Consider the following 72,089-nt stretch of genomic DNA (forward strand, 5'->3'; position numbering starts at 1 on the left):
CAGGCTGACTTTCATGTCTCTTTATCACTGCAAATGACCCACATCAGCCTTTCCAGCTCTCAGCTGGGAAACAGAATCCTTCAGTGATTTTCCCAACAGAGGCTCTTAGCTGAGACTGTCGATCTACAGTTGGCCGGGTTAGGGGTGAGGCTGGTGGGCGCTGACAGATCCCGAGGAAGGGTCCAGAGGTTGAGGGAGGTGGGAAGGAGGAAATGTGTTCTACCACAGCTGTAAAAGGAAAGGAAGGATCTAGAAGATGGCTTTAAAAAGGATCCCGTCTAAGATAGCAAAGACGTCTGACCACGTGCTTCTGGTATTTCCCATCTTTTCTCAGCAAAGAACCAGGAGCCTCCGAGGTGGAGTTTGAGCACATTCGCGGATCTGCCATTTAGGGGCCTTGCGCAGCCAGGAGCCAACTGTGGAACCTTCCTGGCCTTTCCCCATGGAACGGTTGCTAGTGCCTGTCGTGCTGGGGTTGCGTGGGTGTTAAATGAACTAACTCTCAAAGTTGGATTCCTATGCCTTCCTTTCTCCATTTTCCAAAATTAAATTTCTTTTCTTTCACCAAATAAAAATGAAGTTAAGGCTGGATGCAGTGGCTCACTCCTGTAATCCCAGCACTTTGGGAGGCCGAGGCAGATGGATCACTTGACGTCAGTAGTTTGAGACCAGTCTGGCCAACATGGTGAAGCCCTGTCTCTACTAAAAATAAAAAAATTAGCTGGACGTGGCGGGGCGTGCCTCTAATTCCAGCTACTCGGGAGGCTGAGGCACGAGAATCGCTTGAACCCAGGAGGTGGATGTTGCAGTGAGCTGAGATCACACCACTGCACTCCAGCCTGGGCGGCAAAGCGAGACTCTGTCTCATAAAAGTAAAAATGAAGTTAAACAAAATAAAATGATTATGGCCTGGAGAGAATAAAGTGAGGAGGAAAAAAAGAAAATAATCATCCAAAAATATTGACCTTAAAGCAAATTACGCAACTTAATTTGAAAATATGCCAATCGGCCAGGGAATATGAGGAGATTCTGTTGATGGACAGTGGACTGAACACACACATCTACTGCTTCTCCTTCCAGAAACATGACTGAAATTATGGCAAAGGGACAAACAAAAGCTGTAAACACACAGAACAAAGAGTACAGGAGGGAAGACAATAGCAAAGGCCAAAAGCAGGAAGAGTGGTGAGCTGACTCTGCTCCCCATAAGGCAGCTCGGTTTCCCATGGGAAGCACGAGGCAGCCGGGGAAATGGCAAGGCAGTGCCGTTCTGGAAGAGAGATAAAGGAGGGAATGGAACAGGGCGGGTACATCCTTAGGACCCTCCCTTTAAACCTTCAGCTGAGTGAGTCCCACCTTGCTGGGGGGTAGGGGTATGTGCAAGTTGCTTCCTGAATGTTTGCTGTCAGGTGTAAACCCCACAGGCAAGAGATCGAATATTTTTTTTTCTTCTGGGGAAGACGATCAACATGAGAGAAAAATACCTAAAACTCCTGAAACTGAGGGTGTGGAAGGGTCCTCACTGAAGAAGCTCAGCCTCCAAGCAACCCCAAGCTCCCTTCCATATATGCAAAGTATTCAAACAGCTTTTTAGTAGTTACATTTTATGCACCGGCAGGAAGCCAGGGATGATCAGACATCTGAGGGGGAGTTTCGTATATGAAAGGTGTAGCTCTAAACATCAGTTGGGGGGGAATCAATTCAGAGGAAACCTGGGCTATACAGAGAAGTGAAAACTTTAAAAAATTCAGGAACATTCTCACAGAGATGAACAAATATTTTATCCATGCAACAAAAACAACATGTCACCAAAAAACTTTTCAGGAAAAAAACCAACTCTTTTTTGTTTTGTTTTGTTTTGTTTTAGACAGTTTTTGCTTTTGTTGCCCAGCCTACAGTGCAGTGGCACAATCTCAGCTCACTGCAACCTCCGCCTTCTGGTTTCAAGTGATTCTCCTGCCTCAGCCTCCCAAGTAGCTGGGATTACAGGCACCTACCACCATGCCCAGCTAATTTTTTTGTATTTTTAGTAGAGACGGGGTTTCACCATGTTGGTCAGGCTGGTCTCGAACTGCTGATCTTGTGATCCACACGCCTCGGCCTCCCAAAGTGCTGGGATTACAGGTGTGAGCCACCGCTCCTGGCAACCCAACTCTTAAAAAATTGAAGTACCCATATTTAAGATGCCTGTAACCATAAGACATCTCGGCCGGGCGCGGTGGCTCAAGCCTGTAATCCCAGCACTTAGGGAGGCCGAGACGGGCGGATCATGAGGTCAGGAGATCGAGACCATCCTGGCTAACACGGTGAAACCCCGTCTCTACTAAAAAAAAATACAAAAAATTAGCCGGGCGAGATGGCGGGCGCCTGTAGTCCCAGCTACTCGGGAGGCTGAGGCAGGAAAATGGCGTGAACCCGGGAGGCGGAGCTTGCAGTGAGCTGAGATCTGGCCACTGCACTCCAGCCTGGGCGACAGAGCGAGACTCCGTCTCAAAAAAAAAAAAAAAAAAAAAAGACATCTCATTATTTTCTGTACCATTAAAAAAAGAAAGCCATGCATGGTGGCTCACTCCTATAATCCCAGCATTTTAAGAGGCCAAGGCAGGAGGATTGCTTGAGCCTGGGAGTTCAAGACCAGCCTGGCTAATAGAGAAAGACTCCATCTCTACAAAATTAAAAGATAAAAATTAGCCTTGTGTGGTGGCAAACACCTGTAGTGAGCTGTGATCATGCCATTGCATTTCTGACCAGCAAAGCAAGATCTTGCCTCAAAGAAAAGAAAAGAAAAGAAAAGAAACAAAATGTTTCTTAAGCAATGTATGACACTGCTTAACATTTATAAGTTTTGCCTATTGAAAAAGTCTTTTAATGTTACTTAGAGATAAATGTATGAAATATCACCATTGCTTGTTTATATAAAAGAAAAAATAAGCAAAACACTTTACCTAAGGAATTCATAAACATCTTCACATTTAAAGTGTGAGTTCTCTGAAACCAGTTCCCAGCTCAGAATTATTGACATTGTTTTTTCCCCATTTCATATCTTTCTCCATGTCATTGTATACTGTATGGCTCAGCTACACAGCAGTGGCTAGCATTTAGAGTCATAGTAATCAGTGAATATTGATGTACTCAAAATTGGGATGTGTAATGGGAGTATGGGAGGTGGTCAAGTAATATTTGTAGGAGATGGGGACATGGAAGGAGGCAGCGAAGAAGTAAGTCCTTACCTTCTGATGTGGGAAGTCAGCAGATGGTACCTAAAAATGAAAAATCAAGAAATAGCAGTGTAAGTGTGCTATTAGCGATAGGAAGATGAAGACCAACAGTTGTTGCTGAAAGTTTGAGAGTAGTTTCCTTCTGCTATGATTTGAATGTTTTTCCCTCCAAAGCTCATGTTAAAATGTAATTGTGATTGTAACAGTATTAAAAGGTGGGATCGGCCGGGTGCGGTGGCTCAAGCCTGTAATCCCAGCGCTTTGGGAGGCCGAGATGGGCGGATCACGAGGTCAGGAGATCGAGACCATCCTGGCCAACACGGTGAAACCCCGTCTCTACTGAAAAAAATACAAAAAACTAGCCGGGCAAGGTGGTGGGCGCCTGTAGTCCCAGCTACTCGGGAGGCTGAGGCAGGAGAATGGCGTAAACCCAGGAGGCGGAGCTTGCAGTGAGCTGAGATCTGGCCACTGCGCTCCAGCCTGGGCGACAGAGCCAGACTCCGTCTCAAAAAAAAAAAAAAAAAAAAAGGTGGGATCTTTAAGAGGAGTTTGTGAGGTCACGAGGGCTCTAGCCTCCTGAATGGACTCACGCTGCATTATTGTGGGAATGGGTTCACTTCTTTTTGTGCTCTCTCTCACCGTCTTTTGGCCCTTCCAATATGTGGCACCTTCCACTGTGTTATGTGGCAACAAGAAGACCACCACCAGATGCTGACATCTGATATTGGACTTTCAGCCTCCAGAACTGTGTGCCAACAAATTTCTGTTCATTAAAAATTACGAAGTCGAGGCTGGCTGCGGTGGCTCACGCCCGTAATCCCAGCACTTTGGGAGGCTGAGATGGGTGGGTTACTTGAGGTTGGGAGGTTGAGACCAGCCTGGCTAACATGGAGAAACCCCATCACTACTAAAAATACAAAATTAACTGGGTGTGATGGTACATACCTGTAATCCCAGCTACTCAGGAGGCTGAAGCAGGAGAATCACCTGAACTCGGGAGGCCCAGGTTGCGGTGAACTGAGATCACATCATTGCACTCCAGCCTGGGCAACAAGAGCGAAACTCTGTCTCAAAAAAAAATTACGCAGTCTGTGGTATTCTATTATCGCAACACCAAATACACTAAGACATTTCTAGACATTTGATAGCCAGAACTAGAATGAAAAGGCAGTGCAAGGGACTGTTCTTTTTTACAGTAAACCTTATAGAATCATTTCATTCATTAAAGTGATACGCGTAATAAATAAATAATAACAAAATATTTGGAGAGTAGAAACAATAAAAGAGGCATCGTAATGAGGTAATTACCAGAATGGGAGGCTGGGGCCCAAGTCTTTCAACCTCTGTAAGACTCAGTTTCCTCACATATAAAATACAAATTATAGTATGGACCATAATTTTCTGGGCTGATTGCAAGGGATAAATAAACTAAGATATATATAAAGGTCTTGTAAATTTAAAACACCATAGAGATGTAGACAATTGTATTTATTAAGTGTGTAAGGCAAAAGGCAGGGTAAGAAAACTAGTGTCATGCAAAGAAACATCTGGCTCTTTGATACTTGCTTGCAGTCCTCAGAAACTTGAACTGAAAAATCTCTGCCATTCATAGTAGATGGCACGGCTAATGTTTATGGAAAAGAAGATGGTGCCACCCTCCACAGAGCACTGAGGCTGCTCTTATGAAACAAAGCACCAATGGAGTCTGCAGCCAAACTACCGTTTTATGTGTGTTGTGCACATATCCAGTGTGTATCGCATGATGCTTCCCAAGGCTGCTCCTAAGCCATCTTGCCTACATGCCACACAAACGTGGCTGCCTTAGTCTATTTTGGCTGCTATAACAAAATACCTTGTAAACAGCAGAAATCTGTTTTCTACAGTCCTAGAGGCCGAGGAGTCCAAGATCAACGTGCGAACAGATTCTGTGTTGGGTAAGGCCATTCTCAGGCCTTCTTGCTGTGTCCTCACATGATGAAAGAGGGGAACAAAGGACTGCTTCTGTAAGACACTAATCCCATTCACGAGGGCTCCACCTTCATGACCTAATCAGTTCATAAAGGTCTCACCTATTAATACTAATGCATTGGAGAAAGATTTCAACATACGAATTTTGGGGGTGACACAAACATTCAGACTATAACAGGGACCACATCTGTGGTGTAGGTAATAATACTGCACATATTTCAAATTCTTGGTTTTGAAAATATGCTGTGGCTATGTAAGATGTTATCACTGGGGGAAGCAGGGTGGCGGGAACACACTGTACTATTTTTACAACTGCTCGAAAGTCTAAAAGTAATTCAAAACAAAAAGTTAAAAAGTAAGTATTTACATCCAACCAATGCCCCAATTTAAAGAGAATCCAAACTACATCTGGACCCCAAAGGAGGTCTGAACCTTCCAAGAACACTGGACTGTGCGGTGCTACAGCAAGTGAAAGGCTGTATCAACACCTAACAGGCTGATCTCTTCTCACCAAGGAACGGGCTTTTCCCATTTCCGTTTTCCTGAACCATTGGCTCAATACTTCCCCTGAAGCCACAGTTTCATTCATGCCATTAAGAAAAATTATCAGGTATATTCACCAACCTTGGGAAAAGAATATAATCATTTTGTTTTCTTTCAGACACAAAGTAGCAAATCAGAAGCCCTGGGTAACTTGAAAATCCCAACTTTGTTTTATTTAAGGGATGCCAAGACTCTTTGTGCCCCTGGCACTGTGGGTGGGGAAATTTCCTGCATGCCAATTTGCTAATGCAAGATGCATTAGTCCATAGCTTTAGACGTTCCAGATTTCTTGGCACCAAAGGGTTATGAATAATCCTCTCCACTCCCCTTGACTGTTGGAGGACTTTCAAAATATTTTCTAGTCCTTACTTCTACTGCCCTTTGATCTTGTCAGGGAGAATGCAAGAGATCAACTTCTTTATTCCTGGACTAGCAGCAATGCTTCTCCAACTTTAACAAACATAGGAATTACCTGGTAAAAATACAGACTCACAGGCCACACTCCTTGAAATTCTGGGATGGGGCAAGTTGTACCCAATACTGACAATGATTCCGGGTGATCCGATGTGGGGTTGACTATATATCACACTGTGAAAATCACTGGCAGAGAGATATAAAAGATAAAGAACATCCTAAAAAAGTGCTTTGAAGGCTGGGCATGGTGGCTTATGCCTGTAATCCCAGCACTTTGGGAAGCTGAGGCTGGTGGATCATCTGAGGTCAGGAGTTCAAGACCAGCCTGGCCAACATGACGAAACCCCATCTCTACTAAAAATACAAAAATTAGCCAGGTGTGGTGGCCGGCACCTGTAATCCCAGCTACTTGGGAGGCTGAGGCAGGAGAATTGCTTGAACCCAGCAGGCTGCAGTGAACTGAGATCGCACCACTGCACTCCACACTCCAGCCTGGGTGACAGAGAGAGACTCTATCTCAAAAAAAAGAGCTTTGATGTGGTTTGGATGTCTGTCCCTTCCAAATCTCATGTTGAAAGTGGAATCTAGTGGGAGGTATCGGATGATGGAGATGGGTCCCTCATGAATGACTTAGCACCATCCCCTTAGTGATGAGCGAGTTCTTTCTTACTTAGTTTACACGAGATCTGGTTAAGAGTCTGGGACCTCCCCCTTCTCTCTCTTGCTTCCTCTCTCACCAGTTCACAGCCTGTAGGACTGTGAACCAAAATACACCTCTTTTCTTTATAAATTACTCAGTCTCATATATTCCTTTATAGCAACACAAACAGACTAATGCATCTTTAAAAGAAAAGAAAAAAGGCCAGGCGCGGTGGCTCAAGCCTGTAATCCCAGCACTTTGGGAGGCCGAGGCGGGTGGATCACGAGGTCAGGAGATCGAGACCCTCCTGGCTAACACGGTGAAACCCCGTCTCTACTAAAAATACAAAAAACTAGCCGGGCGAGGTGGCGGGCGCCTGTAGTCCCAGCTACTCGGAGGCTGAGGCGGGAGAATGGCGGGAACCCAGGAGGCGGAGCTTGCAGTGAGCCGAGATCGCGCCACTGCACTCCAGCCTGGGCGACACAGCGAAATTCCGTCTCAAAAAAAAAAAAAAGAAAGAAAAAGAAAGAAAGAAAATAAGAAAGAAAAGAAAGAGAAAGAATGAAAGAAAGAAAGAAGGAAAAAGAAGAAGGAAGGAAGGAAAAAGAAAGAAAGAAAATGGCTCACTATGCACAAGATTTAGTTAAAAGATTACATGAAAAGCAAAGGGTTTTGGTGAGGCATGGTGACTCGCACTTGTCCCAGCACTTTCAGAGACCAAGGTGGGAGGATTGTTTGAGCCCAGGAGTTTGGGTCCAGTCTGGGCAACACAATGAGACCCCGTCTCTCCAAAAAAATTAAAAATTAGCTGGGGATGGTGGCGTGCGCCTGTGGTCCCAGCTACTCAGAGTGGGGACTCTCTGCTCTCTGACTTAAGGTTTTCTGTTTTGTCCTACAACACTATGGGAGGCAAAGTGAGTCATAGGATCACACCTTAAGGTCAGTGGGAGTGGAGTAATGAACTGCAATCCTACCATGTGTCTGGAGGGTGGAGAGCAAGAAATATTTGATGAATATCACAAAGGAGTCCTGCAGAGGATATTTCAGGACAATCATTCAACTGGGAGGATTAACTGAACCCAGGGGGTTGAGGCTGGGGTGAGCAGCGATTGTGCCCCTGCACTCCAGCCTGGGTGACAGAACAAGACCCTATTTCAAAAAATAAAAAAAGAAAATCAAATCAAAGGGTTTGACATGAGCATTGAACCATTAGAAATGAAAATGTGATACTGGTTCATCAGCTCACATTTTGGATATAATTTTCCCTTTAGTAATTAATCACTGAAGAACAAGATACTAGAATTGTCCGGTTATTTTCACCTCTGAGATAATGGCATGGATGTTGTTATTTCAGTAAGCCTAACTGGGACAAAACAAAGCTGAATTCCTTAGTGTTTTCCCCACGTGGTCAACACTTGCATCTAGAGTGACTGAGTTCTTCTCAACGTAACAAGTAGAGAGTAGAAGTAGGTTAATGTATAGACTTGCTGAGATTACATGAATTGTGAGTATTTTCGGGAAAGTTCAAGGAGCAAATTGCATTTAAAGCTGGGGCGGTATGGTCTTCAAATAGTTTTTCTTTTTTAACTACTCCAAGCCAGGTCAGATTTCCCTTTCCTGAACAGCATTCCTATTAGCATCTCATTTACCTTCAAACTTGGCCATTTATCAGCTCTTCACCCATAAAACTTTTGTCCTCGGCAGGACTGAGTTCAGGGCAGAGCACAATCATATCACCTCCTGCAGAGCTTTGTATACAGTAACTGAGCAATAAATATGTGTTGTATGAATCCATGAATAAATACATTTAGATGAGCAGACAGTCAAACCACCGCCACCAGATAAATTCCCTTTGAGAGGGGAGGAATACATGCTCCAAAGAACCCTAAATTTAGATTCAGAGAGACCAGTCTTTGCTTCCTCACTCTATAACCAGTAAACCAGTGCTGTCCAAGATAAATATAGCACAGATTACAAATGCAAGTTACCTATGTACTTTTCCATTTTTAGTAGCTCTGTTCTAAAAATTAAACATAAACAAGCAAAATTAATTTTAAGATCATATTTTATTTCACTCACCCAATGTCTCTAACATATTATTTCATCATGTAATTAAGATAAACTATTTTTTTCAACAACCAAGAGCAGGTAAAATAGAAACTATTAATGAGATTTGTACATTCCTCTTTCATGCCAGTTTTGAATCTGGTTTGTGTTTTATTGGACCAGCCACATTTCAAATGCTTGATTGCCGCATGGGGTTGGTGGCCGTGGTATTGAAGGACACAGCTCCAGAGTTATGTTGGCTGTGAATAAACCCCGATTTCCTTTTTTTGGACCCTGGAATAATACCTACCTCATAGGACTTCTGTGAGGATTAAATGAAACCATAAAGTGTGAAGGTGTAGGGTGGCTTCTAATAAGAAGGTTTATTTCTTGCTTTCCGTTCATTGATGGTTTATTTCTTGCCACCCGTTCATTCACTGGGGACTCTGCCCTCTGACTTAAAGTTTCTATTCTGTCCTATTACATTTTAGGGGGCAAAGGAAGTCATAGGGCCACACCCAAAGGTCAATGGGAGTGGAGTAGAGAACTGCAACCCTGCTGTGTGTCTGGAGGGTGAGAACAAGAAATATTTGATGAATATCACAAAGGAGTCATGCAGAGGGTATTTCAGAACCATCATTCTAATAATCATTTTTGGCCAGGCACAGTGGCTCACGCCTGTAATCCCAGCACTTTGGGAGGCTGAGGCGGGCAGATCACGAGGTCAGGAGATTGAGACCATCCTGGCTAACACGGTGAAACCCCGTCTCTACTAAAAATACAAAAAAAAAAAAAAATTAGCCGAGTGTGGTGGCAGACGCCTGTAGTCCCAGCTACTTGGGAGGCCGAGGCAGGAAAATGGCGCGAACCTGGGAGGCAGAGCTTGCAGTGAGCCGAGATCGCACCACTGCACTCCAGCCTGGGCGACAGAGCAAGACTCCATCTCAGAAAAAAAAAAAAGTCATTTTTACTAACTTTCTGAAGGACTCATTTCTCTAGTCCATACTACCACTAGAGACAGCATTTCAAACACAGTTTCTCCCAGCACATGTTTGTGTAAAGGGGTAAAAAGGATGGGGGAACCACATGAAACATCCCAAAATGTTTTTTGGGAGGGGAATTAATTTTTTTTTTAGAAATGAGGGGGGTCTCACTAGGTTGCCCAGGCAGGTCTGTCTTGAATTCCTGGTCTCAAGCGATCATCCTGCCTCAGCTTCCCAAGTCACTGAGTTACAGGCATGAGCCACCACATTGGGCCCGAAGTGTTCGCATACAGTTCATACAAGGTCTTGATCCTTCTTTGTCTTTGCACATGCTGGCCCTGCCTGGAGCACTGCTTATCTGTTCAGAGTCAAGTCAAATGCCACTTGCTTCATCCACTTTTTAGATAGATCTTTCCCATGTGCTCTATGAAGCTGTTCCAGGAGCCGGGGATTCCACAATGAAGAAACAACTTTCTGCCCTCCTGGAGTTTGCTTGCCTCAGTTTCCTCTACAGAACTTCATCTTTCCCTTTTAAATGGCACTTCTATGACAGACTATTGGAGGACAGTCACTTATCTGGCTGTCTCTCTCTTTCACTTCTGTGGAGAAGGCTGAGGATCTTACTCATATTTAGAGCCAGCTTCTTCATATTCTCTAGGTTTGGAGACAAGGTTGTCTAAAAGATTACCCTCCGAAACAAAAATGCAGACGTCAACTAGTATGTCCGTCATAGAAGCAACTCACCCTGGGATAGGGCTGCTGATGGGTGAATCTAGGGATAGTGGCCAAGATAGATTATAAAATCAGCATAAGAGGTACTAGTGCATTTTATGCTTGATAAAAATGGGACTGGAGAGTAAGAACTGATTATCGAAGCACAAGCAAGAGAGCCATGGCATCTGACAGTTCCACCAGCGCTAGAGATACAGAACTTATGGTGGAACAGTTTTCTCATCTGTAAAATGGGGATAACAGCTACCTCATGGGTCGTAGAGACTAAACCAGAGAATCTTTGTAAAGTCAAGGAGATAAAACAATATGCTGAGAGATTTCCCCTTGTGACTGACACAACCCAAAAAATAGACCTCCATAGGGAAACACCTGCCGCTTACAACCATGCCTTTTCCACTGCATAACAATGCGAATGTACTTTTTTTTTTTTTTTTTTTGAGACGGAGTCTCGCTCTGTCTCCCGGGCTGGAGTGCAGTGGCCGGATCTCAGCTCACTGCAAGCTCCGCCTCCCAGGTTCACGCCATTCTCCTGCCTCAGCCTCCCGAGTAGCTGGGACTACAGGCGCCCGCCACTTCGCCCGGCTAGATTTTTGTATTTTTTAGTAGAGACGGGGTTTCATCGCGTTAGCCAGGATGGTCTCGATCTCCTAACCTTGTGATCCACCCGTCTCGGCCTCCCAAAGTGCTGGGATTACAGGCTTGAGCCACCGTGCCCGGCCGCGAATGTACTTATTGCAACTGAACGATCACACTTAAAAATAGCTAAAACGATATTCTACCGCACTGGAGCAATAACAGCAACAAAACAAAAACATATATTTTTCAAGTTTAAGTGAACCTTAAAAGAGCCGGACTCTAGATCTACAAACATCTCTAGCAGAGATAAATTATCTAAAGAACTTAAAATGTTTTTGTACTGAAAAGATGTCAATATTATATATATCCAGCAATTGTGTCCATTAATATTCTCTTGATAATACTTTATCTTTTCCTAATTTTTTCTTTTTTTTTTTTTTTTTTTTTTTTGAGACGGAGTCTCGCTCTGCCGCCCAGGCTCGAGTGCAGTGGCCGGATCTCAGCTCACTGCAAGCTCCGCCTCCCGGGTTCACGCCATTCTCCTGCCTCAGCCTCCCGAGTAGCTGGGACTACAGGCGCCCGCCACGTCGCCCGGCTAGTTTTTTGTATTTTTAGTAGAGACGGGGTTTCACCATGTTAGCCAGGATGGTCTCGATCTCCTGACCTCGTGATCCGCCCGTCTCGGCCTCCCAAAGTGCTGGGATTACAGGCTTGAGCCACCGCGCCCGGCCTTTTCCTAATTTTTTCTTGCATTAAGAAATCAATAACCCTCCCCCCACCCCACACACACACACAAAAGAAAAGTGGGTAAAGGGCAAATTTCTGAAATATTATTATTAAATGTTTAAATATTTATAAGTATTAAAATATGTGCAAGAGTTTGCACAACTCTTCTTGTGATTCAGCAAAGAAGAATTTCTCGGCCAGGCGTGGTGGCTCACGCCTGTAATCCCAGCACTTTGGGAGGCCGAGGTGGGCAGTTCACTTGAGGTCAGTAGTTCAAGACCAGCCTGGCCAAAATGGTGAAACTCCGTCTCCACAAAAATTAGCGGTGCATGGTTGCATGAGCCTGTAATCCCAGCTGCTCTGGAAGTTGAGGCAGGAGAATCTCTTGAATCTGGTAGACAGAGATTGCAATGAGCAGAGATGGCGCCACTACACTCCAGCCTGGGCAACAGAGAGAGAGTCCGTCTCAAAAAAAAAAAAAAAGAAGAAGGATTTCTTATGCATTGCCTATAGCTAAACATTAGACAGACAATACCATAGTGCGACAGAAATAATTGTCTCATATGTCATAGTGAGTGAATCATTCAATTAAATAAGCAATTACATGATCATTTCCAGTAGAGGCTGCTGCCATTCATTTCAAAATCATATCATATAGCTTTAGAAGAAAACTTTAAGATGATGTACTAAAATTATTCATTCAGAAACCAGAAATTGTTTTTTTTTTTTTTTTTTTTTTTGAGACGGAGTCTCGCTCTGTCGCCCAGGCTGGAGTGCAGTGGCCGGATCTCAGCTCACTACAAGCTCCGCCTCCCGGGTTCACGCCATTCTCCTGCCTCAGCCTCCGAGTAGCTGGGACTACAGGCGCCCGCCACCGCGCCCGGCTAGTTTTTTGTATTTTTAGTAGAGATGGGGTTTCACCGTGTTAGCCAGGAGGGTCTCGATCTCCTGACCTCGTGATCCGCCCACCTCGGCCTCCCAAAGTGCTGGGATTACAGGCTTGAGCCACCGCGCCCGGCCCAGAAATTGTTTTTTTTTTTTTTTTTTTTTTTTTTTTTTTTTTGAGGCGGAGTCTCGCTCTGTCGCCCAGGCTGGAGTGCAGTGGCTGGATCTCAGCTCACTGCAAGCTCCGCCTCCCGGGTTTACGCCATTCTCCTGCCTCAGCCTCCGAGTAGCTGGGACTACAGGCGCCCGCCACCTCGCCCGGCTAGTTTTTGTATTTTTAGTAGAGACGGGGTTTCACCGTGTTCGCCAGGATGGTCTCGATCTCCTGACCTCGTGATCCGCCCGTCTCGGCCTCCCAAAGTGCTGGGATTACAGGCTTGAGCCACCGCGCCCGGCCCAGAAATTGTTAAACACTTCCTCTCTGTCTCATCACTTTGTTGTTGTGTGGGTGTGTGTGGTTTTTTTGTTGTTGTTGTTTCTTTTTTTTTTTTGGAGAAAGTGTCTCGCTCTGTTGCTCGGGCTGGAATGCAGTGGCATCATCATGACTCACTGTAAACTCGAACTCCTGGGCTCAAGTGATCCTCCCACCTCAGCTTCCTGAGTAGCTGCCACTATGGGCATGCGCCACCACACCCGACTAATTTTTACATTTTTTTTGTAGAGACAAGGTCTCATATGTTGCACAGACTGGTCTTGTACTCCCAGCCTCAAGTGATCTCCTTCCTCAGCCCTGAAAAGTATTGGGATTATAAGCACGAGCCATCGCACCCCGCCTCATCACTTTGAATAATACATTTTAAATCTGTGAACCATTATTTTATAAAAGTTATACAGACTAATCTAGGGAAAACTAAATACTATTCCTACTTTAAGGAAAACCATTGTCTAATGATAAACTTTAAAAAAAAAATTATAATTAGCCAGGCATGATGACATAGCCCTGTAGTCCCAGCTACTCAGGAGGCTGAGGCACTAGAGTTGCTTGAACCCAGGAGGTGGAGGTTGCAGTGAGTCAGGATCATGCTACTGTACTCCAGCCTGGGTGATGAGTGAGACTGTCTAAAAAAAGAAAAAAAGAAAGAAAATTCTCAGAAATTATTTCCATAATTAGCAAGTACATAGAATTGATGTATGATGAAAGAGACAGAGTCTAAGATAAATTATCACAATTCTGCAAACTATCCAAAAGTAACATTTTACAACATAAAAACATTATATATTAAAGCACATTAAATAGCATACCACTAAAAGGAACCAGGGCTGTCTGGAAAAAAGGCTCATTTCAGTTTGGGGGTAGGGAAAGTACGACAAGGTAGGCCTGGATCATTTTTGTTTGAGAAGATAAGAAAGCGTTCAAAAACACACAAAGACAAGTAGAAAAGATACAGGAGCCGAGTGCAGTAGCTCACGCCTGTATTCCCAGCACTTCAGGTGGTCCCGGTGGGAGGATCCCTTGAGGCCAAAAGTTCAAAACAAGTCTGGGCAACATAGTGAGACCCTATCTGTATACAATTTTTTAAAAATTGGCTGGGCATGGTGGTCCACACCTGTTGTCCTAGCTACTTGGGAGCTTGGGGTGGGAGGACCCCTTGATCCCAGGAGTTGGAGGCTGCAGTGAGTGAGCCAGTGCACTCTAGCCTGGGTGACACAGCAAGACTTTGTCTCCATTTAATAACAATTAAAAAAAAGACACAGGAGTCTACTAGAAGAGGCTTCTGCTGGCCAAATTTGGAAAACTTTGAGCATCCAAAAAAAAACAAAAAAGACATCTGGCGCATAATACCTTAACCAAATGATCAAATATGACATCCCTGACGTTAGGGCAAACTGACATGACTCACCTGCTGGTATGAGAAGAACACACTATCACCTGGGCCGGTCAAAGTGAATAATCTGAATTTAATTCCGAGACAGTCTACAAAACAATTGGCCTGGACAGTCACAGGTTGTATCTCAAAAGAAAAAAAAAAAAGGCAGCAGAACCGCTTGAAATTGAAGGAGATGAAAGTTACATGACGTTAAATGCAACACTTCATCCTAGACTGAATCCCTGATTTTTTAAAAAAGAAGAATTTATGAACAGCATTATTGAGAAAACTGGTGAAACTTGATTATTGGTGGTTATTTTAAATATTTCAATAGTAAGTAAATTTTTGATAATAGTATATCAATGTCAAATTGCTTGAATATGATCAAGGTAAAGCGGTTATATAGGAAAAGATCCTTTTTTCTTAGGACTGAGGAATTAAATAGGAATATAGCTTAGTGATAGAAGTTCTTTGTGCTATTCTTTTTTTTTTTGAGACGGAGTCTCGTTCTGTAGCCCAGGCTGGAGTGCAGTGGCCGGATCTCAGCTCACGGCAAGCTCCGCCTCCCGGGTTTACGCCATTCTCCTGCCTCAGCCTCCCCAGTAGCTGGGACTACAGGCGCCCGCCACCTCGCCCGGCTAGTTTTTTGTATTTTTTAGTAGAGACGGGGTTTCACCGGGTTAGCCAGGATGGTCTCGATCTCCTGACCTCGTGATCCGCCCGTCTCGGCCTCCCAAAGTGCTGGGATTACAGGCTTGAGCCACCGCGCCCGGCCATAACCAAACATTTTTAAAAACTCAAAGATGGACTCAATAGCAGAATGGAAGTGACAAAGTGAAGATGTAGTGAGCTTGAAGATAGAACAAAAGATATGACTAACCTAAGGACAGAGAAAGAAAAAAAAACAGAGCTTCAGGTTTCAGGTATTATTGGGACTATAACAAAAGATCAATCATTAATATCATTTACCATGTTTTGGCACCTTTTGAAATGTTCTTATGGTATTTCTCCTTTTCGTTTTATCGTTGTTGCTAATATGGTGAATTGCATTGATTGATTTTTTTAAAAACAGTAGGCCAAGCTTGCATTATCTTAGTGAGGATATATTACCCTTTTTGTTTATTAGTTGGATTTTATTTGTTAATATTTTGCTAATATTTACAGCTATATTCATGGAGATATTGAAGGAAATGACATACAATAGAAAAATATGAAAATAACAATAATCTGGATTTACATGCATGTGTTACAATAACAAAGACCAAGGAACACTTGGCTGTGAAGAAATGCAGACATGCATTATGTTTCTTATCTTGAATGGGGGTAGAGAGTTGGGCATAGCATCATGTCACTTTTGGCTTTGTCATTTAGAGAAATGCTGATTTATGTGAAAAGCTTAAAGGTAGTCACCAGCAGAATTTAAAAATCAGTTATGAGACAAAATAACATAAGAAAGATCACCTATCAGTCATAACAATGAGTATAAATAAATTAAACTCCTTATGAAAAGACAAAGATTCTCAGACTGACTCGAAAAAAACAGCATCCAACTCCAAGTATATGGTATTTTACAGGGTTATCATTAAAAACAAGTATCAGAGGCCAGACGCAGTGGCCCAAGCCTATAATCTCAGCACTTTGGGAGGTCAAGGCAGACAAGGTAAAACTCCGTCTCTACAAAAAATACAAAAACTAGCCGGGTATAGTGGTGAATGCCTGTAATCCCAGCTACTCGGGAGACTGAGGCAGGAGGATCATTTGAGTCCAGGAGGTGGAGGTTGCAGTGAGCAGTGACTGCACCATTGCATTCCAGCCTGGGCAACAGAGCAAGACCCTGTCTCAAAAAAAAAAAAAAAATCAGAAAACATTAAAAGTGATTTCTTTCCTAGTTTTCTAACAACTTAAAAGTGCAGATGCTGAATTTTTTTATACTTTCTTAAATATGCTGCTTAAAAAAAAAACTGTATTGGACTATTAATATAACACATTATAGCAATTCATTTTCTTTCTTTCTTTTTTATTTTTGAGACAGAGTTCTGCTCTGTCACCCAGGCTGGAGTGCAGTGGCACAATCTCGGCTCACTGCAACCTCCCCCTCCCAGGTTCAAGCGATTCTTATGCCTCAGCCTCCCAAGTAGCTGGGATCACAGGCACCACAGCTGGCTAATTTTTGTATTTTTAGTAAAGACAGGGTTTTGTCATGTTGGCCAGGCTGGTCTCAAACTCCTGACCTCAAGCGATCCTCCCACCTCGGCCTCCCAACGTGCTAGGATTACAGGCATGAGTACCACACCCTGCCAGTAACACATTTTTTACTACTGAATTATCATGTAGTTTCTGATATAAATAAGAAAAGAAAAGATGGCCAAAGATTTATCAAACATGCCTAAACAAAAAGTAAATACATAAAGCAATGATAACAATACTAACATATGAGAAGAAATCAAGGCAAAAGCCTCAAATGAGATATAAGTGGCTATTTTATGTCACTGTATTTTTTGCTTATTTCTTTATCTTTTAGAGAGAGAAACTATGCTCTAGGAAGCAGAGATTATATAGAACCTTACAAAATTTAAAGTTTAATTTTACTTTTGCCATACCCATGAACCCAGCTGTTCCTGAAAGGAAACCACTGTCCTGTAAGTTGACAAAGGTTACACTTCATGTACTTGGAAAAAGAGAATACTATTGTGTCCAAATATAAATGTGGAAGAAGAAATGAATAGCATGCTACAGGATTTATTTATTTTTAGAGAGGGGGGTCTTACTATGTTGCCCAGAGTGAAGTCTGGTGACTATTCACAGGCCTGATCTCCTGGGTTCAAGCAATCCTCCCACCTCAGCCTCCCAAGTAGCTGGAACTATAGTACAGGATATTTTAATATATCATTCTCAGTCTCTGACAAATTTCGCAAGCAACAAATAAACTAGACTATGGATGTTATAGTAATATCAACAAACTTACTTTAATAGCTGCATGTTATGTTATACAATGGAGAATATACTTTTTTCCTGATATAAATGAAATGTATTAGTCAACGAAGAAAATAGTGATAACATTTAACAGCGGAAAACATATAGCACACATTCTCAGACTACAATGTGCTGAAACAAAAAACTAGTAATGAAATTTTAAATTCTAAATAATCACAATACTTGGAATTTTAACTATAAATGTGTTTAAACATTAATATGCATTACATAAAGGAAGAATTTCTAGATTCCAGAATCAATTTCCTTCAACTTTTTTCTCGTAGACTTATGTACACAAAAAATTATGAATTGTGAGCTTCAGTTTTACCATGACACAAGAAAAACATTGATTTTTATCCCATGAAAAAAGGCATATAGATTTTGTTTGTTAACCATATGGAAGTTACAGACCACATGAAGTTATATATAAAAGTACAGTGGACATGCTACTCATGGAAGAAAGTGGCATTTTCCTTGAATGGATTTGTTTTTTGCTAATATTTGTCATCAAAGCCACTGAAATGAGTAAGAGAAAAAAGAAAAAAAATGAAATAGCAAACACTTCAACAATTATCTGGCATGTATACCAGGTAATTTATTAGTGATGAAGAAAGAGAAATAAGGCCAGGCATGGTGGCTTATACTTATAATCTCAGCACTTTGGGAGGCCAAGGCAAGAGGATCACTTGAGACCAGGAGTTTGAAGCCAGCCTGGGCCAACATAGCAAGATCCCATCTTCAAAAACAAACAAACAAACAAATTAACCTTTAAAACAGAAAAATTAAAAGGAGAAATAGAAGGGATGAGAGACTCAATAAACAGAAAAACTTGTCAAGATGTGGCTAAATTAAATCATATTTTCCCAACATGATAATATTATTTTGACATCATATTCTACAGTAAGAAGTGGCAGGGTTTTTGTTGTTGAGTCAACATCTCTTGCTACCATGAGATCACATCAATTGTGGCTTCCACATCCATTTTCAATGGTGCCAGCAAGGGTGTTTGATCAGCGGTGAATCAAATGAGGATTTGCTCTTTCCCCATGACAAAGCCTGTTGCTCTACGTGAACTTTCATTAGTTTACAGCTGTGTGACTTTCAATCTTTTTCTTTTCTTTTAATTAAATTATTTTTTATTTTTGTAAGGATGGGGTCTTGCTATGTTACCCAGGCTGATCTGGAACTTGTGGACTCAAGCAATGCTCCCACCTTGACCTCCCAAAGTGCTGAGATTACAGAAGTGAGCCACCGTGCCCGGCTGTGTCTCTCAATCTTAAACTGCACCAGAGAAACACTGCCCTGAGGACTTCACATTAATATGATTGTTGTTTTAGTGGTTGACTCACTTCTCAGAATTTACCTCTATCTGAGTTGATGCCAGAGTCTCCTGGGTTGTGACTTCACAAATGAGACACCTGAAAAAATGGTGCTCTCTCCAGGAGTCACAGACTAACGAAGTGGAATGGAGGGGTCCATTTGGGTTTTCTCCTTTGTGGTTCTTTATATATTTAGGCTTTCTACAATGTTTCCCATGAGTAGTCTACATTTATTCTGTTTTATAGGACAGATTTTGTTTTTGTTGTGTTTCAAGAACTTATTTAATAAGTCTTCTAATTCATTATTTTGTTTTGTTGCTAATCATTCTTAAAAAAAAAAAAAAAGAACATTGCTGTCATCCTTTAAGCATTTTTTATTTGCTTATTGGATTTTTTAAAAACCCTAGACCCCACTTTTAGTGTAATAACCATATATACAACACTTTCTGCAGAATCAGAGGAGATCTGTAAGGAGGAAACTGTCATTCTATGACACTAAAGCCCTCCCTACCACTCAAAGGAAACTGTCTCCAGCACCACAGTTCTATAGATTCTACTGTGTCTGCTTTTTTCCTGAACCTCCTTAAATCTGTCACTGCATTAAAAGATTTCATATTGTTCTCATCTGAATTTTTTTTTTCCGTTTCCTTTTACAGGAGTAAAGTTCTTATTAGGAGTTGCATAGTTTTTAAATTCCTACATGTCAGGAGAAACCTTTTTGCCTTTTCCCACTTTGATGCTAATAAGACTAAAAATAGAAATCTATCTTCAAAAGCTCCATGGAAGGGAAGAGAGAAAGAAAGGGGAAGGAGAAAGAAGGGGGAAAAAAGGGGATAGAGTTAAACTGGCCCAAAAATTCCATGACATTCTTGAATAACTTATGATTGCCCCAGGGCCTTTGTTTTGGTTGTGTATGCTATGTAATAATCGTAAAACTTAGTGGCATAAAGCAATGCCCATTTATTTTACTATCTCCAATGATTCTGTGCGTTCACTGGGCTCAGTTGGGCCAGTTTTCTGTCCCCAGTGATGTGGGATGCTTCTGAACTCATCAGGGTTTTCCACTGGGTGGCGCTATTCTGATGGCTCCCTCCAGTGCTGGCAGAGATGCTGGCTGTTGGCTGGAGGACCCTCACTGGGCCCTTCTATGTGGCTTCTGCTTTCCACAGCATGACAACTGGGACTGAGAGTTTCCAGAGGAAGGAAGTGGAAGCTGTCCGTCCTCTTCAAGGCCAGGGCTAGAACTGGGGTGCTGCCCCTCCCTCTCCAGTACTTTGAATTTGTTGGGTGTTGAGCTTCTCCAGAGGCTTCTTCAGGAAAATTCTCTCTTCCATCTGATATTTTGGGCTATGGTATTTTCCCTCTTTTTGGTCCTGAAAATGTGTCTACATCTTGCATATTTACTTGTAGCTTTGTAGTCTGCTCTCTTTCTTTGCTTTCCAGCACTCTGCCATTTTATTGTCTTTGGCATCTTTTTTATTTTTATTTTTATTTTTATTTTTTTTTTTTTTTTTTTTTTGAGACGAGTCTCGCTCTGTCGCCCAGGCTGAGTGCAGTGGCCGGATCTCAGCTCACTGCAAGCTCCGCCTCCCGGTTTACGCCATTCTCTCGCCTCAGCCTCCCGAGTAGGTGGGACTACAGGCGCCCGCCATCTCGCCCGGCTAATTTTTGTATTTTTTTAGTAGAGACGGGGTTTCACCGTGTTAGCCAGGATGGTCTCGATCTCCTGACCTCGTGATCCGCCCGTCTCGGCCTCCCAAAGTGCTGGGATTACAGGCTTGAGCCACCGCGCCCGGCCTGGCATCTTTTTTAAAATTTATCTTTCTTTGAGACAGGGTCTCACTCTGTTGTCCAGGCTTGAGTGCAGTGGCCCAATTACGGCTCACGGCAGCCTCAACCTCCCAGGCCCAAGTGAAGTGATCCTCCCACCTCAGCCTCCTGAATAGCTGGGATCATAGGCATGTACTGCCACACTTGGCTAATGTTTTGATTTTTCATAAAAACGGGATCTCCCTATGTTGCCCAAGCTGGTTTTGAACTCCTGGTTCTAGTAATCTTCCTGTCTTAACCTCCCAAGGTGCTGGGATTACAGGTATGAGCCACCTTGCCTAGCCTCCGTTTGTAAATTCTTTTTTTTTTTTTTTTTTTTTTTTTTGAGGCGGAGTCTCGCTCTGTCTCCCGGACTGGAGTGCAGTGGCCGGATCTCAGCTCACTGCAAGCTCCGCCTCCCGGGTTTACGCCATTCTCCTGCCTCAGCCTCCCGAGTAGCTGGGACTACAGGCGCCCGCCACCTCGCCCAGCTAGTTTTTTTTTTTATTTTTAGTAGAGTCGGGGTTTCACCGTGTTAGCCAGGATGGTCTCGATCTCCTGACCTCGTGATCCACCCGTCTCGGCCTCCCAAAGTGCTGGGATTACAGGCTTGAGCCACCGCGCCCGGCCCGTTTGTAAATTCTTAATTTGGTTCTTCTTTGACAGCAGTTGTTGTTTCACGTACATTCTTTCAGGAAGATTTTATTAATGCTAAAATTATAAAGTTCTTGCGCATATATATATACACACATCGATTTTTTTTTTTTTTTTTTTTTTGAAACGCAGAGTCTCGCTCTGTCACCCAGGCTGGAGTGCAGTGGCATAGTCTCAGTTCACTGCAGCCTCTGCCTCCTGGGTTCAAGTGATTCTTCTGCCTCAGCCTCCCAAGTGGCTGGGACTACAAGCGCTTGCCCATGCCCAGCTAATTTTTGTATTTTTAGTAGAGATGGGGTTTCACCATATTGGCCAGGCTGGTCTTGAACTCCTGACCTCGTGATCTGCCTGCCGCAGCCTCCCAAGGTGCTGGGATTACAGGCATGAGCCACCGCGCCTGGCCAGTTCTTGCATATTTAAGAATGTATTTCCCATGCCTTTACAATTGAAAGATATCCTGGTAAGTAAGAATTCTTGTGTTCTATTTTTTCTTCTCAAAATTTCCCATTATCTTGTTCTTCTAGTGTTGTTGTGGATGGAAGTCTAAAGCCTGCCTGATATATATTCTTTCCCTTTAAAGGTGACAAGTTTCTTCTGCCTGGATGCTTGCAAGACTTTTTCTTATCCTTGAAATTACTTCATCAGGATATGTCTTAACCTTGTTAGAACTCATCAGTTTTTTCTCCATACATTGTTTCAACCTGAAGATTTAGATCTTTTCTTTCAGGAGAATCACCTATGAAATCTTTGAATAATTTTCTGTTCCATTTTTGTTGGTTTTTCCCTGGGAATACGTATTATGTGTGTGCTGAATTTTCCTTGTTTCTTTCCACATCTGTGACTCACATGTTAGCTGAAGTCACTTGGCCCTTTGAGATCTAGATAACTGGTTAAGTCCCAGCCAGCTCCAAGACCTATAAAAACCATAGACCTCACAATTTCCACTAAATCCTGTCCCTGTTTCTCTTCATATTCCCACAGCTATAAAACTCACACCTGTTTTTTAAAACTGGTTTTCACAAGAAATCAACTAACACCAGCTTCCTTCAGCTTTGAGGGTTTGTGACCTTCTGTTGCTTGTTTCCTCTCTCATAGATGGTGGCCCCAGTCCCAAATTCTGCCCCCATGTGTAACTTCTCTCTTTCCTTAAAACCTTCTTACCAACTTATCAAGCCTGGAGTTGGGAGTAGGGTGGGGTTGGGAAACTTAGAACTCATTTCTACCCTTGCAATCTGCTCAACCGAAGGCTTTAGTTACAGGTGCATTCAAGTGTTCAAGTGATGTCATCAAGTTTCTATTTCCCACTCTTCCTCTCAGGTTATGTTTGTCTCTGCTTCTTTTTGCATTTGGCCTCACTCTCTCCTGACACAAATATGTTCATTACATGTGGCAGGAGAGATGGCTGCTGGTAGTCCCAATCCTGGGTAGAAACTTACAATTCGTGGTATAAAAGTGAGACTCTCCCTCCCTTTCCCAGTATTTCCTATATTAAATTTCTTGAAAGAAATATGACTGGACTTGATTGGGTCAATGCCCAATTGCACTGTGTAAACACGGCTGGGGTGGTGTGGTTGGACGGGGGTGGATTGTATACCCACCCCATAGCCAGGCCCATGGGAATCATATGGGATCTGTGAAGACAATTCTCCAGTGTAAAGAGGAGGGTTTTGTTGAGAAGACAAAAGCAACAGATGTCTACCACACCTCACACTCTTTGGTATGGAAATGTGCCCTAGCTGTATTCCCTTTCCTTTCCCTGGATCATCCTGCCTCCAGTTAAGAGTATTTTCAGGTCCTTTCAGAATCTTTTCACTTAAATATACATAGATATGTCTATCCTGTTAAAGATTTGGGGAACTTGCATGGGCTTGCATTTTCGTCTCTCTTGTGATTCTTCTTTTTCTTTTTCTGTCTTCCCCATAGATTTCAGGGAGAGGAGTTAACAGTGGGAAGTTACTTTTATGAAAGGTCTTTTGTTTGTTTTTGTTTTGCTTGCCTGTGAAATATGGTGGAATAAATAAGAATAGGGGAAAAGACTGAAGGGAAAATGACCTCATAAATGCCAATCTTTCAGAGAGAAATTAGAGTTGCTGCAGTGGTTTCACATACAGGGGGCTCAGTGAGTAACAACAGGGCAATTCCATGGGTAAAAATGCCCAATCAGCTACATATCTGAGTCAAAGAAAAATCTTGCTTTGAAGCTATTCATTGAAAGCAATACACACGTATTGAGCACTTAAAGATTTGCTAGGCGCTGAGCTAAGTACTGAGTATAAACACGGGTGATTAAAACAGACTACGTCTTAAGAGCTCAAAACCTTGCTTTTGTGTTGTATAAATTTTTTACTTCCTCTATGCACGCCATTCTTTATTATAAGTGATGATTTCAGAAGATTTTTTAGTATTTTTCTTTTTTAAAAAAATACTTTCGGCCGGGCGCGGTGGCTCAAGCCTGTAATCCCAGCACTTTGGGAGGCCGAGACGGGCGGATCACGAGGTCAGGAGATCGAGACCATCCTGGCTAACCCGGTGAAACCCCGTCTCTACTAAAAAATACAAAAAAAAAAAAATTAGCCGGGCGAGGTGGCGGGCGCCTGTAGTCCCAGCTACTCAGGAGGCTGAGGCAGGAGAATGGCGTGAACCCGGGAGGCGGAGCTTGCAGTGAGCGGAGATCCGGCCACTGCACTCCAGCCTGAGCGACAGAGCAGACTCCGTCTCAAAAAATAATAATAATAATAATACTTTCATGTATAATATAGCCACCATTTAGTGAGGTCCTGTTGTGTTATATATACTTTATGTACACTATCTCTAATCTTCTGCAGATGAGAACAGAGGTTTTGTTTTTTGTTTTTTGTCTGTTTGGGTTTTTTTGACGGAGTTTCGCTCTTGTTGCCCAGGCTGGAGTGCAATGCCTCACTCTCGGCTCACCGCAACCTCCACCTCCGGTTCAAGCGATTCTCCTGCCTCAGTCTCCTGAGTAGCTGGGATTACAGGCATGCACCACCACGTCCAGCTAATTTTGTATTTTTAGTAAAGATGGGGTTTCTTCATGTTGGTCAGGCTGGCCTCTAACTCCAGACCTCAGGTGATCCACCTGCCTCAGCCTCCCAAAATGCTGGGATTACAGGTGTGAGCGACTGCACCCAGCTGAGAACAGAGGTTTAAGGAGTTAGTCAACTCCTCAAGATCAAGCGGCAGAATTTAAAGGAAATGAAAGCAGTTTCGCAGAGAGATATCTGCACTCCCATGTTTATTGCAGCATATGTTTCAATAGCCAAGGTACAGAAACGACCTGTACAAATGTGGATGAATAAATGGATGAAGACAATGTGGTATATATGTGCAATGGAGTGTTACTGGAATTTAAGAAGGAAAGAAATCCCGTCATTTGTGACAACCTGGAGGATATTATGCTAAGTAGAGTAGGCCAGACACAGAAATGTCCCATGATCTCCCTTATATGAGGAATCTAACAGAGTCAAACTCATAGGAGCCCGGGAGTAGAAGAGTGGTTGCCAGGGGCTGGGGGGTGGGAAAAATGGGAGATATTGGTCAAGAGGTATGAAGTTTCGTTAGAAAATGGGTAAGTTCTGGAGATCTAATGTACAGCCTGCTGACTATGGTTGACAATACCATATTATGCACTTGAAATTTGCAAAGAGAGTGGATCTTAAATGTTCTCATCACACCACACAAATGGTAGCTATGTGAGGTAAGATCGTATTGTTAATCAGCTTGATACGGCAATCATTTCATGATGTATTTCATGATGTATATCAAAACATCGCATTATACTTTAAACACATAAAACTTTTCTTTGTCAATTACAGCTCAACAAAGCTGAGGGACAAAACCAGCTGGCAGAGCCAGGTTGGGAGTTGTAATCTCCAGTCTTTCTCCAACTGTGGTTTCTCCTCAAAGCTTTTCTTTGCATGTTTTCATCTCTGGCTCCCTAGGGTAGCTGCCTCTTACTCTAATGGTTCCTCTTTGTGACCCAGTTTACCTTTTCCCACTGGCCCACACCACAGTATCTGGCCTGTCTTGGGTCAGGTGTCCATCCTTGGTCCAATCAGTTGTGAGTGGTATGAGAGGGCTTATTAGAGGCAGAAGTCTCCTTAGAAGAGGATGTGAATGCTCATTCTCTCTCCTGCTGCCAGGTGAAGAAGGACATGTTTGTTTCCCCTTCCACCATGATTGTTTCTGCTCCAGCCCAGCTCCTGGACTGGCCCCAGGTTCTGGCCCTAAGGGTTTCAATCCAAGCATCATTCACTGTTGCACATGTTTGGCAGCAGGACCCAGCTCACTGTCTTAGGCAAGCCCAAGGCTCCCCGTTTTGTACTCTGTTCCCACCCTCCTCTGAGGAGCTCCAAGCTAACAAGGCCACCCTAGTGTGTCTCATGAGTGACTTCTACCTGGGCACCATGACAGTGGCCTGGAAGGCAGACAGCATCATCATCACCCAGGACATGGAGACCACTAAGCCTTCCAAACAGAGCAACAAGTATGCGGCCAGCAGCTACCTGAGCCTGATGCCTGAACAGTGGAGATCCCGCAGCTACAGCTGCTGGGCCATGCATAAGGGGAGCACCATGGAGAAGACAATGGCCCACACAGAATGTTCCTAGGTCCCCGGCCCTCACCCCACCCATGGGGGCCTGGAGCTGCAGGATCCCAGAGGAGGGGTCTCTACTCCCATCCCAAGTCATCCAGCCCTTCTCCCTGCACCCAATAAACCCTCAATAAGTATCCTCACGGTCAAACAGAAAAACAAAAAATAAAAAAAAAAGGAAGATGTGAATATTAGTGAAAACCACTGGCCTTCAACACAGACATGCCTGAATGCACGATTTCATTAATCTGTTAATATGACTTTATTGGATTTTGCGTGATAGCCGGCAGAGGACTTGCCAAGAGTCATCTCATGCAGATGACAAAGCCAGCCAACATCTGAATGAGATCAGTATCGAAAAGTGACAGGCCAGGCTTGGCAGCACGCACCTGTAGTCCCAGCTACTCAGGAAGCTAGATGGGTGGATTGCTTGAGCCCAGGAGTTGGATTCCAGCTTGGGCAACATAGTGAAACCTGACTCTATTTTTTTTTATTTTTAATTTTAAATTTTTGGGGTATATGTAGGTATATATATTTAATGGGGTACATGAAATGTTTTGATACAGGCAGGCAAAGACTTCAACTCTTAAAAAAAATGACAATCTAAATGTCAAAAAAAGAGTGGTTAAGCAATTATACTACATGTTGTGATATTAAATAATAGTCAAGAGTTATATTTTCTTTTCTTTTTTTCTTCTTTTTTTTCTTTTGAGACAGAATTTTGCTCTGGTTGCCCAGGCTGGAGTGCAATGTCACCATCTCGGTTCACTACAACCTCCGCCTCCCGGTTTCAAGCAATTCTTTTGCCTCAGCCTCCCGAGTAGCTGGGATTACAGGCATGCGCTACCACACCCAGCTAATTTTGTATTTTTAGTAGAGATGGAGTTTCTCCACGTTAGTCAGGCTGGTCTCGAACTCCCGACCTCAGGTGATCTGCCCACCTAGGCCTCCCAAAGTGCTGGGATTATAGGCATGAGCCACCACGCCCAGCCAAGAGTTAAATTTTCAAAAGATTTTGATTACATGGAGAAATTCCCAAAATACACTAAGTGAAAAAAAAAAAGCGCAATAAAACTCTAAATGCATCTTATGTTAAATGAATATAATGTGCATTTTTAATGATTAGAAGGTAATATGAAGTTTAAAAGCGGATAAAGGGCAGGGCACAGTAGCTCAAACGTGTAATCCCAGCACTGTGGGAAGCCAAGGCAGGAGAACAGCTTCAGCCCAGAAGTTCGAGACCAGCATGGGCAACATGGCGAAACCTCGCATCTAACAAATAATACAAAATTAGCTGGGTGTGTGGCATGTGTCTATAGTCCCAGCTACTCAGGAGGCTGAGGTAGGAGGATGGCTAGAGCCTGGGAGATTGAGGCTGCAGTAAGCCAAGACTGTGCCACTGCACTCCAGCTTGGGTAACAGGGCGAGACCTTATCTAAAAAGAAAAACAAAAAGGAAAAAGAAAAAAAGGGAAATTGAGATAATCAAAAGAATTCTAGAAACAGGAAAGAAAGGCAAGAAAACATAGACTTCTCAGCATCGGTGTCAAGAACCAGAGGTAGAGAGATCTCAGAGCAGACAGACACATGATAGACTCTTATATTTTGGTAAAAATATTTGGTAGCAGAGTTAGCTGCCTTTTTTGGATTCCACAGAGCTGGTTTATGATTCTTAAGCTTACTAAGTACGTTGGCCTAGGGAAGGTGATGCTTTCCCAAGTATCTCTGACTTTTGGAGAACTTTCCTCTCTTGGCTAGAATACTAGGCTGATCGTCTGGCTTACAAAGTAGCCCCCTGCTTAGATAGAGCGAAATGTTGATCTCAGTTACCTCGTTCACCTCCAAGTTCACCATGGAAGCTCTGAAACTTCAGAGCAGAGAAAGCAAACCCTAAACGGTGCTCACCTTGCTCCAGCAAAAAGAAACCAAACAGGTTCAACCTGTAACTGCCTATCGATCTTTCCCATTTGCTCACCCCAGAGAGTTCTGAGATCATTCCACAAAGATACTAGCTTTTCATATTTGGAACTAAACGAAATGCTCAGGTCCCAGGACCTCCTATGCTTATAAGTTGGCTCCAAGACACAACGCCTCTACTGTTTGCTACTGACAGTCACACCCACATGCATTCTGAGGTTGTGGAGGTAGATGTTTGTGGATAAGGAAGGAATACATTCCATAAACACAAACTGGAAAACCATTGATTAGATGGAACAGGGAAGAAAGTCTACGAAAGAAGGCAAGCCACAAGGTGGATATGAGTCAACAAAGCAACAGAAACAGGCACACACACAGTGTTTGAGGATGTTCAATAAGAGCATTGTCTGGAAGACAATTCTCTCTCTTTCTCTGGCCCTCTCTAGTGAAGACACAAGTCGAGTATTGTTGCAGATGGAACCACAATGACAGCAGAGAGTCGGGAAAACAAACTGTGAGGAGAGAGTGAATAAAAACTAAGGTATTTATACAAGTGCAATAGTAATCTATAAATATAGGAGTGCTTGCATTTAAAGAAATAACAAGGTAGTGAGAAGAGAATAATTGTGGGGATTAGTTCCCACCATTTGCTGGCAGAAGCATAAGGTCCAATGATCAAATTCAAAGGTTTAAGTTAAGCATTCTGAGCTTAAGGGGAAGGGAAAAGTCTCCCCCAGACTGGGATGAGCTCTATCTTCAGGCTGTTTGGATAAAATAGTGGTTAACATTTGTTGCATTATGCCATTGTCATGCACCCTCCCAACGCCTTAGATGTATTAGCTTATTGACTCCTCACAGAAGCACTATGAAACAGGTGTGATTGGGTGCACATGTGACAAATTATAAGCCTGAGATAGATGAAGTTTAAGTAGCTTGGCCAAGGTCTTGCTGCTAGTGTCAGGACAAGATTTTGAATCGAGGAACCCAGCTGTTACCCAGGAGACCAGAGCTCCAGTTTTCTTTCTTTCTTTTATTTTTATTTTTTTTTCTATTTTATTGATTTTTTTTTTTTTTTTAGACAGGGTCTTGCTCTGTCACCCAGGCTGGACTGCACTGGTGAGATCTTAGCACGCTGCAGCCTCTAGCTCCTGGGTTCAAGCGATTCTCATGCCTCAGCCTCCTGAGTAGCTGGGATTATGTGCGTGCGCCACCATGCCCAGCTAGTTTTTTCTATTTTTAGTAGAGACGGATTTCCCTGTGTTACCCAGGATGATCCTGAACTCCCGGCCTCAAGTGATCTACCCACCTTGGCCTCCCAAAGTGCCGGGATCACAGGCGTGAGCCACCGTGCACAGCTGGAGCTCCGGTTTTCATACAAGGCACACACTTGAAAGTTTGCTCTTTGGCCTCCCCTTTTAGTTTATTATTGTGATAGTTAATTTCACATGTCTTAAAATTACTTAATTGCACCAGGAGTGCTCAGATTAAGTATTGTTCTGGGGGGCTAGGCATGGTGCCTCACGCCTGTAATCCCAGCACTTTAGGAGGCCCTGGTGGGCAGATCACGTGAGGTCAGGAGTTCGAGACCAGCCTGGCCAACATGGTGAAACTCTGTCTCTACAAAATACAACAATTAGCCGGGCATGGTTATGGGTGCCTGTAATCCCAGCTACTTGGGAGGCTGAGGCAGGAGAATCGCTTGAACTCAGGAGGCAGAGGTTACAGCGAGCTGAGATCACGCCATTGCACTCCAGCCTGGGTGACACGAGTGAAACTCCATCTCAAAAAAAAAAAACATAAATAAATAAATATTGCCGGGCGCGGTGGCTCAAGCCTGTAATCCCAGCACTTTGGGAGGCCGAGACGGGCGGATCACGAGGTCAGGAGATCGAGACCATCCTGGCTAAAACGGTGAAACCCCGTCTCTACTAAAAATACAAAAAAAAAAACTAGCCGGGCGAGGTGGCGGGCGCCTGTAGTCCCAGCTACTCCGGAGGCTGAGGCAGGAGAATGGCGTAAACCCAGGAGGCGGAGCTTGCAGTGAGCTGAGATCCAGCCACTGCACTCCAGCCCGGGCGAAAGAGCAAGACTCCGTCTCAAAAAAAAAATAAATAAATAAATAAATAAATATTGTTCTGGGTGTGCCTACGAGGGTGTCTCCGTCGGAGATCAACATTGGGATCTGTGGACTTGGTCAAGTAGACTGCTTTCTCTAATGTGGGTGGGCACCATCCAATTCATTTCCAGCCTGAAAAGAACAAAAGGTGGAGGAAGGAAGAATTTGCCCCATTTTGCTTCCAGCCTGGCTACTTGAGTTGGGGGAGGTCTTCTCCTGCCCTTGGACTGGGATTTACAACGTGGGATTCCCTGGATCTCAGGCCTTCTGAGTAAGACTGGAATTGCACCACCCACTTTCCTGGGTCTCTAGCTTACAGATGGCAAGATCATGGGACTTCTCAGCCTCCTAATCATGTGAGCCCATTTCTTATAATAAATCTCTGTATCCCATCTATATCTACAGCTGCATCTTTATCTATATCTACCTCCTATTGGTTCTGTTTCTCTGCAGAATCCTGACTGACTAATACAATTATAATACCCCAATCTGCCCAGAAGTCTGGCATAGCGTTGGGAACTGGGCAGAGATGTTATGAGTGGCTCTACCTTCAAAAACTCCCCCTTTCTTCTTTCCAGTTTCTAACCGGCTTCGAGAAACATCCTGGAATCCATAAAAAATACTTATCGCGATATGTCTGCCCATCAGAAGAACTTCTTAGAGTAAACCAAGATTTAGTACTGACCACAGCGTATATTTGCACACAGTTGTATAAGTCCTTACTTTTTTTTTAACAGATGTTCTCACTTATTTCTTACAAAACCCCAAAGCACTTTGAGGCTAGTATTATTCTCCTCATTCTATAGGTGAGATAACTAAAGTTCTGAGAGCGCAGGTGACTTGTCCAAGGTCACTTAGCCACCACATAACACAGCCAGCACTAGAATCCAAATTCAGTGAGTGGTCTTATGTGATGGATCCTCTGGAGGCCAGAAAAAGTCCCTGTTCTTTGGGATCTCTCATGTCACTGATATGGTAATACATAACCCATAAGAGATCTTTAATAGATATTGTTGAAAGATTTCAGTAACAGAGACTGGGCACTGTGGCTCACGCCTGTAATCCCAGCACTTTGGGAGGCTGAGGCCGGTGTATCAACTGATGTCAGAAGTTTGAGATCAGCCTGGCCAACATGGTGAAACCCTGTATCTACTAAAAATAGAAAATTAGCCAGGCAGGATGGTGGGCACCTGTGATCCCAGCTACTCGGGAGGCTGAGGCAGGAGAATCACTTGAACCTGGGAGGCAGAGGTTGCAGTGAGTTAAGACCACACCATTGCACTGCAGCCTGGGTGACAAGAGTGAAAATCTAAAAAAAAAGAAAAAAAATTTCAATAGCAGAAATAATTTTAAAGTGCTAGTTTAAAACTGGAGTGGTGCCTGCATTCTGAAGTAGAAGTTTGGAAGATATTTTTATTTTGTTCTAGAAGGGACCTTTTCTGAGCCCTTTCAGTTCATTTTTCTTAAGGACGGCTAGCAGTTGAATAATCTGAATGCACATATTTCAGACTGAGATGGCAGGTGTTGTTTAATAATATAATGCTGTCATTAATATAACTTTCAATAATGTAAAGGTACAGAATGTTGTGGTTTGAATGTGCCCTTCAAACTTCATGTGTTGGAAATTTAATCCCCCAATTCAAATGCTGATTGGACGGGAGGCCTTTCAGAGGCAATTAGGATTAAAGAAGGTCATCAGGGTGGGGGCCCCACAATAGGACTGGTGGCTACCCAAGAAGAAGAAGAGAAGCCTCAGATGACACTCACCCTCGTGCCTTCTCACCATGTGATGCTCTCTTTCATGTTATCATGTAGCAAGAAGGCCCTCACCAGAGGCTGGTGCAATGCTCTTGGACTTTCCAGCCTCTAGAACTATAAGAAATAAGTTTATTTTCTTTATAAATTACCAGTCTTAGGTATTCATTTAAAGCAACAAAAAATGGACTAAGGCAGGGAGTGTCTTTGTCTTGAGCAGAGATTTTCTTTATAATTTCTACAAGATTTTTGCTTCTTGTACCTGAAAGTGGTAGAAGTGAGGGAGATGAAAAGGAGGAACTGAGCCTGAATAACAAAAGTGGTAGGCTGGGGATAGAAAACAGATGGCCCAAGGGGATTTCAACTGAAGGAGTGTGGCCAATGGGTGGCACTAGCAGTGATAATAGATATCCAGACTTAAGGTTCCCTTTTCTGAAGAACAGTTCCCTTGTGCTCATCTCTACCCATGTAAAGTCTTAAACATGGCAGCCTTGCCTTCCATCCTTTGAGAAATAAGGCACAGGACTCTGCACCTCGTGTAGTAGGCAAAGGGTTAGGGAGAAGGGTAGCAGGCTGAGAAATGGTTATGAAACAGCCAGAAGTGAATAGCAGAGAAGCCTTGAGGTGTGGGAATATAAGATCTGAGACAAGATAACCAGAATGAAAGTGTGAAAAGGATGGCCAGGCGTGGTGGCTCACGCCTGTAATCCCAGCATCTTGGGAGGCCAAGGTGGGTGGATCACCTGAGATCAGGAGTTCAAGACCAGCCTGGCCAACATGGCAAAATCCCATCTCGACTAAAAAGACAAAAATTAGCCAGGTGTGGTGGTGGGCGCCTGTAATCCCAGCTACTCTGCAGGCTGAGGCAGGAGAATCACTTGAACCTGGAAGGTGGAGGTTGCACTGCGCTGAGATCATGCCACTGCACTCCCGCCTGGGCAACAGAGTGAGACTCTGTCTCAAAAAAAAAAAAACAGCAAGTGTGAAAAAGAGAAGCAACCTTCACCCACCCTGAAGGAGACTCAGAAACGGCTGTGGAGGAAATTGGACTTGCTGCAGACAAGTAGGGTGGGAGTTTCAGCTGCTTTGTATAGGCTTTAAATAGAAGTGTTCCCTTGGCCACATACACATACCCAAGTGCATACATACGCCCACAAGCACGTTGAAAGCTGGAGAACCCGGGGAACATTCAGGTTACTTTTATTAAATACATGAACTACCATATATCCTGAATTTTAGAAGAGAAATGTGTATAACCAGAAAATGATATTACCTTATACTCAGGCTATCTTTGTGGATGATGGGGGACGGTGATCGATAGTAAGTGAAGGGAAATGAAACCACAGAAGTAACAGAACTGCAACTAGAGGGAAAATTATGTATTCAAGTCATATGTAAATATGTACCTTTTTGAAAGTACGACTTTGTCACTCTTAATGGTTTTAGACATCTGAGAGGGGCCCTGTGCTATAGCCCAGAGAGATCACTGTTTCGACCAGGGGAATTCAGATTTTGCTGACATTCATTTTTATAAGGAATACAGTAGATATCTGAATAACAAATAGCCTGTAAATATTTACATATATGAAATAATCCTGTTTGTATATTTGAAATAATCTGTTATCTATTAACAGAAAGAAAATATTAGTATACAGTAGGTACATCCAGTCATAATGGGCAGCTCGACATTTCTGGAAGAGCCATCTGCAATAAAACAATAGTATTGTAAATACTTAAAAGACAGTAATTAAACTCAGCATTGAGGTGAACTCCACACTGATTTTAGTTACTGTTTTTCTTCAGATTCTACAAAGAGGGAAGTACTCCAAAGAAATCTTTACACTCTAAAAAGATCTAGTTTTTATCATGATGCATTGTTTAATACTCTTAAACTACTTGTCTGTGAGACTATGCTTTTTAGGAATGAATGTGATTCTGTTACTTCTAATGTGATAACAGTAACTCCTGGGTACATTTCAATCTTTGCAAAATTTTAACTCAAAATAAAAATCATCCACTAGTGTGAAATATTTCAATGACATGATTCCAATACAGATTCAAGATGAAAACATCAGGTTTCCTTCAAAAGGAATTTTACTCTTCTTTTAGGAAATTGTGTAGGTATTTATATAAGTTAATTTTGAGAATTTTTAGCTGATCATATATTTATTCATCAGTAAGTGATTGAAATTGAGTCCTTTTAGAGAAGGAAACCCAATTAAGATGGTGTTGTGGTTGAATTCTGCCCCCCCAAAAAATATATGTTGAAATCCTAATCCCCAGAACCTCAGAATGTGACCTTATTTGGAAACAGGGTCACTGAAGATCGAATTGGTTAACATGAGATCATACTGGAACGGGAAAGCTTCCTAACCCACTATGACTGGTACAGGACGATAACCATGTAAAGACAGACACACACAGGAAGAATGTCATGTGACCACAGAGGCAGTGATTAGAGTTATGCAGCTACAAGACAAGCACTGCTTGTGACACCAGAAGCTAAGAGAAACACACCGGAACAGATTCTCCCTAGAGCCGGTGAAACGCCTTAATTTCAGACTTCCAGCCTCCAGAACCATGAGATGATAAATTTCTGTGTTCTGAAGCCACCCAGCTGTGATATTTTGCTATCACAATCCTGAGGAATAAAAACAGATGGGAACAGATGTACCCACCTGTCTTTGGGTCTATGACGTAGTACAAAGGGCATAGGCTTTGAGGTCCAGCAGAAGTGGAAATTAACCCCAACCCAGTCAATTCCTTCCTATGTGACTTTACACAGGGTAATTAGGGTAGCCTGCTTCCTCAGCAACATGATAGAAGTAAAATCTTCATAAGATAGTTAGCAGGGCATGGTGGTGCATGCCTGTAATCCCAGCTACTCGGGAGGCTGAAGCAGGAGGATAATTTGAGCCCAGGAGTTAGAGACCAGCCTGAGCAACACAGCAAGACTCCATCTCAAAAAAAAAAAGATTATTGAGGGCATCAATCGGTGATTGGTGAATATACAAAAGTTATGGGGCACATAGGTTCTCAAAAAATACTAATTTACAACCTGTATATATGAGCTCATTTAAGTGGTCCGTTAATATTATTTTATGTGGTCATGGAAATTAAGAGCTTTTTTTTATTTTCAATAATTTAAAAAAATAGTATCTATAAATCCAAACTTCTAGTGACCTGGATGTTCAGTAACATTTTTGGCAGTAATGATAAAAAAAATGAGTTATTCACAGTTAATGGGAAATAGACAACCATTTTATTTATGTGCTGTACAGTTTTGTTCAGCCAAAGAAACTCTAGTCCCCTAATTTAAAGAACACTCTGGAAAGGAAGTATCCCACACAAGAAATGTGGTGGATGAAAACTCCCTATAAAAAGTTTATTCTTTTAATTATATGCTAAAAAAATATATTTTTAGAAGTAGTAAAATTATAGTCTTTCCAAGAGTACTGTAATGTGAATTATCCAACCTAATGACTCAGGTTCAAAGTATGAATTATGTATTAGTCTCATTAGAAAGGGATAAAACTTGTCATTCAATATGGGGGAATGACATATTATTTATGTGATCATCCTTCTGAGATCCCATTAAAATGATAGTAAAGAAATTAAAAGGGCAGAATCTAAGGGCAAAGGGCAATTAAGAGAAAAGGAAGCCCTAATGATGATCACCGATCTAAATCTTTCAATAAACTTCTAGAAGACAGAGAAGGAAGTGATAACTAGAGAAACACAGTGGAGGTGAAGGAACTCAAAATATGCCACTCAGGCTGGGCACAGTGGCTCACACCTGTAATCCCAGCACTTTGGGAGGCCGAGGCAGGTGGATCACCTGAGGTCGGGAGTTCAAGACCAGCCTGACCAACATGGACAAATCCTGTCTCCACTAAAAATACAAAATTACCAGGCGTGGTGGCACATGCCTGTAATCCCAGCTACTTGGGAGGCTGAGGCAGGAGAATCGCTGGAATCCAGGAGGCAGAGGTTGCAGTGAGCCAAGATCGTGCCACTGTACTCCAGCCTGGGTGACACAGCGAGACTCCGTCTCAAAGAAAAAGAAATAAATATGCCACTCTGGCAAACAGACTTTTTTGAGTTAAGGGTCTTGAAAAAAACAGCAAGAACAAGATCATTCTGACCTTCCTACTGTTTATTAAAAGCAGATGATTAAATTCCTGTGTGACAAATATCCTCCCTGTACTGGAAGGAAAATACCACTCTTATCATCATCAAGGATAAGAAGTTGAGGCCAAGGAAAATCTGTACCGACAAACCGTGCTAGACTAATCCTTATCCTCCTAGCCACTTCTCTACTCAACGAACCACCCTAGCTCAAGCTCCTTTGACGTGTCACATTTTCACAATTTACTTTGTGTTGTCTAATTCAGTATCTCTGTGTTTATCTCTAACTGCCTCCTTGAGTCTCCATTTCCTTTTGAAGGCTCCCATGCCGTGTAAAACTTGCAGTAAATAAATGTGCATGCTTTTCTTCCATTGCTACAGCTTATGTCAATTTAATTCCCAGGCTCAGCCACAAAACCCTAAAAGGGTAGAGATAAAATTTTGTTTCCTCTATAAAGGGAATTCCAGCCAGAAGGATGCATGGAGAGACCATATCTGAGAAGGAAGCCAATCCGCCTGCAGGACCCAGTGTGCAAGGGCTCAGAAAATTCACTTCCCACGTTTTCTTTTCTTTGCAAATTACTTGGCAATATGCCTCAAGAATACAAAAGAGTAAACCAAGGAAAATACACCAGGATCCAGGAAACAGTGGTTTCAAATGAGGTAAGTAATTAAGGGAAGTCCCTGGGTGACAGCTGTGCAGCAGATCAAGGCAGCAAGTAACAAAGGCGGTAGGAGGAAGTTATCTTGAGGAAAAAAGAGAGTTGAGTATTTTTCAAAATCTTACACTAAGTTTGAGATTTTGTAATAATAGAAAGATACCAACAATGCAAAAATAAAAAAGAAAGAAAGAAAGACAGGAAGACAAGTAGAAAGCCACCTTATTAGGATAATCTGACTGCAAGCAGCAGGAAAACCAAACCAAGAAGGCTTAAAAATAAGACATTTACTATCTGACATAACAAGAGCTTTATAGGCAGGAAAGCTTCAGTTGACTGGTTCATTCAGTATCTGATTCTTCAAGTGCGTGGGTTCTTTACATCTTTCTTTTGTTTTTTCTTTTTCTTTTTTACAGTCCAGAGGTTTTTTTTTTTTTTTTTAACACCTATGAAGTCATAAATTCATAGGGAATAGGTTCCAGCAGCTCAGGCTGCTTCCCATTGGTTCTCACGCAGTGTGCGTTCCCGAGTGGAGCAGCCCCGCGCTTCCGCCGAACCTGCGTACCTTTCTCTTTGGCTTCTTTCTTTTTCTGACCATTTTCCTTCATGCGTTTCAGGAAGCTATCTCGGCTCTTAGAGTACTTGATGTACTCAATACGCACATTAATTATCTGGCAAGAATCTTGCCCTTAACTTGTTTGTTAACACAATGCCAACAGCATGCTGGGGAACATTGTAGACTCTTCCCGTTTTGCCAAGGTAACACCTGCGGGATATTCCTTTTTGGACAGTACCCATTCCCTTGATGTCTACACTATCACCTTTCTTACAGATTCGTATCTACGTGGCCAAAGGAACGACGCCATGTTTTCTAAAAGGCCTAGAGAACACATATCAGGTGCCTGTCCTCTTTCCTTTTGTGTTTGTCATTTTGACAAGTTACTGGAAGATGGCGGTTCCGGCCAAAAGGCTACATCTTTCTTTCTGCCATCTTCACTCATCCAAAGGCAGGCTCCCCTCATGGTAACAAGATGCACACGCTCTTTCAGGATTCATATCCAACATGGCAGAATCCCAAAGAAAATACTCTATCTCCCTTAGAGAAAGGAAAACTTGCCGGAAGCCCCTAGTAGGCATTTTCTCCTGTCTCATTGGCTAAAACTGTATCCTGTGCACATCTGAACAACTACTGGAAAGGAGAATGGAACCACTGCAGCAGGGATTGTTAATTGCCCCTCAATATCCATCTCCCCCTCCCTCCTTTCTGTGATAGAACTTCTCTAAATCGTATCTTGACACGTAATCACCAAGCTAGAAGCAACTTTTCCCATCCTCTCTTGCACCTAGGTGTGGCCATGTTACTACGTTCTGGCCAATAGGATATGAGTGGGAATGATGTGGGCGATTTGTAAATTTTTCTTTAAAAGAAGTTGTGTGCTCTCCACTGGCTCAATTCCTCCGTTCTGGCTAGCATGAAGATTCGGTGGTAGTGGGTCCGCTTTAAACTTGAGAATGAGGGCAATTCCCAAGGGGATGACAGAGCCATGGATAGAAGGAGCCTGGGGACCCAGGACATTCTCTTGATGCTCAGCCTCTCTATCCTCTTACACTGTCAGCTAGCTAGGAATTCTACCTGACAGACAGGTCCATTCTATTTATTTTGGTGACTATTAAAGTAGTGGCAGGGGCTGGGCATGGTCTCATACCTGTAATCCCAGCAGTTTGGGAGGCTGAAGCAGGCAGATCACTTGAGGTCGGGAGTTCGAGACCAGCCTGGTCAACATGGCGAAACCCCATCTCTACTAAAAATACAAAAATTAGCCAGGTGTGGTGACATGCGCCCGTAATCCCATCTCTCAAGAGGCTAAGGCATGAGAATCGCTTGAACCCGAGAGATGAAGGTTGCAGTGAGCCAAGATTGTGCCACTGCACTCTATCTTGAGTGACACAGTAAGACTCTGTCTCATAAATAAATAAAGTAGTGGCGGGTGCTCTGGCTCATGTCTGTAATCCCATCACTTTGGGAGGCCAAGGCGGGTGGATCACCTGAGATCAGGAGTTTGAGACCAGCCTGGCCAACATGGTGAAATCCTATCTCTACTAAAAATAAAAAAATTAGCCAGGTGTGGTGGCGGGCAGCTGTAATCCCAGCTACTTCGGAGGCTGAGGCATAATTGCTTGAATCCAGGAGGCAGAAGTTGCAGTGAGCCAAGATCATGCCACTGCACTCTGGGCAACTGAGTAAAACTTTGTCTCAAAAAGCAAAACAAAACAATCCAGAAACTTCCTAAAGTAGCCAAAGCAATATCCCAACTACTGCAGTGGCCATGCTTCCCTTAGGCCAGTGGTTCTCAAAGTATGATTCCCATACTGAGAGCACCAGCATCACGGAAGAACTTGTTGGAAATGTATATTCTTGGGCCTTACCCCAGACCTACTGAATTGGAATGTCTGTGAATGTATCCCAGCAAACTGTTTTTTGTTTTGTTTTTTTGAGACAAAGCGAGACCCTGTCTCAAAATAAATAAATAAAAGAAAAGAAAAAAGAAACTTAAAAAGAGAAGAGATGAAAGAAAATGGGAAGAGATAATGTCAATAGGCGACATCATGAGAAATGAAGGTGCTAATTTAAAATCATACATGCAAGGAAAGAGGAATTCAAAATAAGAATATAATTCTATTGTTAGAAGGGGCTGGGTAAAGGTGTCCTAAATCTTCATTTTGCATAAAAAGAAACTCAATAGGTAGTTCCCAAAAATACTATATTAAGGCCAAACAAGGTGCTGCATGCCTCTAATCCCAAGGCTGTGGGAGGCTTGAGGCAAAAAGGACTGTTTGAGGCTTGGAGGCAACATAATGAGACCCCCATTTCTACAAAAAAAAATTAATGAATTAATTACTTTGAGATGGAATCTTACTCCGTCACCCAGGCTGGAGTGTAGTGGCACAGTATCGGCTCACGGCAACCTCCGCCTCCCAGGTTCAAGCAATTCTCCTGCCTCAGCCTCCCAAGTAGCTGGGACTATAGGCATGCGTCACCACGCCTGGCAAATTTTTTTGTATTTTTTTTAGTAGAGATGGGGTTTCACCGTGTTGGCCAGGTTGGTCTCGAACTCCTGACCTCAGGTGATCTGCCCACTTCAGCCTTCCAAAGTGCTAGGATTACAGGCGTGAGCCACTACGCCCAGTCAAAAAAAAAAAATTACTATTTTTTAAATTAACCAGGCGTGATGATGGCACTTGTAACCTCCCATCAGGCTGAGGTAGGAAGATGGATTGAGCTCAAGAATCTCAAAGTCACAGTGAGCTCTGATTGTGCCACTGCACTCTAGCCTGCATGACAGAATAAGATCCTGTCTCTAAAAACAAAACAAAACTGTAAAATACTGTATCAAGAAACAACTGCCAGGCACGGTGACTCATGCCTGTAATCCCAGCATTCTGGGAGGCCAAGGCAGGTGGATCACTTGAGCTCAGGAGTTTGAGACCAGCCTGGGCAACATGATGAAACTTGATCTCTACTCATGGTGACACGCAGCTATAGTCCCAGCGACTCAGGAGGCTGAGGTGGGAAGATTGTTTTAGCCAGAGAGGCCGAGACTGCAGTGAGCCAAGATGGTGCCACTTCACTCCAGCCTGGGTGATAGAGCAAGACCCTGTCTCACAAAAACATAAATCAAAGCAAAACAATGCCTGCGTTAGCATATTATTTAAGGATATGAGGCAATCACCATAAGAATAAAAACAGACGATTCAACTAGTTAAAAAGAAGTTTCCCTTTTGGGATGGGGACTGTGAGGAGAGCTGTTGATTTTCATTATAAATCCTTCCGTACCGTTTAATTTTTTTTTTAACCTAGGGCATGTATGCTTCTAATGAACCATTGGAAAATTATACTTTCAGAGAGGCTCTACACAAGGTGGGACAGAGTCCTCCCACTCTGAGAGTCTCTTTGTGAAGTTCTGCTTTGTCCAGGAGGGGGTCACCAGAACGTCTGCAGAGCCTCCGCCAGCCCTGCCTCATGAGGCAGCTTTACAAATGGTCGGATGGGACAGGGTTTGTGACAAAAGGCCCTCTCCTCATTGGCATAATCCTCTAGACAGCTGTACCGGGTGAATGGGAACAGCTCAGAGCAGTCTGTTGGCAGGCTTGCTGCTGTCACCTCTTGCAGAATTTCCTCTCGACCACCCTGCTCTCTCATTCAGATGTCGAACACACAGCCTTAATGGGTAATGGATGTTTTCACCCAGAGAATCCTCCTCATTAGCCTCCCAGATCTGACCAGGAGGCTGAATGTTCACATCATGGAAAGTCATAATATTTCAACAATCATTGGCCCCAAAGCACTTGTTCAAATAGTAATGGTAGTTAGGATGTTGTAAGAAGATCAATTAAACCATGTCTATGTCTTTACATTTAGCTGGTATGTTTCCTCCTACCATACTGTCCTGTTTGTGATTTACTCTGTACCCAAAAGCTGATGTCAGACTTTCTGCTTTCAACACCAAGTAATTATGGGTGGAAATGGGGGAGGTTGAAGTGGTTTGGGAGTGGAGTGACATGTAAGGCAGTAGTTTTCAGATCATTTCCGGTGGCGCCTTGGTGTGCTGCAAAGATACTTTCATGGAAATGTCCCAGGGATTGGTCAGGACCCTGGATCCTACCTCACTCGAATCAGAGTAGCTCATTTTTGGGTTTTTTTTTTTGAGACAGAGTCTCACTCTGTTGCCCAGGCTGGAGTGCAGTGGCACGATCTCGGCTCCCTGCAACCTCTGCCTCCCAGGTTCAAGCAACTCTCATGTGTCAGCCTCCTGAGTAGCTGGGATTACAGGCACCCACCACCATGCCCAGCTAATTTTTTTTTTTTTTTTTTTAGTAGAGATAGGGTTTCGCCATGTTGGCCAGGCTGGTCTGGAACTCCTGACCTCAAGTGATCCGCCCACCTCGGCCTCCCAAAGTGCTGGGATTACAGATGTGAGCCTCCAGGCTCCGCCAGCCCACTTAATCTTAAATGCAGTCTTCCACTTCATACAACACACAGGACATAGGATGCAGCAAGTTGGAAAAATTACTCATACCACCACCCAGATGTGCAAAGAATTTAGAGTGCATTTTCCCTTTGCTTGCTCATTTAGAAGCACACCTGCTCCTCTTCACCTCCCAGGTAGCAGGGGAAAGGCTAGATTTAATCTCATTACAATATTTCCATTTCTTTCCATTTATACAGGCTTGTTTCAGCATAAACAGTTGGTCCATTCGAGGTTCAACTTCCCACTAGGGCTAATGAAAATCTTTACCTGGTTGAGTAAATGTTTTCAGGTAAAATACACTATCTCTCAAATTTTGTCTCCTCCTCCTTGACCTGGTAGAAAGGGCAGGACTTACTATATCCTTGTGATGCCTATAGGATAAAAGCGTTCCTGAGTGGTATGTATCTCAGGCCTCCTCAGGTCTCAGAGGCAATGCCCTAAGCCTGCCTGAGTACTGTTTGCCCTGCTGCTGTTGGGGGTGAAATTTGCTGCTGGGATCATTCGTGGCTTGGGCAGTGCCCAGCGGGCGGTCTCCAACAAAGTCACTCCCTCTGAGCCTATACTACACCCTCCACCAAGACTCTCCCCTGTTGGGGCCACACAAGCCTCTGCTATCAAGCCCTCTCGCTCTTGCCCCCTGCGGACCCACAAGGCCCCTGGTCCTCAAGTCAGCCACCTCTGTGTCTTCCTCCATCCAAAAGACCTGCAGGAGCTTCCGAGCCTGGTGACACTTGTTGGGGACCAAGAGCAGCCTGCACAATGATGCTCCATCCTACTCGGCCCCAGCCATCAGCCCAAACACAGACATTAGGAACATCTGACCATCCATCCCTTTCCCTCGCTCTTTCAGGCTACCTGCAGTGACCGCAGCAGCAGGGGGCGGGAGTTGCCTCTCCTCTTCCAGCCTGGAAGAGCATCTATACTACGCCCCTCCTTCCAGGGGGTGGGAAGGGTTCAGGAAACACACGCCAGCTTATCTTAAAGAAGCATGGTCAGGAATCTTTCAAAAACATACCTGTTGCAAGGGGGAAAGAAACCTCCAGGACAACAGTGATTTGCCTCAGCGGGGCAAAGGCCAGGCCTGATGGAAGAGCCCAGCCTTCGCCGAGCGCCGCAGGGAGCCAGCGACTCGCGCCTGCGGTTCCAGTCCCGCCGGGGTCCTGAGGCCTGCGCATGCTCGCTGCTGCGCGGGGCTCCCTCATCGAGAAACCCAGGAAGGCCGCATCCTTCTCGTCGCTGAATTCCCCAGGACCTGTGGTTCCTTATATTGAGTGGCATGACTGCATTCCTGCCCTTGCCGTTGACTCATTCTTTGCCCTTGTCAAGTTTCTTTTTTTAATTTTTTTCTTTTTTTTGAGACTGAGTCTCGCTCTGTCGCCCAGGCTAGAGTGCAGTGGCCGGATCTCGGCTCACTGCAAGCTCCGCCTCCCGGGTTTACGCCATTCTCCTGCCTCAGCCTCCCGAGTAGCTGGGACTACAGGCGCCCGCCACCTCGCCCGGCTAGTTTTTTGTATTTTTTAGTAGAGACGGGGTTTCACCGTGTTAGCCAGGATGGTCTCGATCTCCTGACCTCGTGATCCCCCCATCTCGGCCTCCCAAAGTGCTGGGATTACAGGCTTGAGCCACCGCGCCCGGCCCCCTTGTTAGGTTTCTTTGCATGAGTCGGTTTTTCCCCCTCTCGTTAGAACTGATAATAAAACAGACTTACCTACCCAGGGCAACATAGGGAGACCCTGTCTCTACAAAAAATAAGAAAATAAAATATTAGCTGAGTGTGGCGTCACACGCCTGTAGTCCTATCTACTTGGGAGGCAGGAGGATCGCTTGAGCCCAGGAGTTCAAGGCTGCAGTGAGCTGTGATGGTGTCACTGCACTCCAGCCTGGACAACAAAACGAGACCCTGTCCCCCAAAACCAAAAACCTCACAAGGCTCTTCCAGGTATGAGCTAAGATAATGTATTCAATGTCCCTTAGTGAATTCAGAAATGCTGGGGATAAAATATACGTAACTCTCAAATACATCCAGATTATTAACAGTGTAATGTCTACAAAGAAATGCTCGTTGTCTCATTAGCGTTCCTTTATTTAATAGAGTAAAAAAGAATGAAGATTTTAAAAAATTAAATTCATGGAACTGTTTTTATGTTAAAGGAGGGAAACATGGCTTATGAACATTTTTTTTTTTTTTTTTTTTTTTTTTTTTGAGACGGAGTCTCGCTCTGCCGCCCACGCTGGAGTGCAGTGGCCGGGTCTCAGCTCACTGCAAGCTCCGCCTCCTGGGTTTACGCCATTCTCCTGCCTCAGCCTCCCAAGCAGCTGGGACTACAGGCGCCCGCCATGTCGCCCGGCTAGTTTTTTGTATTTTTTAGTAGAGACGGGGTTTCACCATGTTAGCCAGGATGGTCTCGATCTCCTGACCTCGTGATCCGCCCGTCTCGGCCTCCCAAAGTGCTGGGATTACAGGCTTGAGCCACCGCGCCCGGCCAGAACATTTTTATTCTTCTTGGCCCAGCCCTTGTACAATAAAGTTTGCTAACTACCATTATCTCATTTGCCAGTCATTAATCCAGAGAGATTTATTTAGAATCATTAAAGTTTCTCCCCCCAAAATTAGGTTGAGATTTGATTTGAATTTTGTTAACCCTGACATCTTTATAATATTGAAACTTTTCAGGAAAATGATAGTTTCCTTTGCTTATTCGAGTTGTTATTTTTCTCTGAGTAGATTTTGGAGTTCTCTTCATACAGTCTAGTATTCTTTTTTTTTTAAGACGGAGTCTCGCTCTGTCGCCCAGGCTGGAGTGCAGTGGCCGGATCTCAGCTCACTACAAGCTCCGCCTCCCGGGTTTACGCCATTCTCCTGCCTCAGCCTCCTGAGTAGCTGGGACTACAGGCGCCCGCCACCTCGCCCGGCTAGTTTTTTTTTTTTTTTTTTTTTTTTTTTTTTTTTTTTTTTTGAGACTGAGTCTCGCTCTGTCGCCCAGGCTAGAGTGCAGTGGCCGGATCTCAGCTCACTGCAAGCTCCACCTCCGGGTTCACGCCATTCTCCTGCCTCAGCCTCCCTAGTAGCTGGGACTACAGGCGCCCACCACTTCGCCCGGCTAGTTTTTTGTATTTTTTAGTAGAGACGGGGTTTCACCGTGTTAGCCAGGATGGTCTCGATCTCCTGACCTTGTGATCCGCCCGTCTCGGCCTCCCAAAGTGCTGGGATTACAGGCTTGAGCCACCGCGCCCGGCCGTTTTTTGTATTTTTTAGTAGAGACGAGGTTTCACCGGGTTAGCCAGGATGGTCTCGATCTCCTGACCTTGTGATCCGCCCATCTCAGCCTCCCAAAGTGCTGGGATTACAGGCTTGAGCCACCGCGCCCGGCCTAGTATTCTTTATAAAGATTATTCTTGATAATTTTGTAAGTTTCTTTTTAGCCTGGATGGTGCTCACACCTGTAATCCCAGCACTTTGGGAGGCCAAGGCGGGAGGATCACTTGAACTCAGGAGTTCAAGACCAGCGTGGGCAACACAGGGAGACCTCGTTTCTATAATTTTTTCAATTAAAAAAATGTTTTTTTTCTGATTACAAATGAGACTTTTCTCTCCTTCATGGTTTAACTGTTTATAGAAGATACACAGTTAAGGGAATTATTTTTGCAAATTCATCCTATAGCTGCCATAATAAAAATAATAAGAGTGATTTTTAAAAGTACACCTGTATCGTATAGTATTTAGCAGTTGCCAAATGGCAGGTACTATGTCGTAGGTTTTAAACGTATTTTCTCAGCAAATTTTCACAATAATCCTATAAATTAATAATAGTTATTATCCTAATGTGTACATCAAAACGCAAGCCCAGTGAGATGTCATAATTTGCCTAAGGTCACACAGTTCATTACTAAACATGAATTAATTCTCTTAGGTTTTCTGGATACACAATCATATCATTTATACAAAATGACAATTTTGTCTCCTCTTCCCAAGGGCTATGTGTTCAATTTTTGTTCTACACTTTACTGAACTGGTCATAATTATATTAAAATGTTAAGTAATTATTCTCACTTAAATACTTCTAAACCCTTTTCCATTCAGTGGATATGCGTATATGATGCTGTAGTCAATAGAAATAATGATCACAGTAATCCCTAACATTTACTGTGAACCCAGGCAGTCTAAGTCTGGAATTGATGTTCTCAATTACACAAATAATTCAAGAGCTACTGCACCTTATTATACCATGTTTTAGGCCACTCTAGCATGATCCACATGTTTCAAACCTTCTCTACCACCTCCCTTCAGTTTTCTGACTTTGTAGCCAAAGTTCATTTCTAAGTCTAGCCCCAGTTGGGTTGGTGATCCTGTCAACCATGAATCTAATCTGGTACTTTCTTATGACCTGTTTCCAGTAATGGTCCGTTGGCTCTACTCTGTGAACTTAAATAAACCCATCTATGTCCTCTCTAGACCTCAGAACCCCATCCTTTTTAAGTCCAGTTTCCTTTTACCAACAGATCCTGATGAAGTCTGTCTCAACATTCCTTTCAAATATCTTTGAAAACAGAAAATAAGGAATTTCGAGAATTTTTATTCATCAAAACCCCATAATAGCTATGCCAGCATGGTGGTGCACAGCTGTAGTTCAAGCTACTCTGAGGCTGAGATCAGAGGATCACTTGAACCCGGGAGTTCAAGGCCAGCCTGGGCAAAGTAAAGAGACCTCTTCTCCCCATGTTTCTAAAAAATAAAAATATTGAAAGCCCCAATGTCCAATGTCAGAAAGATCAAGGAGAAAGTGATACTCTTCTACACTACACTTTTAAATTCTTTTTAAAGGGCAATTTGACAACGCATGTAAAAAATTTTGCATATTCCTTGACTCAGAAATCTCACTTATTGGCCTCCTTCTCCTCCACCCCTGTCACCACCTCTGTCCTGGAGAAGAAGCCATATTTGGTTTCCCTCAATGGGCAAGACAGAGGCAACGCGGGCACCATGATCCCGGCTCTGCCTTCCAGCAACCCGCAGCTCATTGCTGTCATCCTGGAGCAGCTAAGAGCCAGGCCCGTGTGGCAACTTCTATCGATGCTGCCTGGCCACTGTGGACACCAATCCAGCTTACCAAAACCCGAGGCGAAAAGCCGAGCATTCGATGTCCACACACCTGGATGAGCAGGACTGGAATCTTATCATGCACAAAAGCCTATTGCGAAATGATCAGGGACAGAGTGAGGTTCAGTCAGGGACATTGGAAGCTGGAGTAGACAGGGTTATTTCTCAGGCAGAGGATCCACAATCAAATCACAACCTCAGGCCACCAATGGAACGAGAAATTCGTGAGATCCTGGGTGCCCAGAAGACAGCAATGTTGCCAGTGCCCCCTTTAGAGCCTGCAGACCAGGACCCTCCAACTCCAGCCCAGAGTGCTTCCTGGGAACATGCCCAATCCCCTTTGAAAGCTCTATTTAATTACTGGTGAAGAAGTGACTGGTTACCTAAGAGTGCAACTTCAGAATGAAGATAGGCCAAGGTCTCACTGATTTCTCTATTTCAGCCTTGGCTGTGGGCAGTGTCCAGTTTGAATGCGGAGCTAGTTTGGCAGTGGGGATGTTGACCCAGGTGTTCCGTGTATTGTGCCGCCATTTGGCCAGCCTGTCCAAGGATACGACACCCAGTAGACACTACAGAGAGATAAAGAAACGCTGTAGTAACCTGGGATTGTCCTAAAACAGACTTTTATACTAGAACAAGGAGACTCTACGTGGACTTCAGCGTTTGTGCTCTGGAATACACCAAAGCTACAGTGAGAGAACGTAACCAGTCCCAAAGACAATTTCAAAGACAATTTTCTTTTTTTTTTTTTTTTTTTTTTTTTTTTTTTTTTTTTGAGGCGGAGTCTCGCTCTGTCGCCCGGACTGGAGTGCAGTGGCCGGATCTCAGCTCACTGCAAGCTCCGCCTCCCGGGTTTACGCCATTCTCCTGCTTCAGCCTCCCGAGTAGCTGGGACTACAGGCGCCCGCCACCTCGCCCGGCTAGTTGTTTTTTTTTTTTTTGTATTTTTAGTAGAGACGGGGTTTCACTGTGTTAGCCAGGATGGTCTCGATCTCCTGACCTCGTGATCCGCCCGTCTCGGCCTCCCAAAGTGCTGGGATTACAGGCTTGAGCCACCACGCCCGGCCGACAATTTTCAATTGTATAACAATATAAAGGGTAGTTGGGAGTAGGCATTTGACAGTGCTTATTTGATATTGTTTCTCAGAGTGCAAACTAGAATGTAGAAACCACTAGCATCAGGTATATAGAAAGTTGTTATGACCTTCTTCTACGTGAATCTTCTAGCCAGCTTCCTTTCCCATGTAAGAGGTGACAAAACATGGAACCCTAGAATGTGTGAGGAAGCTTGGACGTTAGGTATAAAGAAAAACATTTGGCCGGGCGCGGTGGCTCAAGCCTGTAATCCCAGCACTTTGGGAGGCCGAGACGGGCGGATCACGAGGTCAGGAGATCGAGACCATCCTGGCTAACCCGGTGAAACCTCGTCTCTACTAAAAAATACAAAAAACTAGCCGGGCGAGGTGGCGGGCGCCTGTAGCCCCAGCTACTCGGGAGGCTGAGGCAGGAGAATGGCGTAAACCCGGGAGGCAGAGCTTGCAGTGAGCTGAGATCCGGCCACTGCACTCCAGCCTGGGCGACAGAGCGAGACTCAGTCTCAAAAAAAAAAAAAAAAAAAAAAAGACTCCGTCTCAAAAAAAAAAAAAAAAGAAAGAAAAACATTTGTGGCTGGGCATGGTGGCTCAGGCCTGTAATCCAGCACTTTCGGAGGCCGAGGTAGGTGGATTGCCTGAGGTCAGGAGTTTGAGACCAGCTGGACAACATGATGAAACTCTGTCTTAACTAAAAATACAAAAATTAGCAGAGTGTTGTGGCATGCGCCTGTAATCCCAGCTACTCAGAGGCTGAGGCAGGAGAATCGCTTGAACTCAGGAGGCAGAGGTTGCAGTGAGGCGAGATCACACCACTGCACTCTAGCCAGGGCGACAGAGCAAGATTCTGTCTCAAAAAGACAAAAGAAAAGCATTTGCAGGCTCTCTGTCCAGTGCCTCTTCCTGTCCTGCAAGGGCTAGTAAGTCTGGGGTGTGTTTAGTTTATTCTCATGCTTGTGTTTTTTAAGAAAAGTAAGTGGTAAATAAATGGCTTAAGATTTATAATAAGGCTGGGCTGGGTGGCTCACGCCTATAATCCCAGCACTTTGGGAGGCCAAGGGGGGCGGATAACCTGAGGTCAGGAGCTCGAGACCAGTTTGGCCAACATGGTGAAAAACCGTCTCTACTAAAAATACAAAAATTAGCTGGGCATGGTGGCGAACCCCTGTAATCCAGCTACTCAGGAGGCTGAGGCAGGAGAATCGCTTGAACTTGGGAGGCAGAGGCTACCGTGAGCTGAGTTCGTCCCGTTGCACTCCAGCCTGGGCGACAGAGCAAGACTTTGTCTCAAAACAACACCACCACCAAAAAGATTTATAATAAAATCAAATAAAATTTGATGCTCTTTTTAAAAAAATCTCACTCGGAATTTATCCTAAGTAAATCATTATGGATAAGCACAAATATACTTTTACAAAGATGTTTATTTTGATACTACTTATAGAGGTTAAAATTTTGTAGCACTCTAGATGTCCAGCACGGTTTTGTTTGTTTGTTTGTTGTTGTTGTTGTTCATTTGTTTGTTTTGAGATGGAGTCTCACTCTGTGGCCTGGTCTGGAGTGCAGTGGCATTGGCAATCTCAGCTCACTGCAACCTCTGCTTCCCGGGTTCAAGCTATTCTCCAGCCTCAGCCTCCTGAGCAGCTGGGATTACAGGTGTGCACCACCACGTCCGGCTAATTTTTGTATTTTTAGTAGTGGAGGGGTTTCGCCATGTTGGCCAGGCTGATCTCAAACTCCTGACCTCAGGTGATCCACCCGCCTCAGCCTCCCAAAATGCTGGGATTACAGGCATGGACCACTGTGCTCGGACTGTTTGTTAAATAAATTCTACTACATCCAGAGAAATATTTCCTTACATGGAAACGTTCATGATACACTGTTAGATTAAAAAAGCATATCACAACTCAACATGTAAAGTATAATCCCATTTGTGTTTATATATCTATTATTGTCTATATAACTGTTATTTTAAATTTATCTAGCTACCTATTCATGTATATATCTATCATTATTGAGATCACACAAAACAAAAATAGATAATTCCAAATATTCATTTCTCACTAATGGAATTATTAAGAAATATGCTATATTTCTTCTTTTTGTTCACTGTTTTCTGAATGTTCTACAGTTGGCATATATCACTTTGGGAATAGTAAAACGGTTATTCTGGCCGGGTGCAGTGGTTCACGCCTGTAATCCCAGCACTTTGGGAGGCCAAAGTAGGAAGGTCCCTTGAGCCCAGGAGTTCAAGACCAGCCTGGGCAACAAAGGAAGGCTCCATCTCTACAAAAAAAGTGGGGAGTTATTCTTAACAGCTTTCTGTTAGTTAAGCTAAAGGCAGAGAGACAAAACATATAGGGCTTACATATGATAGAACTTGGTTCTTTTTTCCTCTCCCCAAATTATCTGTCGATGCAAGGGCCCAGTGTTACGGTGAAGCTGTGCTCCACGAAGTTACTCAGGGGTCCTGATTTTGTGCTGCTGTTATCTAGGTTGGTGTCTTTTCCACGTGATAGAAGCTGGCTAACCTCCACTTCCACATTCTAGCCCAAGGAAAAGTCCAAGGTAGGTAGATATTTCTTTAAGGGGATGACCTAGAAGTTGCACACTTCGTTTTCACTCACCATTGGCTTGAACCTAGTCACGTGACCACATCAGTCAAGAAGGCAGGCTAGGATCTATAGTCTCCAGCTGTCAGCCATATGCAATTGTCCCTTGGTATCCACGGGGAATTGGTTCCAGGATGCTACCTCAGAAACTAAAATGTGCAAATGCTCAAGTTCATTATATAAAATGACATAATAGTTGCATATAACCTGTGCATATCCACCTGCATACTTGTCATCATCTTCAGATTACTTATAGTATCTAATACAATGTGAATGCTATACAAATAGCTGTTATACCATATTATTCAGTACAGATGCAACTATAGTAGGCCTAACTACATTTTCTATCCACAGTTGGTTGAATCTGCACATACAGAACCCATGGAAACCCAGGGCCAATTGTGTGTGTGTGTGTGTGTGTGTGTGTGTGTGTGTTCAGCTAAAATTTAGGGGGAAGGGATTATTACTAAAGATGAGTAGGAATAGTGAGAGATGGACTCATTGGACTCTTACTTAGATATTAAAAATTTAGGCTGGGCTCATGCCTGTAATCCCAGTACTTTGGGAGGCCAAGGTGAGCAAATCACCTGAGGTCAGGAGTTTGAGACCAGCCTGGCCAACATGATGAAAACCCATCTCTACTAAAAATTCAACAATTAGATGGGCATGATGGAAGGTGCCTGTAATCCCATCTACTCAGGAGACTGAGGCAGGAGAATCACTTGAACTTGGGAGGCCAAAGTTGTAGTGAGCTGAGATTGTGCCATTACACTCCAGCTTGGGTGACAAGAGCAAAATTCCATCTCAAAAAAATTTTTTAAATAAATTAAAATGTACAATAGCTATAATACTGTGATTTTGGCACAGGAATAAATAAAAAGACTAGGACAACCGTAAATACACTGGAACTCATATAAGATTAAAGCATATAAATTAAGATGGAGGAAAATAAACTCAATAATGTTGAGAGAATTGGAAAACCATTTGGAAAAAACAAAGTTAGATTAAATGACAAAATTCATTCCACATAAAGACTTAACTTTCTGTAGGGAAATATAGATGAAAATAGCAACCAGATTATGACCTCTGCTTTAGTTGGTTCCCCATTCCACAAATTTCTGGACCTTATTGAGAATAATTATCTTTTTCTTGACCTTCCGCAACCAGAACTACAAACCATACACCACATATAGAAGACATCATGCTTGTATTAGGTCAGGAGAATGCTTTATTTTTTTGTGTGTTTGTTGGTTAGTTGGTTGGTTAGTTGGTTCTTTCTTTACTTTCTTATGAAGCAGTCTTTTTTATGTTGATCTTCTTTTTGTTGATCTTTATTGATAGATAAAATGCACAAAACTCATAATCCACATAATGACTTCTAATTCCCATCAATGGACTACCCTAGGTGTGTATCTGATTCTATATGCTCCATATAAACATTAGTCTCCAACTCAACAAGAAAAGAGCAAGCTAGGCACGGTGGCTCACGCCTGTAATCCCAGCACTGTGGGAGGCCGAGGCGGGTGGATCACCTGAGGTCAGGCGTTCAAGACCAGCCTGGCCAACATGGTGAAAACCCTCCTCTACTAAATATACGAAAATTAGCAAAGCATGGTGGCGCCTGCCTGTAATCCCAGCTACTCAGGAGACTGAGGCAGGAGAATCACTTGAACCCGGGAGGCAGAGGTTGCAGTGAAATGAGATCATGCCATTGCACTCCAAACTGGGCAACAGAGCAAGACTCTATCTCAAAAAAACAAAAAAAAACAAAAAAAAAAGAAAAAGAAAAAAGAAAATAACCTGATTTAAACATGGGTAAAGGACTTGATATTTCTCCAAAGATAAAATACAAATGGCCAACAAACATAAAAAGATGTTCAATATCAATAATCATTAGAGAAACGCAAATCAAAACCACAATAAGATACCACCTCACACCCATTAGAATAACTACTATCAAAATAAATAAATATATAAATAAGCCCTGGTACGGTGGCTCATGCCTGTAATCCCAGCTCTGGGAGGCTGAGGCGGGAGGATTGCCTGAGGTCAGAAATTTTTGAGACCAGCTTGGCCAATATGGTGAAACTCTATCTCTACTAAAATACTAAAAATGCAAAATATAGCCGGGTGTGGTGGCACACCTCTGTAATCCCAGCAACTCAGGAGGCTGAGGTGAGGGAATTGCTTGAACCTGGGAGATCGAGGCTGCAGCTAGCCAAGATCATGCCACTGCACTCCAGCCTGGGCAACAGAGTGAGACTCTGTTTTAAAAAAGCAAAAAACAAAAAACATACATACATACCTACAATAAGTATTGATGAGGATGTAAAGAAATTGGAAGCCCTGTGCATTGGCGGTGGGGATCTAAAATGGTGCAGCCACTATAGAAAACAATATGGTAGTTCCTCAAAAAATTAATAAACATAGAATTACCATATAATCTAGGAATTCCACTTCTAGGTATGTATCTAAAAGAATGAAAGCAGGGCCTCAAAGAGATGTTTGCACACCCATGCTCATAGCAGCATTATTCCCCATAGCCAAGGTGTGGAAGCAACCCGAATGTTCGTCAATGAATTAATGGATAAACAAAATGCGTTGTGAATATATAATGGAATCTTATTCAGTCTTTAAAAGAAGGAAATCCTGTCATGTGCTATAACATGGATAAATCTTGAGGATATTATGGTAAGTGAAATAAGCCAGTCACAAAAAGACAAGTCCTATATGATTTAACTCATATAACGTATTTAAAATAGTCAAATCTATAGAGACAAAAAAGTAAAATAGTGGTTACCAGGGGCTTGGGAGAGGTAGAAATAAGGAATTGTTGTTTAATGGGTATAAAGTTTCAATTTTGCAAGATTAAAAATGGCAGAGATCCCTGAACATTAATTCTACAGAACTATACACTTAAAAATAGTTAAGATGGTAAATTTTGTATGTGTTTTTTACTACAATTTTTTTTTCTTTTTTTTTTTGAGACAGAGTCTCGCTCTGTCACCCAGGCTGGAGTGTAGTGGCGCAATCTCGGCTCACTGCAAATTTCGTCTTCCAGGTTCACGCCATTCTCCTGCTTCAGCCTCCCAAGTAACTGGGACTACAGGTGCCCACCACCATGCCCAGCTAATTTTTTGTATTTTTAGTAGAGATAGGGTTTCATGGTGTTAGCCAGGGTGGTCTCGATCTCCTGACCTCATGGTCCACCCGCCTCGGCCTCCCAAAGTGCTGGGATTGCAGGCGTGAGCCACCGCGCCCTGCCTTTACTACAGTTTTTTTAAAAGTTTGAGATCAGGCTGGGCAACAAAGTGAGACCTCATCTCTACATTTTTTTTTTAAATTACCTGGGCAAGGTGGCGTTCATCTGTAATCCCAGCTACTTGGGAGGCTGAGGTGGGAGGATCACTTGAGCCTGGGAGTTTGAGGCTACGATGAGCTGTGATCACACCACTGCAGGATATCCAAGAACTGTGGGATAATTACAAAAGGTGTAACATACGCATAATTGGAGTTCCTGAAGGAGAAACAAAGGAAATTTTTAAAGTAATAATAGCTAAAATTTTCCAAAATTAACAAAAGACACTAAATCACAGGTCCAAGAAGTTAAGATAATACCATGCAGGATAAATAACAAAAATTCTGCACCTGGGTGTATCATATTCAAACTACATAAAGTCAAAGACAAGAAGAAAACCTAGGCCGGGCGCGGTGGCTCAAGCCTGTAATCCCAGCACTTTGGGAGGCCGAGACGGGCGGATCACGAGGTCAGGAGATCGAGACTATCCTGGCTAACACGGTGAAACCCCGTCTCTACTAAAAATACAAAAAAACTAGCCAGGCGAGGTGGCGGGCGCCTGTGGTCCCAGCTACTCGGGAGGCTGAGGCAGGAGAATGGCGTAAACCCGGGAGGCGGAGCTTGCAGTGAGCTGAGATCCGGCCACTGCACTCCAGACCGGGCGACAGAGCAAGACTCCATCTCAAAAAAAAAAAAAAAAAAAAAAAAAAAAAGAAGAAAACCTAGAAAGAAGCCAGAGGGTGAGGAAAACCACTTTATGTATAGAGGAATAAGAATTAGAATTGCAGCTGGCACAGTGGCTTACGCCTGTAACCCCAGCAATTTGGGAGGCTGACGTGGGCAAATCATTTGAGGTCAGGAGTTTGAGACTAGCCTGGCCAACATGGTGAAATTCCATCTCTACTAAAAATACAAAAATTAGCCAGGTATGGTGATATGCACCTGTAATCCCAGCTACTCAGGAGGCTGAGGCAGGAGAATTGCTGGAACCGGGAACATGGAGGTTGCAGTGAGCCAAGATTGCGCCACTGCACTTCAGCCTGGGCCACAAGAGCAAAAACACAAAGAAGAATTGTGTTGGCCTTCTCTTCAGAAATCATGCAAGCAAGAAGAGAGTGGAATAAAATATTTAAAGCATTGAAAGAAAAAAAACAGCAACCTAGAATTCTGTATCCAGTAAAATTATCCTTCAAAATGTATCTCCCACAGACTTGCCTTGCAAGAAATGCTAAAAGAAGTTCTTCAGGCCGGGCACGGTGGCTCAAGCCTGTAATCCCAGCACTTTGGGAGGACAAGGTGGGTGGATCACTTGAGATCAGGCAGAGTTTGAGACCATCCTGGCCAACATGGTGAAACCCCATTTCTACTAAAAATACAAAAATTTGCCATGTGTGATGGTGGGTGCCTGTAATCCCAGCTACTCAGGAGGCTGAGGCGGGAGAATCGCTTGAACCCAGGAGGCAGAGGTTGCGGTGAGCCAAGATCACACCACTGCATTCCAGCCTGGATGACAGAGCAAGACTCTGTCTCAAAAAAAAAAAAAAAAAAAAAAAAACCAAGAAAGAAAAAGTGTGGAAAACAAAAAGGAAACAAAGAATAAAGAGCAATTAAATAAAATAAACTACAATTAAGGTACATGTTAATCCAACTATATCAATGATCACTTTAAATGTGAATGATCTAAATACATTAATTAAAACACAGAGACTATCAGAGTGGATAAAATAACACCACCCAACTATATGTTGTTTACAAGAAACTCACTTTAAATATGCAGACACAGGTGAAAAGTAAAAGGATGAATAAAGATATGCCACACTAACACTAATCAAAAGAAAGCTATGGTAGCTATATTAATTTCAGACAGATTATCTCCTGCAATGTCTTGGAAGACAGTTCACATGTCAGTCAGGGCCTTAGCCCTTAGTTCTAGAAGGGATTTTTGAGAAATGTCAATGTTTATGTATTTTGACTGGTTTTTGCTGCTTTTAGCTAAGTTCTGTGAGATTGATGAACCAAGACAAGAATTAGTCAGTTGGAAAGCAGACTGGAATGGAATACATTTCCTCACATGAGGATTTGTAAAGGCTTCTCAAGTGTGTTTTGCCAAACCAGACAATGAGAGCCAGCCAGAATGACAAAGCTGCCTTCCAGTCCAAGGATATTGCTTTATACAGCCTCAGAGTATCCATCATAATATTGCAAGTGTGGAGTTCATGCCATATACCAGCTAGTGAGTAAAAGAGGAGAGTCTTCAGTCTTAAGAACTCTTTCCAAGGCTGGGTGTGGTGGCTCACACCTGTAATCCCAGCACTTTGCAAGGCCGAGGTGGGTGGATCACAAGGTCAGGAGTTTGAGACCAGCCTGACCAACATGGTGAAAGCTCACGTCTACTAAAAATACAAAAATTAGCTTGGTGTGGTTGTGCACGCCTGTAATCCCAGCTACTCAGGAGGTTGAGGCAGGAGAATCACTTGAATCTGGCAGGCAGAGGTTGCAATGAGCAGAGATTGCGCCACCGCACTCCCGCCTGGGCGACAGAGCAAGACTCTGTCTCAAAAAAAAAAAAAAAAAAAAAACTCTTTCAAAGATCTATGGCTGTGGTTACTTGCCCAAAGAACTGAATGAATGGAATAAAATACATCAGAAATAGATTGATAATTCACAAGACTGGCCTTTAATAATCTGTCCTCTTCAACTTCTAAAGCATCTCCTGGAGCCACCCAAACAGAACCTACACAAGAGCATACTCTTCACTGTCACTTCACATGTGGCTATGTAGGATAACTAATGGAAGAACCTTCTGGAGGCAAAGCCAAGGGCCAGAAAGGACAATGAGCAAGGAGATTCCCTGACAGAATCAGGATCAAATGTACTTGGCAATAGTACGTTGGTAAATCTGCAATTTAAGCTCAGTAGAAATTGTATCAATGTAGTAGTCCAGTGATTGTTCTTTCCCTCCGTTTCTTTTCTTTTCTGAAAGAGGACTTTTATTAAGCAATTCCTAATTCACCACTATCTTTTTGGTGGGTGGAGGTGGGAAGACAGATAACTTGTCTTTTAGAAGATGCTCACCTGAGTCATCGGTTATCCTGGTGAAGAGGACTTAATATCACTGAGATCCTAGATTTTGAACTGAATGCAGTAGCTGGATGGAACACTGCATTATTTTACTTGGAAGGGAGAAAAGTATGTTTTATATATAGAAAAAAGAAGTGGGAGCATGAATATTTGGGTAACCAGAAGTGGACTATAACAGAGACTGCTAGTTGTCTCACATGTGCTCTTTCTCTAGCACATGGCTATTCAACCAAAGGCTATATTTCTTTTGGTATTATTATTATTATTATTATTATTATTGAGATGGAGTCTCACTCTTGTTGCCCAGACTGGAGTGCAATGGCGCAATCTTGGCTCACTGCAATCTCCACCTCCCAAATTCTCTTTCTTGAGAATTTCAGGTTCAAGAAATTCTCCTGCGTCAGCCTCCCAAGTAGCTGGGATTACAGGCGCCCGCCAACACACTCAGCTAATTTTTGTATTTTTAGTAGAGACGGGGTTTCACCATGTTGGCCAGGCTAGTCTCGAACTCCTGGCCTCAAATGACCTGCCCGCCTCAGCCTCCCAAAGTGCTGGGATTACAGGCATGAGCCACCGCACCCAGCCCAAAGGCTATATTTCTTACATTCCTTAGCAGGTGAGTTTGACAGTGTGACTTGGTTCTAGTCAATGGGATGTGAGGAGAAATTATATACAGTCATGTACGTCATAACATTTTGGTCAGTGACAGACTACGTATATGATGGAGGTCCCATAAGATTATAAGGGAGCTGAAAAATTCCTGTTGCCTTGTGACGTCAAAGCTGTCCTAACTTTGTGGTGCAACAGATTATTCACATGTTTGTGGTGATGCTGATGCTGGTGTGAACAAACCTACTGTACTTGATGTACTAGCACTTGATAATAAATGACTAAGATACCTGTTTATGAGTTTACTATACTACATATATACATGTATACATATATATAACATTATTTTTTTTTTTTGAGACAGAGTTTGGCTCTTGTTGCCAGGGGCTGGAGTGTAATGGCGTGATCTTGGCTCACTGCAACCTCCACCTCCCAGGTGCAAGTGATTCTCCTGCCTCAGCCTCCCGAGTAGCTGGGATTACAGGCATGCACCACCACGCCTAGGTAATTTTGTATTTTTAATAGAGATGGGGTTTCTCCATGTTGGCCATTCTGGTCTCAAACTCCCAACCTCAGGTGATCCGCCCATCTCAGCCTCCTAAAGTGTTGAGATTACAGGTGTGAGCCACCGCACCCATCTATACTATATTTTTAATTGTTATTTTAGAGTGTACTCTGTTTATTAAAAAAAAAAAAATTAAGTGTAAAGCAACCTCAGGCAGGTCCTTCAGGAGGTATTGCAAAAGACAGCATTGTTACCATAGAAGCTGAACACTCCATAAGTGTTATCGCCCCGAAGACCTCCCAGTGGGAAAGATATAAAGGTGAAAGACAGTGATATTGGCCGGGCACAGTGGCTCACGCCTGAAATCCCAGCACTTTGGGAGGCGGAGGTGAGCAGATCACTTGAGGTCAGGAGTTCGAGACTAGCCTGGCCAACGTGGTGAAACCCCGTCTCTGTTAAAAATATAAAAAGTGCCAGGCGCGGTGGCTCAAGCCTGTAATCCCAGCACTTTGGGAGGCCGAGACGGGCGGATCACGAGGTCGGGAGTTTGAGACCATCCTGGCTAACACAGTGAAACCCCGTCTCTACTAAAAAATACAAAAAAACTAGCCGGGCGAGGTGGCTGGCGCCTGTTGTCCCAGCTACTTGGGAGGCTGAGGCAGGAGAATGGCGTAAACCCGGGAGGCGGAGCTTGCAGTGAGCTGAGATCTGGCCACTGCACTCCAGCTTGGGCGACAGAGCAAGACTCCGTCTCAAAAAAAATATATATATATATATAAAAAGTAACTGGGCATAGAGGTGGTCATCTGTAATCCCAGCTACTCAGGAGGCTGAAGCAGGAGAATTGCTTGAACCTGGGAAGCAGAGATTGCAGTGAGCAGAGATGGCGCCACTGCACTCCAGCCTGGGTGACAGAGCGAGGCACCGTCTCAAAAAAAAAAAAAAAAAAAGACAGCGATGTTGAGGATCCTGACCCTGTGTAGGCCTAGGCTAATATGTGTGTTTGTGTTTCAGTTTTCAACAAAAAGTAAAAGTACAAAAAAAAAATTGATAGAAAAAGCTTATAGAATATGGACATGAAGAAAGAATATATTTTCGTAGAGCTGTACAGTGTGCTTGTTTTTAGGCTTAGTGTTGTGACAAAAGTCAAAAAGTTCTTAAAAATTTAAAACTTTATAAAGTAAAAAAGTTATAGTAAGGTAAAGTTAATTTATTATTGAAGAAAGAAATTTTTAAAAAATAAAGTGTAGCCAAAGTGTGTATTGTTTATAAAGTCTACAGTAGTGTACAGTAATATTTTATAGGCCTTCCCATTCACTCACCACTCACTCACTGACTCACGGAAAGCAACATTCAGTCCTGCAGGCTCTAGTCATGTTAAGTGCTCAATATAGGTGTGCCTTTTCTTGTCTTTTTTTTTTTTTGAGACGAAGTCTGGCTCTGTCACCCAGGCTGGAGTGCAGTGGCGCAATCTCGGCTCACTGCAAGCTTCGCCTCCTGGGTTCATGCCGTTCTCCTGCCTCAGCCTCCCGAGTAGCTGGGACTACAGGCGCCCGCCACCACACCCAACTAACTTTTTTGTATTTTTAGTAGAGACAGGGTTTCACCGTGTTAGCAAGGATGGTCTCGCTCTCCTGACCTCATGAGCCTCCCGCCTGGGCCTCCTAAAGAACTAGGATTCCAGGAGTAAGCCACCGCGCCCGGCCTTTTTTTGTCTTTTATGCCATATTTTTACTATACATTTTCCAGGTTTAGATAGACCAATACTTACCAGTGTGTTGCAATCACCTTTAGTACTGATACGATTACATCACTCCTAGTAGCACAGGAGCAATAGGCCATACCATATGCCTAGGCGTGTAGTCAGCTCTACCATCTACGTTTGTTTAAGTACCTGCCTAACACCTGAAGACACATGTCTCAGAATGTCTCCCCCTCGTTGTTGCATGACTTCATATCACATATTGTACTATTGAAAAAATAGGCATGGCTGGATGCGGTGACTCAGGCCTCTAATCCCAGCACTTTGGGAAACTGTGGCAGGAGGGTACCTTGAGCCCAGCGTTCTCCACCAGCCTGAGCAACATAATGAGACCCTGTCTCTACAAAAAAAGTTTTAAGGCCGGGCGCAGTGGCTCATGCTTGTAATCCCAGCACTTTGGGAGGCCAAGGTGGGCAGATCACGAGATCAGGAGATCGAGACCATCCTGGATAACACAGTGAAACCCCGTCTCTACTAACAAAAATAGAAAAAATTAGCAGGTCCTGGTGGCAGGTACCTGTGGTCCCAGTTGCTTAGGAGGCTGAGGCAGGAGAATGGCGTGAACCCTGGAGGTGGAACTTGCAGTGAGCCGAGATCGTGCCACTGCACTCCAGCCTGGGTGACAGAGCGAGACTCCCATCTCAAAAAAAAAAAAGAGTTTTAAAAATTAGCCAGGTGTGGTGGTGCACACTTGCAGTCCCAGCTACTCAGGAGACTGAGGCAGGAGGATCAATAGAGCCCAGGAAGTCAAGGCTGTAGTGAGATATGATCACGCCACCGCACTCCAGCCTGGGTGACAGAGAGAGCAATGCTCTGTCTCAAAAACAACAAAACAAAAAAAAACCACTTGCCCTACTTTCTTCCTCTGTTTCCAGTGGCCTAAAGGTTGAGAGGTAGGGAGCGCTAAAGCAGCTGTCTTAAACTAAAGAGGGCGGCCACAACGGAGTGACAATACAGAAAGGGTCTGCATCACCAACATCGTGGAACTGCTGTAGCCCTGGAGTGCTTATGTTCACACTGTGACACAGAGACAAGTCACATTCTTTCATGTTTATATGGGTCTATGTGAGAGCAACTCAAGCTGTGACTTAATTAATGGAGGTTTATGATCAAGTACGTATCTCATTGTATTGTAGCTATTTCTCTAATTATGATTATTTTTTAAGTAATCATCATTAATAATATCAGCAAAGGAAGTTTTTTTTTTTTTTTTAATGTCAGATGAGTAATGTGCCAAGGTTTGAGGGAGGCATATCTGTGTGAAAACCCAATCATCATGTTTATAAACTACAAAGAATCACATGCAGTTCAGTTTTTACTGTAATCCAAGGGTAGGAAGTTCAGCCACGCCTTGCAGGATCTGGAACAGCACATAGAGAAGCCATCAGTAACTGAGGTCATTCTCATATCAGCTTCTGCAAACCAGATTTCCCCCCTGTGACACTGTGAAATACAACTTGGTCTTCTACCCATTTCCTGGCAAGCAACTTCTAAAATCCTTGGAATCTCCTTGTATGCTAATGAGTTGACCTTTGGGTGGGTGGGTGGGAGTTCCTGGATAGCCCCAGGATAGTGGTTGTCATATGATTAGAGGGTAGGGACTTTCAGCCGCACCCCAGCCTCGGGGAGGAGAAAGTAGCTGAAGTTTGAGTTGTTCACCAATGGCCAATGATGTAATCAATCATGCCTACTTAATGACCCCTCCATAAAACCCCCGAAGGACGGAGGTTGGAGAGCTTCTGAATTGCTTAACACTTGGAGGTGTTGGGAGGGTGATACGCCTGGAGCCAGCACGGAAGCTCTGCACCCCTTCCCCATACCTTGCCCTTTGCATCTCTTCCATCTGGCTGTTCATCTGTATCCTTTCTAAAATCCTTTATAATAAACAGGTAAATGTAAGTAAGTGTTTCCCAAAGGTCTGTGAGCTGCTCTAGCAAATTAATCAAACCTGTGGAAGGGATATGGGAACCCTGATGTATAGCCAGTTGGTCAGAAGTATTGGTGTCAACCTGCTACTTGTGACGTCTGAAGTGGGGCTGTCTTGTGGGACTGAACTCTCAACCCATGAGATTTGATGCTACCTTCAGGGAGATGGTGTCAGAACTGAACTGAATTCTAGAGGATGAAACTGCCTTTGCAAAATTATGACAGCAAGAGAAATCTGACATGGCTAACTCCAGCTTGCTTCTAGCCTCACAGACTGGCTGTCCTTGCTCATACCTGGGCGTAGGCCAAGCTAACCACGGAAGAAATTTAGTTTATAGTTTACGTGATGATAGCCCTTTCCAAAAACGAAACTCCCCTTGTAAAACTGATGAACAGCATGAAGTTAGGAGGCTGAGAGGGGCCTGAATTCTACTAAGATGTGGGTGTAGTTAAATAATTACCAGCCATTATTCCGAAAGTCACAAGGTTTGCAACTTCCACAATTAATCCTGTAAATAACATCACTATTGTAGAGCCTAGGATTGGCCTTTTGGGATGTCTTTTCAGGCTTTTGCATTTCTAAGTACTGGATGGCCCCACCCAGACCAGTGACTCGTCTGGTGAGTCCCACCCAGAAGCCAACTTAGCATAAAAGGACTGTTTTCCACACCCCTAGGATTGCATCCCCAGGCAATCAGCGTGGCCGCTTCCCTAGCCTCCTGCCTACCAAACTATCCTTGAAAAACCCCTAACCTCCAAGCATTCTAGGATATTGATTTGGGTGATAACTGTCTCCTGCTTAGTGCCAGCATCGTGTCAACTAAACTCTTTCTTGACTGCAATGCTATGGGCTCAGTGGATTGAGTCTGTGCAGGAAGAACCCATCAGGCAGTTACAAGGACATCCAACTGGGGTGTGCTGGAGATGCTGCAGAGTTGATTGCTTGCTTGGTGTGTGAGGAAACCCGCACCCTCCCCCTGCCCTGCCCCCGCCCCACATTTGGTCACAGCATCATCCTATGTTGTGAGAGTATAGTAGGAGAAAGTGTTTTTACATATATCCTTTTATCTATTTTGTTTGGTATATGGCCATGTATAAGTGAGCAGGCCCAACTTTGAATTTCCTGAGACACACTAAGACCTTAGCCCTAATCTCAGGCCCAGTTCTGGCTTGGGTCTTTTTTTTTTTTTTTTTTTTTTTTTGAGACAGGGTCTTGCTCTATTGCCTAGGCTGGAATGCAGTGACACAATCTTGGCTCACTGCAACGCCCTCCTCCTGGGCTCAAACAATTCTCACACCTCAGCCTCCCAAGTTGCTGGGACTGCAGATGCACACCACCACACCTGGCTGATTTTTGTGTTTTGTATAGAGATGGGGTTTCACCATGTTGCCTAGGCTGGTCTCAAACTCCTGACCTCCAGTGATCCGCCTGCCTCTGCCTCCCAAAGTGCTGGGATTACAGGCATGAGCCACTGCCCCTGGCCCAGCTAGGATCCACTTATTCAATCAGCCCATAGACTGATAATGGAGAAGGTTCTCAGAAAAGACTGGTGTTAGCTGTGCAGATAACCTATGGGCCTAATATATGTCTGTCTTCCATATTGTATTTTGTTTGCTAAGACGGGAGAAAGAAGCAGGAATTCCCATTCATTGCTAGTGGAAATGCAAGTTGGTACAACCCTTGCGAAGTAGAATTTGGCAATATCTAACAAAGCCACACGTTTATTTTTTGACATGAGAATCACACTTTTAGGAAGTCGTTCTGAGGATACAGCTTCAATAATATGAAAATACATGTGAACAAGATTGTTCTTTGTAGCACTGTTTAGAATTTCAGTCCAAATGCCAAACATGAGAAAGTAATTAAACCGTGGTCTATCCAAACAATGGGGTACTATGCAACAGTAAAAAAATTAATAAGGATGGCCAGGTGCGGTGGCTCACGCCTGTAATCCCAGCACTTTGGGAGCCCGAGACGGGCGGATCACGAGGTCAGGAGATCGAGACCATCCTGGCTAACACGGTGAAACCCCGTCTCTACTAAAAATACAAAAAATTAGCCGGGCATGGTAGCAGGCACCTGTAGTCCCAGCTACTTGGGAGGCTGAAGCAGGAGAATGGCATGAACCTGAGAGGCGGAGCTTGCAGTGAGCGGAGATCACGCCACTGCACTCCAGCCTAGGTGACAGAGCGAGACTCTGTCTCAAAAAAAAAAAAAAAAAAAATTGATGAGGATGATCTCTATAAACTGATATGGAGTGATTTCCAGAATATATTCTCTCTTTTTTTTTTCCTTGAGATCAAGCCTTGCTCAGTGCAGTGGCACAATTTCGGACACTGCAACCTCCGCCCCACCAGGTTCAAGCGATTCTCCTGCCTCAGCCTCCCGAGTAGCTGGGACTATAGGTGTGTGCCACCACACCTGGCTAATTTTTGTATTTTTGATAGAGACGGGGTTTCCCAGGTTGGCCAGGCTGGTCTCCAACTCTTGACCTCAAGTGATCCGCCTGCCTCAGCCTCCCAGAGCTCTAGGATTAGAGGTGTGAGAGGTGTGAGCCACTGCACCGGACCCAGAATATATTCTTTTTTTTTTTTTTTTTGAGGCGGAGTCTCACTCTGTCGCCCGGACTGGAGTGCAGTGGCCGGATCTCAGCTCACTGCAAGCTCCGCCTCCCGGGTTTACGCCATTCTCCTGCCTCAGCCTCCCGAGGAGCTGGGACTACAAGCGCCCGCCACCTCGCCCGGCTAGTTTTTTGTGTTTTTTAGTAGAGACGGGGTTTCACCGTGTTAGCCAGGATGGTCTCGATCTCCTGACCTCGTGATCCGCCCGTCTCGGCCTCCCAAAGTGCTGTGATTACAGGCTTGAGCCACCGTTTTTTTTGAGACAGAGTTTCCCTCTGTCACCCAGGCTGAAGTGCAGTGGCAGGCTCTCAGCTTACTGCAACCTCCGCCTCCAGAGTTCAAGCAATTCTCCTGTCTCAGTCACCTGAGTAACTGAGATTACAGGCACCTGCCACCACACCTGGCTAATGTTTATATTTTTAGTAGAGACAGGGTTTCGACATGTTGGCCAGGATGGTCTCAAACTCCTGACCTCAGGTGATATGCCTGCCTGGGCCTCCCAACGTGCTGGGATTATAGGTGTGAACCACCACACCCGGCCTCAGAATATATTCTTAAGTGAAAAAAGGAAAATGCCAAAAACAATCTATGGCTGCCATTCTCAAAATGTGGTGCCCATATTTCTGGAGGTACCTGAGGCACTTTCGGGTGGCCCATGAGGTCAAAACTATTTTCCAAATAATGCGTTGTTTGCCTTTTTCACTGTGCTGACATTTCCATTGTTGATGTGGAACAGGTGCACATAAAACTGCTAGCCCTTCACAAATCAAAGCCATGGCAAGCTCTCTCCACTGCCACACACTCCGGGGGGCTGTGGGGAGGGAGAGACAGTTTTACTTAAAAGAATGTCCTTGATGAAGCAGTAAAAATTGGCAATTTTATCCAAACTTGACCCTGAGTTCACATCTTTTTACTATTCTGTGTGACCAAATGGGAGGTTCCAAAGAGCACCTCTCATGTGCATGGAGTATGATGGTGATCTTGTGGAACAGTGTTTCTGCAGTTGTTTGAGTTGCAAGATGAGGTAGCCATTTTTTCATGAACATCATTTTTAATTTTTTTTTTTTTTTTTGAGACGGAGTCTTGCTCTGCCGCCCAGGCTGGAGTGCAGTGGCCGGATCTCAGCTCACTGCAAGCTCCGCCTCCCGGGTTCCCGCCATTCTCCTGTCTCAGCCTCCCGAGTAGCTGGGACTACAGGCGCCCGCCTCGTCGCCCGGCTAGTTTTTTGTATTTTTTAGTAGAGACGGGGTTTCACCGTATTAGCCAGGATGGTCTCGATCTCCTGACCTCGTGATCCGCCCGTCTCGGCCTCCCAAAGTGCTGGGATTACAGGCTTGAGCCACCGCGCCCGGGCCCATTTTTAATTTTTTACTTAAAATTTTTTAAAAATTATTTTGGCCGGGTGTGATGGTGGCTCATGCCTGTAATCCGAGCACTTTAGGAGGCCGAGGCGGGCAGATCATGAGGTCAGGAGATCAAGACCATCCTGGCCAACATGGCGAAACCCCATCTCCACTAAAATACAAAAAAATTAGCCGGGCATGGTGGCACACGCCTGTAGTCCCAACTATTCAGGGGGCTGAGGCAGGGGGATCACTTGAACCCGGGAGGCGGAGGTTGCAGTGAGCCAAAATTGCACCACTGCACTCCAGCTTGGGTGATACAGCAAGACTTCGTCTCAAAAAATATATATATATATATTTTATAGGCCGCGCGTGGTGGCTCACACCTGTGATCCTAACACTTTGGGAGGCTGCGGTGGGCGGATTGCCTGAGCTTAGGAGTTCAAGACCAGGCTGGGTAACACGGTGAAACCCTGTGCCTACTAAAATACAAAAAAAAAAAAAGAAAAAATCAGCTGGGCGTGACAGCATGCCCCTGTAGTCCCAAGCTACTCAGGAGGCTGAGGCAGGTGAATTGCTTGAACCCAGGAGGCAGAGATTAGAGTGAGCCAAGATCGCGCCACTGTACTCCAGCCTAGGTGACAGAGCAAGACTCCATCTCCAAAAAAAAAAAAATTATTTTATAGAGACAGGCCTTGCTGTGTTGCCCAGTGTAGAGTGTAGTGGTAGGATCATAGCTCACTGCAGCCTCAAACTCCTGGGTTCAATCAATTCTCCCCGCTCAGCCTCCTGAGTATTTGAGACTACAGGCATGTGCTACCATGCCCAACTAATTTTGTAATTTTTTTGTAGAGACTGGGGTCTCGCTTTGTTTGCCCAGGCTAGTCTTGAACTTCTGGCTCAAACAATTCTCCTAAAGGCATTACAGGCATGAGCCACCATGCCCAGCCTATGGAACACCATTTCAATGTGAAACCAGAAAGGCAAACTACTGCTAGTTGGACATGGGATTTCACAGTTATTTTCTCAACTATGAGTGAAGTAAGTCTAACATTTTAAGCAAAAAAAAAAGAAAAAGGATAGTAAATGTTGCTAATGGAAAAATTCGAAAGTTAAATTTAAATTTAACTTGGAAAATCTCTCATCCACTGCCATGGGCTTTACGGAATCCTGATATCAACAGAGTCAGAGAAGATAGTAAATGAAGTAACTTCTTTTATGTACAATGAAATGTGTCAACATTTGGAAGATGCGTATACTTCAGTGAACCACTATTTTCCAAGTGACCAAGGCATGATGTTACAAAATCATGCTTGCTTAAAAACCACAATCAAAGTACAAGATAGGGCAATGCATTTTCATGTAACAGCACTAAAAAGTTTGTGAATGTGATTTCAGAATCCACATTGCAACTAACTTCTGAGAAACAATCACTATTGTGTTTTATTGTTTTCAAAGAGGAACAAATGCAATTACCTTAAAAGACTGAGACCAGGCACAGTGGCTCACGCCTGTAATCCCAACACTTTGGGAGGCCAAGGTGGGTGGATCACCTGAGGTCAGGAGTTCGAGACCAGCCTGGCTAAGATGGCAAAACCCCATCTCTACTAAAAATACAAAAAATTAACCAGGCATGGTGGTGGGCACCTGCAATCCCAGATACTCGGGAGGCTGAGGCAGGATAATTGCTTGAACTTGGGAGGTGGAAGTTGCAGTGAGCTGAGATCACGCCATTGCACTCTAGCTGGGTGACAGAGTAAGACTCTGTCTCAACAAAAGAGAAGAGACTTAAAATACTCCTCCTTTTTCCAACTGCGTATATGTTTGATGCCAGGTTTTCTTTAGATGCTTTTACCAAAACACCATATTTCAAGAGATTACTTGAGGAATCAGATATGAGAATCCAACTGTCTTCTATTAAACCAAGCACTAAAGAGATTTGCAGAAATATAAAACAATGTTATCCTTCTTTCTATATTTTTATTTGATAAAATGGAGTTTTTATTCATAAAAATGTGAAATGTTACTTATATTTACATGTCATGAATTTATATTATTTTACATATATTTAATAAATAGATATTTTTATAATTTCTTAGTTTGAGTGTAGTTTTGTTTTGTTTTTTCTTTTTTTGAGATGAAGTCTTGCTCTGTCACCCAGTCTGGAGTGCAGTGGTGCGATCTTAGTTCACTGCAGCCTCCACCTGACACAGGCTCAAGCAGTCCTCCCACCTCAACCTCCAGAGTAGCTGGGACTACAGGCCCATGCCACCACACCCGGCTAATTTTTTTTTTTTTTTTTTTGGTAGAGATAAGGTCTTGCCACATTGCCCAGGCTGTTGTCAAACTTCTGAGCTCAACTTATCCTCCTGCCTCAGCCTCCCAAAGTGCTGGGATTACAGGCGCAAGCCACTGCACCCGGCTAGTTTTAGTGTCTAATGCGGTAAATATAATAGATATAGTTCACATAAACAAAAGCTTTTTGGCTCTTCAATAGCTTTTAATAGGGTGAAGAGGTCCTGAGCCTAAAACAATCTGAGACTTACTACTTATTGTATAATAACAAATATACACATGTCTGTATGATCTGAAATGACTGATTCCAGGGCTGGGGCAGGGAGAATACAAGATAAACCTGGAACATTTTGCTATGCCAGAAAATAAGAAAACCCTCAAGGAGTGATGAAGGCAAGTCGAAAGGATAAGGTGCCCAATTTGAGAGCTCCCACTGGCCAAATCCAAGATAATCTGAGCATTGAAATAAATTAATAATAGGAGGCCGGGCGTGGTGGCTCGCACCTTTAATCCCAGCACTTTGGGAGGCCAAGGCAGGTGGATAACCCGAGGTCAGGAGTTCGAGACCAGCCTTGCCAACATAGTGAAACTCCGTCTCTAGTAAAAATACAAGAATTAGTTGGGTGTAGTGGCGGATGCCGGTAATCCCAGCTATTCATGAGGCTGAGGCTTGAACCCAGGAGTGAGCCAAGATCGCACCATTGCACTCCAGCCTGGGCGACAGGAGTGAGACTCTGTCTCCAAAAAAAAAAATTAATTAATTAATTAGTAATAGTAATGGATTTTTAACCTCATGAATAAAATAGGGCTCCACAAATCCATACTGATACAAATAAGCAAACAAACAAATGGAGAAGGAAAAGCTTTTCCATAGAGTAGAAAACCAACAAATGTAGAAGAAACAATGGATGATAAAACTAAGGGTAAAAGTTTGAGGAATACGACATCTACCTTGTTTCAAAATAGGGAGATATAATAACTTTATTATTATTTCAGATGGAGAGGGCCGGCAGACACTACCTTTACCAAGTCATCAAAGTTAACATTACCAGTAAGGGTACAAGCACATGTTAAAATCATGTGCCACCTAATAAAATGTACTAAGGGCCGGGTGCTGTGACTTACACCTGTAATCCCAGCACTTTGGGAGGCCAAGGCAGGCAGATCATGAGGTCAAGAGATCAAGACTATCCTAGCCAACATGGCGAAACCCCATCTCTACCAAAAATACAAAAATTTGCTGGGCATGGTGTTGCGCACCTGTAGTCCTAGCTACTGGGGAGGCTGAGGCAGGAGAATCGCCTGAACCCAGGAGGCGGAGACTGCAATGAGCCAAGGTCGCACCATTGCACTCCAAACTTGGCAACAGAACAAAACTCTGTATTAAAAAGAAAAAAACAAAAAAAAAGCACTAAGAAGGCTAAGGAGGGCATAATATCAATTTTGTGATATATCTGTCAAAAATGCACAGCCTCAATGTTATCATGAGGAAACATAGGACTGCTGAAGTGAGGGATGTGCTATAAAATAACAGGCCTTTACTCTCAAAAATGCCAAGGTCGTGAATGACAAATACAGACCATTCCACATTAAAGGAGACTAAAAGGATATGCTTACTCAATACAGTGCGTGATCCTAGATTGGATCTTAGTCTGAAAATTTTTGCTTTCTTATGAAGGACATTATTTGACAACAAAAAATAAGAATATGGTCAGTATACTAGGTAAATAGCATTATATCAATGTTAATTTCCTAATTTTGATAATTGTAATATGTTCTCTTATGCATAAGAGAATGTCCTTGTTCTCAGGAAGTACACACTGAAGTATTTAGGGCACAAAGGGCAACATATCTGCAATTTACTCTCAAGTGATTCAGGAATAAAAGACATATATGGGAAATGATTATATGTAGTGTGTGTGCCTGTGTTTGTCTATATGGAAAATAATGGATCAAATCTAGGGAATCTGGATGGTAAAGAGTACATGAGATTTCTTTATACCGTTCTTAAGACTTTTTTTTTCTTTTTTTTGAGATGGAGTTTCGTTCTTGTTCCCCAGGCTGGAGTGCAATGGTGCGATCTCGGCTCACCACAACCTCTGCCTCCCGGGTTCTCCTGCCTCAGCCTCCCGAGTAGCTGGGATTACAGGCATGCACCACCAAGCTCGGCTAATTTTGTATTTTTTGTAGAGATGGGGTTTCTCCATGTTAGTCAGGCTGGTCTCGAACTCCCAACTTCGGGTGTTCTGCCTGGCTTGGCCTCCCAAAGTGCTGGCATTACTGGAGTGAGCCACCACGCCCGGCCTTCTTTTTTTTTGGAGACTGATTCTGATTCTCACTCTGTCGCCCAGGCTTGAGTGCAGTGGGGCAATCTCAGCTCACTGCAGCCTCTGCCTCTCGGGCTTAAGCATTCCTTTCACTTCAACATCCCAAGAACCTAGGATTACAGGCACATGCCACCACGCTGGTCTGATTTTTGTATTTTTGGTAGAGACGGGATTTCCCCATGTTAGCCAGGCTGGTCTCCAACTCCTGGCCTCACGTGATCCGCCTGCCTCAGCCTCCCAAAGTGCTGGGATTACAGGCGTGCGCCACCGCGCCCGGCCTTATGACTTTTCTATAAGGCTGAAAACACTTTACGATTAAAAATTACAAAACAAAGATAAATGAGAAAGTAATACAATTCTGATATATTCTATAACATGGCTGAAGGTTGAAGACATTATGCTAAGTGAAATAAGCCAGATACAGAAGGACAAATCTTGTGATTCTACTTTTATGAAGAACCTAGAATAGTCAAATCCATGGCAGTTAAGACAGAAAGCTTCCATTTTAGAATGAACTAGAATACAGAAGAGAGGTTACCAGAGACTGTGGGGAGGGGAGAACGATGACCTAGTGTTTAATGGGTAAAGAGGTTATTTTTTTTTTTTTAGAGACAGGGTCTTGCTCCGTCACCCAGTCTGGAGTGCATTGGTGTAATACTAGCTCAGTGTCACCTTGAAGAGTTTCAGTTTTGCCAGATGAAAAGAGTTCTGAAAATGGATAGTCATGATGGTTGTGCAGCCAAGTGAATATACTTAATGCCACTGAACTGTACACTTAAAAATGGTCAAAATGGTATATTTTATGTTATGTATATTATACCACATATACAAAAAAACTAAATGAGGGTTGACAATCCCACGTTTACACTTTAACTACAATATCAGCACGTCTTCCCCAGAACTGATTACAAAATGCAGTTTCGTTCTATAAAAACATTTGAAGAACAGCCTCCTTGCCTACCAGAGATCTTGTACCATCTTGCCAACTGAAGTGAGAAACAACCCATTTAAATAATAGTTACGGGCCAGGTGCGCTGGGTTCATGCCTATAATCCCAGCACTTCGGGAGGCTGAGGCAGATGGAGCACTTGAAGTCAGAAGTTTGAGACCAACCTGGCCAACATGGTGAAACCACATCTCTACTAAAAATACAAAAATTAGCTGGGCATTCGGCCGGGCGCGGTGGCTCACACCTGTAATCCCAGCACTTTGGGAGGCCGAGGTGGGCGGATCACCTGAGATCAGCAGTTGGAGGCCATCCTGACCAATATGTAGAAATCCGGTCTCTACTAAAAACACAAAATTAGCCGGGCGTGGCGCATGCCTGTAATCTCAGCTACTTGGGAGGGTGAGGCAGGAGAATCGCTTAAACTCGGGAGACAGAGGTTGTAGTGAGGCAAGATCATGCCATTGCACTCCAGCCTGTGCAATAAGAGCTAAACTCTGTCCCAAAAAAAAAAAAAAATTAGCCAGGCGTGGTGGCGCGCGCCTGTAATCCCAGCTACTCAGGAGGCTGAGACAGGAGAATTTCTTGAACCCAGGAAGCGCAGGCTGCAGTGAGCCGAGATTGCATCACTGTACTCCAAGTCTGGGTGACAGAGTAAGACTGTCTCAAAAAACATAGAAAGGAAGGAAGGAGAGGAGGGAGGGAGGGAGGGAAGGAAGCAGGGAGGGAGGGAAGGAAGGAAAGTTATGAGCAGGCTCAGGAGGTAAACACTGCAGTAATTAGACAACAGCAAAGACTTCACGATAACGCTTCCCCAGCATGCTTGGTGACCCGTGACCCTCAGGAACCAAGCATTTTGCAGGTTCTTCCCTTTCACACCCTTTGACCTCTGCAGTGTGAACAGGAAAAATAAAGCCAAGTAAAATAGTTGACTTATACAGTCTTAATTCTGGCGTGGACCTGGCCTGAAGCGGGTTCACTTCTCATCAAGGTTACTCATTGCT

The 72,089-nt window shown here is 43.6% G+C and overlaps 3 pseudogenes; 1 reads left to right on the top strand and 2 right to left on the bottom strand.

Moving 5' to 3' along the window:
* The first annotated feature begins 1,251 nt into the window (after positions 1-1,251).
* On the top strand, positions 1,252-26,143 carry LOC117064258 (annotated as a pseudogene).
* A 10,839-nt stretch (positions 26,144-36,982) lies between these two features.
* LOC117064259 lies at positions 36,983-37,470 on the bottom strand (annotated as a pseudogene).
* A 23,371-nt stretch (positions 37,471-60,841) lies between these two features.
* Positions 60,842-60,924, bottom strand: LOC117064292 (annotated as a pseudogene).
* Positions 60,925-72,089: the final 11,165 nt, after the last annotated feature.

This window comes from Trachypithecus francoisi, unplaced genomic scaffold (assembly GCF_009764315.1).
Source record: "Trachypithecus francoisi isolate TF-2019V2 unplaced genomic scaffold, Tfra_2.0 Lachesis_group19, whole genome shotgun sequence".
Lineage (NCBI taxonomy): Eukaryota > Metazoa > Chordata > Mammalia > Primates > Cercopithecidae > Trachypithecus > Trachypithecus francoisi.